At 35.9% G+C, this 64,323-nt stretch overlaps 8 protein-coding genes across 10 annotated transcripts; 3 read left to right on the forward strand and 5 right to left on the reverse strand.

The window, feature by feature from the left end:
- Window positions 8,182-12,724, reverse strand: LOC18596385 (protein argonaute 2). Its single transcript, XM_018122609.1, has 3 exons — window positions 12,384-12,724; window positions 10,821-11,970; window positions 8,182-10,012 (listed from the first exon to the last, which is right to left on the reverse strand). The coding sequence occupies exons 1-3, from the start codon at window positions 12,685-12,687 to the stop codon at window positions 8,560-8,562; spliced, it is 2,907 nt and encodes a 968-aa protein (XP_017978098.1). The 5' UTR covers window positions 12,688-12,724; the 3' UTR covers window positions 8,182-8,559.
- On the reverse strand, window positions 23,079-27,663 carry LOC18596387 (protein argonaute 2). Its single transcript, XM_007024818.2, has 3 exons — window positions 27,072-27,663; window positions 25,640-26,810; window positions 23,079-24,901 (listed from the first exon to the last, which is right to left on the reverse strand). Exons 1-3 carry the CDS (start codon window positions 27,496-27,498, stop codon window positions 23,449-23,451), a joined length of 3,051 nt encoding a protein of 1,016 aa, XP_007024880.1. The 5' UTR covers window positions 27,499-27,663; the 3' UTR covers window positions 23,079-23,448.
- On the reverse strand, window positions 34,702-39,132 carry LOC18596390 (ankyrin repeat-containing protein At5g02620). Its single transcript, XM_018122539.1, has 7 exons — window positions 38,042-39,132; window positions 37,363-37,848; window positions 36,969-37,118; window positions 36,187-36,264; window positions 35,950-35,997; window positions 35,428-35,870; window positions 34,702-35,337 (listed from the first exon to the last, which is right to left on the reverse strand). Exons 1-7 carry the CDS (start codon window positions 38,415-38,417, stop codon window positions 34,747-34,749), a joined length of 2,172 nt encoding a protein of 723 aa, XP_017978028.1. The 5' UTR covers window positions 38,418-39,132; the 3' UTR covers window positions 34,702-34,746.
- On the forward strand, window positions 39,276-40,241 carry LOC18596391 (egg cell-secreted protein 1.1). Its single transcript, XM_007024824.2, has one exon. The coding sequence runs from the start codon at window positions 39,652-39,654 to the stop codon at window positions 40,051-40,053; it is 402 nt and encodes a 133-aa protein (XP_007024886.1). The 5' UTR covers window positions 39,276-39,651; the 3' UTR covers window positions 40,054-40,241.
- On the forward strand, window positions 40,416-42,814 carry LOC18596392 (pyrophosphate--fructose 6-phosphate 1-phosphotransferase subunit alpha 2). 3 transcript variants are annotated; one of them, XM_007024826.2, is made up of 4 exons: window positions 40,416-40,575; window positions 41,568-41,732; window positions 42,368-42,439; window positions 42,533-42,814. In XM_007024826.2, the coding sequence occupies exons 1-4, from the start codon at window positions 40,537-40,539 to the stop codon at window positions 42,752-42,754; spliced, it is 498 nt and encodes a 165-aa protein (XP_007024888.2). In that variant the 5' UTR covers window positions 40,416-40,536; the 3' UTR covers window positions 42,755-42,814. The 3 variants fall into 3 exon arrangements, 2 of the variants coding, with proteins under 2 accessions (XP_007024888.2, XP_007024887.1); XM_007024825.2 differs by having other exon boundaries at window positions 40,418-40,575; window positions 41,538-41,732; XR_001928292.1 differs by having other exon boundaries at window positions 40,425-40,575; window positions 41,538-41,701; window positions 42,368-42,814.
- LOC18596393 lies at window positions 46,038-48,464 on the forward strand. The gene is made up of 3 exons (XM_007024827.2): window positions 46,038-46,203; window positions 46,307-46,371; window positions 46,689-48,464. Exon 3 carries the CDS (start codon window positions 46,818-46,820, stop codon window positions 48,156-48,158), a length of 1,341 nt encoding a protein of 446 aa, XP_007024889.2. The 5' UTR covers window positions 46,038-46,203; window positions 46,307-46,371; window positions 46,689-46,817; the 3' UTR covers window positions 48,159-48,464.
- LOC18596394 (E3 ubiquitin-protein ligase arih1) lies at window positions 50,394-54,352 on the reverse strand. Its single transcript, XM_007024829.2, has 4 exons — window positions 54,089-54,352; window positions 53,100-53,598; window positions 51,708-52,468; window positions 50,394-51,096 (listed from the first exon to the last, which is right to left on the reverse strand). Exons 2-4 carry the CDS (start codon window positions 53,517-53,519, stop codon window positions 50,715-50,717), a joined length of 1,563 nt encoding a protein of 520 aa, XP_007024891.2. The 5' UTR covers window positions 53,520-53,598; window positions 54,089-54,352; the 3' UTR covers window positions 50,394-50,714.
- On the reverse strand, window positions 56,874-58,996 carry LOC18596395 (fe(2+) transport protein 1). The gene is made up of 3 exons (XM_018122962.1): window positions 58,317-58,996; window positions 57,357-57,506; window positions 56,874-57,243 (listed from the first exon to the last, which is right to left on the reverse strand). Exons 1-3 carry the CDS (start codon window positions 58,929-58,931, stop codon window positions 56,938-56,940), a joined length of 1,071 nt encoding a protein of 356 aa, XP_017978451.1. The 5' UTR covers window positions 58,932-58,996; the 3' UTR covers window positions 56,874-56,937.

Here is a 64,323-nt window from a genome sequence, read left to right on the forward strand (position 1 = left end):
GAGAACTAGAAAGGCTTGAAGAAACTTACTTCACGCTACATGTCGCCTATTAAGCTTGTGTTGGGAGCTAAGGTGTTTGAGGGCTTCATGGTTAGAATACAAGATGAATTCTTTTAGTAACAAATAATGGCTCAAATGATCCAAGGCTCAAATAACAGCATAAAACTCCTTATCATACGTTGAGTATTTCAATTTTGCATCATTGAGTTTCGCACTAAAAAAGGCAACTAGTCTTCCTTCTTAAGAAAGAATAGTACCAATACCAACATTAGAGGCATCACAATCAACTTCAAACACCAAATCAAAGTTCGAAAGTGCAATCACGAAAGTTTTAGTAATTCTATCTTTGGCCTAGCTAACCAAAGTAGAATTTTGGCTATTCTTCACCTTAATGGGGTTTTCTAACCTTGCCAAGATTGGTGGTTCACCTTAGTGGGGTTTCTAACATTTTCACGATTGGTGTCTTTCACAACACCCAAGTGTCTTTTACAATGTCCTAGGATCATCACCTTTATTCCAACTCACTTATTAGGTTAAAAATCCTTTGGAAGACTTCATTCATTGAATTTCAGCTAAACCCTTGATTGAATATTTTCTAGAACTTCAAAAGCTTTCCTATGGTAGCAACCACCTTCTTCCTTGATAGGGTAGGAAAATCACTCTAATCGGTTTAGTTTTCACTCAAATTCCCTTGGGAACAAGTTTGCAATGATTTCTAGAAGTTTTAAAGGGAAATGCTCTCATTTAGTTTAGGTTTGGTTCTAACCTCTTAATGGGGGTTCAAACTAATGCCCACTTACAATTTTTTTGCTAAATTCACTCTAGGTATCGAGACTACATCTTTTGGTCCCGAGACTTTAATGTCATTCCAAGCTCAAACAGTGAGCGTTCTTCTATGTATCGACACTACTTCTCTTGGTCTTGAGGCCTGCACACAGTTCTGCCAATTTCAGTGGCAAATGCTCAATGTATCGGGACCTCTCTTTGGGGTCTCGAAACCTCATGTCTCCTTGGCTAATTTCCAAAACACTATGGCCTATGTATCGAGACTCATTTGCCCTTGTCTCAAGACATGTTCCAAACTTGTAAGTTTCCATATTTCAAACACTTTAGCCTTTACATACTATCGTAACGTGCAGGTCCGAGAACTTGACCGCCAGACGCGATGTGAAAACTTACTAAAAAATTAAACTAGGAGTCACCACCAATCTTTTTTACTAGGCGCGATTAGCCACCTATTGACTCAATTCTAATCGATGAAGCCTTAAATTAAGCCCACCAAAAAGAACCTTCAACTAGTCTACGATTTTCTAGATCTAGGTTTGGGAGTACGGTTACGCCCGGGGAAGGATTAGCACCCTCGGGACGCCCGTTCCATGAACGGTACCATTTTTAGATTATCCTATTGGGCTTTACTTTTTAATTTCACTATATTTCCTTAGTTATTATTCTCTTATTTTATCTCCTATTTAACTTAAAATGGAATGCAAATGGGTGGCAAGATGAAATGCATGGCGTGAGATAAAAATGTCGGACAAATAACCTTTTTATCGAGGATATTTTTTCGAATCCGCCCATCATACTAGTGGGACCTAGGGTATTCTCTCACCTAGAGAATTATCCGAGAAACTTACCTTCGCAAATTCGACAAATAATTCCCATCATCGGAGTCATCGTACTTACCTTCGCAAATTCAACAAATAATTCTCATCATCGGAGTCATCGTACATTTTCTTTTAAAATAATATTTTCATGCATAATGAACCTAATTCGGGCAAAAGCCTTTTATTAAAGATGTTTCTCGAGCCCTCCCATCATACTGGTGGGACCCGATGACATCTTTTCACCTATAAAACTTTTTGAGAGATACTCGCCTTCGCAAGATCCTCGGAAGATCCTATCATCGGGGCTTAAACTCGAAAATAGAAATATTTATATGCAATGGTATGCATGATGCAACATATATATGTTATGCTAATGCAATTATCTATTTTTTTGATTTATTATTGTTTAATTTTTATTTTCATTTTATTTTATTTTATTTTTTATATTATCACGTTTTTCTATTCTATTCCTTATTATTATTATTTTTTATATTTTACAATTTAATTTTGAACTTCTCCTATATTTTCCTTTTATAATTAAATAAATTAGTTATGATTCTATGTTATTTTTAATGAACTGAAAAACTTATTTTTATTTTGATTCTTTTTTATCTTATTATTTTTTTTATATTGTTGTATTTTTTATTATTATTATTTTTTCATAGGCAAACTTTTATTCAAACCTAGTGCCTAAAATCTTATTTTATCTATTTATATTTAATCCTTTTTTTTATCTTTGTCTTCATATTTTTTATAATATTTATTAATTCATAGTTTATGCCACTTGAGATTTAATGCTTAATTTTAAATTAGTTATTGTTTTAAAATTTTTTATTATTTTTTATTTTTTAATATTATTTTTCTATTTATTTAATGTCTTGTATATTGCATTTTCACAAATTGATTATTTACTATATATTCGAACTATTAATATTATTTTTATCATTTTTTATTATCTTTATGTATTTATTATTTTTATTGAATAATTTTTATATAGTCAAATTCTTTATTTATTAAATATTTTAGGATCTTGAAATCGAGGCTCTCCCATCATACTGGTGGAGCCTTGATTCGGATTCCAAACCTAGGGAATATGGGCCCGAGATTGCGACTTCTCGCGTCCCGACCGATCATCCCATCATCGGTATCAAATTAAGCAATTATCTTATTTATATTAAATAGTTCTTTATCTTATCCTTTTTTCATTCTCTCTTCATTTGTATCCTTTTCTATTTTATATAAAGCTATCTTTTTCAACTAATTTGATATTTTCATATTTTATTTTATCACATTTTAATTCTAATTCTTCCTAATTTATTATCATTCCTATTATTCTAAATAAATTTACACGACTATGTATCTCATAAATATATTCCACATTTCATCCTTTCCTATATATATGTTTTTCTAAAAAATATTCTTAAACCTAAATATACACTCCTCTCATATGCATATATTACTAATCTAAATAAATCAATTCCTAACATTGGGCCTAGCAAAATCACAAAGAATAGGCCAGAGATTTACCTTTTACGAGCTAAAAGCGACCCAAGACAGCCGGCCCACTCCCAAAGGTCCGACCGGCCCCCACACTCCACCAGCAAAACGGCGCCGTTTCAAAGCTCCAGTTCTTAGCTATTTAAACTTCATTTTCTTCCTTTCTTCCCATTTTCTTTCTTCAATTTCTCTCTCTAAAGTCCCTACTCTCTCTCTTTTCTCTATAAACCGCCGGTCAACCCAATGGTCAGCTCTCTCCCAAATAGGCAGCGTCACTCTCCAACGATCGATTCTCCCCCAACCGACAGCTCCCTCTCTTCCCTACGCCGGATCTGGTGGCACGACGGTCGGGCTTCCTTTCTTCCGCAGATCGGGTATCTCCCCTCTCTTCTCTGCGTCGGATCTGGTGGCACGACGGTCGGACTTCATCTCTACCGTCGATCGGGTGTCTCCCCTCTCTTCATTGCGTCGGATCTGGTAGCGCGACGGTCAGGCTTCCTCTCCTGCCGGCGCAAAACCTCTCCTGTCTGCGCAAACCCGAGCCCCCAAAACTCTCTCAATCACTCCCTCCTTTGGCCGGCAACAATAAGATCCCTTTTCATTTTTTTTTTATTTGATTTTTTTTGTTGTGGATCTTTCCGATTGCTAGTGAATATAGGGTATATATTTTTTTGCAGATTTTTGGCCTTCTCTTTGGCTTCCCCGTTGTGTCCCTCGATTGCTACAGTGCCCCCTCCCCTTTATACCCGGTTCCTGGGCTCTGGAGGGGGCACGCTCCACTACCCTGCCAGAACTCATCATTCATTTCATTTTTTTTAATTATTTATGTATTTTATAAATTTTATTTTTTTAGTGTCTACGCATACCTCAACTAATTTCATTTCCCGAGTCCCCCAAAGGCAATTTCACTTAGCCAATCACAATGAACCATCAAATATGCATCAACATAACACTTCTTTAGTTAAGCTTCTAGGCATTCCATTCACTACCTCAACCAAATTTTCTGCTATAGCCTATTATCTTCTACCATGTATACATACATTAAACATATCTCTGCATTTACACCTATAAGCAGGTTTGCAATCGTTAAACATGCCTCTAATTTATTGATTCTTGTCAAAATAAAATCACATTCTTAGGCAGACCCCTAGACATTCAATTCATCAAACAAACCGCATAATACATGCTTATATACTCACTCTCCAAACAGTTAGATCATCATGGCACGTCTCCAATCTCATCAATATACACATCATGGCAGGATCAAGGTTCTTACTATGTCCACATGCACAATAAGATCAAACATGAAACTCTTCTTTAAATAACAAGATTTAAGCGCTGCCTTTACCAACATCATGTGAGTTTCTTTTTGTTTGCATTCCTCCATCTCATATCCTATTAACCAATCAACATGGTATACCTCATCCTAGCTTACCTAAACTTACATATTCTTATATAATCACTTAATCTTAGCCATCATGGCATTAAACATGCTTGCACTTAACAAGCTCACGTCACATAGTTTCTTTTCCATCCATTCATGTGCACATACTGCATCAAACTATATATTCATAGAAATTCGCATACTTAGGTCACAGTATTGAAGTTGGAATTTCAATGCTTTTCCTATCCATTGAATTTTTAGTATTGCTATATTTTGCTCCCTCCTTGACAGTTCAATCTGTTAATCTTCGATAGAATATACCTCTATTATTTCGTCGCTGGATGAAATGTTGGTGAACCCTCTTAGCAATCCTTAATCACAAGTTAATGAGTTTATTCAACAATCACAAGCACTGCGAGGCATCGATCAGTAGCCTGAGCTAAAAGCCTAGAAGGTCTGGCCAGTTAAAGAAATGAAAGAAATCATCTCAACTCTTGATTCTAAAGAGGGACTATCAGAGGGTCTGATCATGGCCGGCACCTATTTGTCAGAGGATGATAAGTTGTAGTTCATTCAAATTCCTTTTCATCTTTTGAGAGTGTATGTAAATGTTGTAGCATATAGAACAATATTTGATACTTTACAGAACATAGAGTGATTTAGAGAGATGTGAAAAGATGGTTTCCCCAAATAACAGATAAGAATTTAATGGCTTCTGGTTCTTGTCTTAGCAATTGTTTCTCATTCGTTTCAAAAACCATGGAGGAGGGTTGTGATAACAAAATGGAGAAAATGGAAAAATTGAACTAGACCTTAATGTTTGGTCAGGGTTTTATTTGTTTTTTTTTTTTTTTAATATATTTTTTAAGAATTATCGCNTCTTTTGAGAGTGTATGTAAATGTTGTAGCATATAGAACAATATTTGATACTTTACAGAACATAGAGTGATTTAGAGAGATGTGAAAAGATGGTTTCCCCAAATAACAGATAAGAATTTAATGGCTTCTGGTTCTTGTCTTAGCAATTGTTTCTCATTCGTTTCAAAAACCATGGAGGAGGGTTGTGATAACAAAATGGAGAAAATGGAAAAATTGAACTAGACCTTAATGTTTGGTCAGGGTTTTTTTGTTTTTTTTTTTTTTTTTATATATTTGTTAGATTTCAATTCTACAATGATAAACCCATTTGGCTTCTGTTGATTGAAAATGTGGTTATTATCTGAATTAGTCCAAACGAAATTGAAATCATTACTGATTTAAATGCAAGTGATAATTCTTCACCAAATTTAAACCCTTAATGAGAATGCATCCGTACCACGGAGGCCCCCCTTCTCTAAGTGGTCTTTTTTTTTTTTTTTTTTTTTAAATTGAACTTCTTGAGTTCATTTAACAGATGAATTATATGATGCACTGAGAAATAGCAGAATTCACTGACCGGAAATGGACAGGTATGAACCCCACTGTCTTGTAAATAATAACTTGAGTCTGCATTAGGCTGGTTTTAGTTTCAAATTACTCTTCTGTTAAATTAGTTTCCATTTTCAGACATATTTTTGGCTAAGAGTAAGAGTATTTCCCCACTTTCACCTTTGCACTTCAGTTGTCGCCATCCTATCTCCATGGTATGTCACAGTTTGTCTGATTCGGCAGAACGGCTAGTGATTCCACCGTCCAGCTGTTTTATTTCAAAACCTTTTGATCCTAAATTCTGCATAGTGTCTCTTCCTCGGTCATCGCACATGGCTACTAGGCAGTCTGGCAGTGGATGTTTGAATTCAACTGATATCACATAAATCCAACAAATCGAGTTTGTGGCGCTGACCTCTAGTGGGAGTAAAAGGGGCAGGTCTTTCCAGTGAATAATACAACGGCAGCAGCAGCAACTACCACAAACCCTGTCTCATCCAATTTTTGGTTCTGAATAACCTCACCCATGTTTTCAGCAACACTGCCAGTCTAATTGGCCCAGCCTCACAGGCCTGACTCCCACAAAAGAATCTCTAAATCTTTCGGTATTAATTTGAACATCAGAATAATGTCTGACCAAAACTCCAAGCCATCCATGTTATGGACCACAGCTGAAATACTTCCAGCAAAACCCCCATAGGTCATTTACAAAAGAAAAGAAAAAGGTTAAAAGAGCACTTGAATGAACAGGTTCCAATTCAAAGTTCTATCACCAATTCCAAGTAGATGAATCTGACGGACCTAACCTCATCTTTTAATAGTCCCAAATTTCTTAAGATATGTAAAAGTTTTTCAACTCTATTATTCTTGAATTCTGCTGGTTAGCTAATACCCGAGACCTCTTCAGCAATGGTAGGCAACCAAAGGTTAAAATTTTCTGCAGTTTGTTTGTTTAAAGGTAAAGGGGACAGATGAGAAAAGAGCTTTTTCAAGGATGTCTCATATAAGGAAAAGATAATCAATGGCACCAAAAGCAGACGGAGTTGACATATGAATTCAAGCTTCAAAAACTTTTGCTGCCAAACACAAACATAACAGCTCAACTTCGTTCATTTTCTAGAAATCATTAACAGCATTCCAACTCCTGGGACAGAAACTTGGATGTGAGGAATTAAAGAGCAAACTCAGAATGAAAAGAAACATAAAATTAGGGTATGGTATTAATCATAAAGTTTATCATTATCAAAACTAATCCCTCAATTTTGATCTCTTGCCTTTTTATAGTATAGATGCAAGATGGGATGTCAGACAGCTTGACATTTTCACCACTGACCTCTGCATATATAGAAAAACAGTGCTGCTGAAACAAAAGTACTATCCAAAACATTATTTAAACAATCCCATTGTATCCTGCAGAAATATATGGACAAATTGAAGAGGTTGGCAACAAATGCATTGACAGAGTGGCAGAAGAGGCATTACCATTGGAACTATGACAGTAGACAGCAGACAACCCCTTTTGCAACAAATTTAAAGGTGAACGAAATGTATACCCTGGTTGTCGAAACATGCTCCGATCCATTTGAGATTAAAATGACTACCACAACATTAATTTTTAACATCTTATCCGAATGAAAGATAATACTAAAACCTTTGCTTATGTCTGGTATTCCTATATTGCTCCATATCCTTTACCCATCCCAAAAAGGAAATTAAATCTTATGACTTGCTGGCCGCAAATAGAAACGATTTCAGGCACCAGCTTGAGCAGCTATATCATTTCTTACCAATTTACCAAGAAATACCAACCAGTTTTAAAATAATTATCTTTTTCTTTCTTTAATTTTTCTATAGATAAAAAAGAATTTTTTTTTTTAGCTGGAAGAGGATGGATTTTATTTTATGTTAAGCTTGAAATTTTATTTAGTACTACTAAATAAATATAATAAAAAAAAATTAGTGTCAAACTCTAATCAACCTAAATCCAAAGCCAACTCAGAATGTTTGGATATCTAGGACTAATTTTTGGCCCAATTATTATTATATTAAACTTCTAAAATTGATATTCAAGTAGTGGTTGAGATGTCAACCAGCAGATCACCTATATTTATGAAATATATAATGCGCCTTTTTAACATGGTTTTGTTCAATAAGATTTCAAAAATTGCTATTGTACAACAAAATAAATTAATAGGATTAAGATATTAATGAGTTCATTGTAGGAATACTTAACAATAAGATAAAGAGGTCCGAAAAGCAGAAGGCAATGAAGTGATCAGCTGATACATCTAATGGAAACAAACCTACTTATTTATTCATATAGAATATAGTATCATGATAGTTTAGACATGGTAACTCAGTCCCCAGGGCAGTGCTAAGCTAAGTGGAGACAAGGAACATGCCCAGACCAGACAAATATTTACATAAGACTTCAAACCAATCACTAGGTTCTGACGTATAATTTTATAGATGAAACACGCTTAAAAATCAAAACATAACGATGGAGTTCCTCTAAAATTCCATGGCCAAGATGAACCATGACAACTGAGAGGATCTGCTGAACGTGACACTTTTTTATAACTGGAAACCAATTAGATTCACGCACAAACTCCTTCACTAGGCTGATTAGGCAAGGAGTTTATCATGGGGCAGTTCTAAGAGGCCTTTTCAGATGAAAAACATTGAATTTTCCAGGTCAGGATGGACCCTGTAGGAGCTCTTATTAAATGCAGCTGCTGATGGTTGTGATGGTGATGCTGGAAGAGATGAAGATGAAGATGATCTTCTCGATGAAGCTTGAGACTTCCTGTCCAATGCATCCTGGTATAGCCGACCTCTATATGCAGCAAGGTCAGCATAGTACACTGGTGGGATCAAGTAGACAGGCTTGGTGCACAGAGCAAATGTGAAGCACATGCTATGTATTAGCTGCTGGATGTGGTCACTGGAAAACCTATGCTCATCCCAGAGGACCTGGTATTGTGTTGACTTGCTTGTCCCAATGCTACCATACTGACTAAAAAGATGGAAATGAAACCCAGAAGGATCAACAACAGTTGAGTCAATAACTGTTCCTGGAGGCACATTGCCAGAGGAACCTCCATCTTCCTTGGTCTCTAGAAAGAAACGAGTGTGGTGTCTTTTCTGGGCTACAATAACTGTGATGGTTGGGAAGTAATTCATTGCTTGAAAGGCTCCCTTGACACCAACTAGCTCCTCATTAAGAACCATATCAAACTGGGTTTCACTAACGCCATCACGAAATATCATGATTTTGGCTGGCTTTACTTTATTTAACGTAACATAAGAGTCAATAAGCTCCAAACACATCTCCCCAAAGTCCTGAATCTTCTCTGACCTTGGATCTTGTGGGCGAATTTTCGCTGCATAGCGATTAGGAACAGGCCAGCTCATAGAAGCTACAACAGCTGCAATTGATGGACTTGTTGAGTTCTTAAAACCAGGATGATTGACATCTGCACCCACAAACATAACATGGCCTTCCCCTTTAAAGTGGAGGAGGGGTTCAATGATCTCCACATTGAGGCCTCCAAGCTTGGCATTAATCTTTAAAGCAAGATTAGCAAGATACTGGTCTTTCGCTTCGTTGGCTCCAGCAGACAGACAACATTGAGTCATTACACCAACTTTTGTCTCAGAAATAAATTTAAGGAAATTGTAACCAGGATGCTGTTTAGACATCACACAAAGAAGAAACTGTAGACGTCCTTTCCCTCTTTCATAAGATAGGCGCTGAATGTGCTCAAGCATCTCCTGAAGAAAATCTTTGTCATTTAAATAGTCCATTCTAGCCATCTGATAATGGAGAGGTTCCCCCATACGGATCCCAAGATTATTGCACCGATTTGTAAGCTTTTGGATGAAGGGTTGGTTTGGTTTAGCAGAGCTGAAATCAAGCACAGCCCAGCGATCAATTTGTTTTCCTTCAAACACACATTTACGAACGAGGTTCCAATGGCATTTCTCATTATCAACTTTTATTTTCATCTTCCTGCCTGCAGGAGCACCAACATTCAACTCAGGTGGACTAAGTACACGACCTGCCACTTTTGTCATGTTCATGCTCACTTCCATTCCAAAATTTTGCACAACTTCTCCACTGCCAAAAGTAAAACGCATTAAGAATTCAGATAAAAACTTGATGAACACAGCCTTCACATCACCATTTTTTATCAATCAGGTATATTCAAAGTCTCAGTTCAGTACAGCAAGGAATATCGTATATAATTAGGCAGCAGAAAAGTGTAAGTTCATATTTCAATCGTAAAATCATCTTTAAATCAGCAAGTTCAAGAGACATGAAGTTTGTATACCATCCAACTAATGTTCAACAAGCTTATGTGATTCACATCAGATTTGTAAGAATATATTCTAATAAGGCCCTAGCAAGGAAGTACTTTTAGTTCCCAAAAGTCACATTCTAAATTGCTAGAGATCTATATTGGCTCTTGCTCCAAATAAGGAGCACATTATGGGGTTTCAATTCCAGGACAGAGATTAAGTCACACAGAAGTAACCTGAATACAGCTGGGATAATATAGCAAATCTAAAATATTGTCAAGATACATCAACAATGGTTAATCAATTCTTTGTAGTCATTCTTAAGTAATTTAAGAATTTGTTCTCTTTTCCACAACATTAAACAAGGTGCACAATAAGTGGGAATTAAGTTCTAAACTAAATATTACTTTTAAAGAAAAGAAAAAAAGAAAGTGCAGGGAAAGAAAATCCAAGTGCACTATAAGTTTAAGTTTTAGCATTAAGCAGTGAGGTAATAGATGGGAATTAGGTTCATCAACTTGTCCCAACTCCCAACTGATATATGAGAAAACCAAGTTATACTTGAATGCAGAAATGAATGATCCACAAATAAATCCAAGTAAAAGTTGAAGTTTATCAATACTTACCAGCAAGGTCCATCTCTAGCCCGCACCATATTACATATTGTTTTCTCTCGAACCTCTGGCAAAGCCAGTGATATATTCTTCAACTTCTTTGCAGCATCTCTATCTAGCAATTCCTTTGGATATTTCTGTCCTTCAGCTAAGACACATAATTCCATGGGCACACAATGACTTCCATTTTTTTTCCCCAATTCCAAGCAGGGAATATTTTTGTACACGATATCCTTCTTATACTTCTCCTTGAAATAATCTACAAGTCTGACTTGTTGGTCGCCTATGGGAAAAGAAATATTTTGTGCATCCTTCGAAGTCAATCCAGCAATCAAATATTTTCTGTTGGTGTCAAGATGAGTTTTACAAACTCTCAACCCCGTCAATTCTGATTCAACTTTATCCTTGAAACTTCCAAACTTGTCTATGTGAAAGCCATCAATCTGCTCGCCCAGGTACTCAATAACAAGCACTGACTTTCGAACTGGCAACACTAAGTAGTCCAGACAAAAGGCTACCTGAGAAGTCAGCTTCAAACTATGTTTAGGTTCTCTAGAGGCAATGATACCATGCCCAAGGTCATCTCCTCGATGAAATTCTATAGGATGGAAACCATGACTGAAGGAGTTCATACTTTCCTTCATTACCAAATCCATCCCTTGTAATATATTACGAGGAGCCAACAAGACTTTCCCACTAAGATAATCATTCAACTGTGAAAGCCTGAGCTCACTCACGAGTTTTAGTGTCACCAGATATGAAGACTCCGAGAGTTGCACAGTAAAATTTCCAGTAGGTAGTACTACTGCACTAAAGATGCTCTTTTTACCATCATAAGCAGTCATTTCCAAAGGAACCTGTATATCCAAAGACATCTGTCTCCTTATCAAATACAAGTCAGACTTTGATAATTTGACTGGATGTCCATTGCCAGGAGCCACCTTCGGCTTAACATCAACATCATAGTGCCATATGATCTTCTTAGGATCAAACTTTACGGCAAAATGATTGGCACGAAGGTTAAGCTTCTTAATAGCATGTGTGCCACCATTATCAGGTCGTTTCACAGGCAGTATTTGCTTTGTTTGTGGACTTGACGACGATGATGAAGGCAGCACCCTCTCTGAAATTTTCAGCGATGCCATTGCAGGAACAACAGGACCTGGAGGTGAAACAGAAAACTAATGTATTATAAGCAGACAACTATTTGGCAGCATTAACAGAATATTTTTTCAAAATAAATATACAAAAACTCAAGCCAGATTTTCCGAAACAGTATGTTATCAATTTTTAATATGGAATGGGAAGAACAGAGCCAGAAACTTTCTTTGTAAATAGAGAGACAACAAACAACTGAAACAAGTTACTATATCTTTATCCTTTTAGTAGAATGAGCTGAGCAAGAAAAAACCAAAAAGAAGTAAATATAAATTACAATTAGCACTATGCTTTATGAGAGTCAGCTTGATTAATCAGTTTATCTCATTAAGAATTCTCGTTTAGAAGATGATCCAAACATAAAAACTCTATTTCACAAACACTAAGGAGGTGACAACTGAAGTCAAAAACTCGTACCAGAAACAACATTTGCAGGAGAAGAAGATATTTGCGTTTCCCTTGACAGAACTTGAGCAAAAGAAGGACCAGCACCCCAAGACGTCCGACCACCTGGGCTAGGAACCACATGAGCATGACCCTGCTGGACTCCACCTTGGATTGGACTCACCGGACCTCGGCTCCGACCCTGGTTAGATCCTCTTCCCTGCTGCTCCTGCGGCTGCTGCTGATGATGACGCTGACCATCTCTGCCTCTGCCTCTTCCTCTTCCTCCAGCAACACCGTACCCACGACCTCTCCCCCTAAACCCACCTCTCTCCATTGCAACAAGAAACAAACCAAAATTGTGAAGATCTCTCTTAAACAACTGAGTAATTTGCGCACTGAAAGGGTAAGACTCACATATATATAGATATGGTGATGAGCAGAACTGATGGTGGGGTCACCTTCTTTTCTACTTTCTTGGTCTACAAGGATTCTACCATCGAGTCCGTACAACGCAACGCGTTAAGCAAAGATGCCAAAAGAAAGGGTAACACGACCAAAAGAAACAAGTTCGTTAGAAGACTTGTTAGAATCTATTCTGGAGTCTTCTTTAAAAATAAAGTAACTTCGAGTCCAAGTCAATGAAGGGATGCTTTTCTCCTTTTGCTGCACATCGAAGAATTGGAGGATTGGTAATTGGAAACTAATTTTTTAAAGAATTTTTTTATGTAAAATATTTTATAAAAAAATTTAATTTTTTTATTATTTAGATAAATTGTTAAAAATATTTTTTATTGTTTATTATATCATCTTGTGAAAAATATTTTTTACCTGAAAATAAAAAAATTTTATAATAATAATTTTCAAAACATTTAATCACATATTATAATAAAAATAAGTTTTAATTTTTTTAAAAAAACTTCATCTTATTATTTTCTTATCATAACACTATAAAATATTAATATTCATCAATTGTGTAAAGCATTCAAAGTTTATATTTATAATTGTTCATTCCGATCATTGAAATATTTTTTGTTATAATTATTAATATAATTTATTAAATTTTTAAATAAAAATATTAATTACATTGAATAATTTCATTAAAAAATATTTTTAATTTTAATATTATTGAGCAATTTAAATATTAATAGTTTTAATTAAAATTTTTTAAAATTAAATATTAATNTTAAAATTTTTAAAAATTAAATTATTAATATATTTTTTTAATATTTTAAGTTAAATATCAATATAAAGCTACCTTATACGACTAAACTTAGTATAAGAGTAATTTTTTTATATTTTTGGAAAATGTCTTAGACCTCTTAAAGATATAAAGACATTTTACACGTAAGACATTTTACGTGATCAATGAAAATTTTTTCTATTGACATGTAGAATGTTTTATATTTGGAATAAATTTTTCATCTTTCAAATAAACATAAGTTCTGAAAACATTTTCAAAAAAATATTTTACGTCACAATAAACCAATCGAAAATTTTTTTCCGTAAATATTTGCTTTACATCCACTTCTAAATTATCATACATTCACACATTAGATTTGCTTTTCATGGATTTCCAGAAGTGAATGACAAATGTATTAGTACTAGATTTTATTTTTCCTCATTATTCGAAATCTATATCTGCCCTCACAATATCTTTTCATTAACAAATCCAAATTCTCTAGGTCTCAACTCTCATAAAATGGCATGTGATTATTTTTTTATTATTAAGTGATACATATTTAATTTTTATTTTTATTCTTTTTTCTCATATTTCCTCTTTTTCTCTCACAGATTATTGGGTTTTTTTTTCCTTTCTTTCTCTCTCACATTTCTTCTTCCTCTTTGTGTTTGGGTTTCCTTGATACTAAATTTGGGTTAATGCCTATGTGCCAGCATGAGCTGTAATTATTAATTTTAGGAATATTTTACGGAGAATATTTTTCTATTTTCTTTTACTTTGCTTATACTCCAAGAAAATTTAGTGTTAGAATACTTCTTTATTTGTTATTTTCTTTTCTTGCACATCAAGTAAGTTTAGGTTTAGTTGGCTATTATAATTAGTTTACTTGCACATCAAGTAGTTTTATATTTAGTTGGTTATTATAAATAGCCTCTTAAGTAGTTCTCTATTTTTTATTAAGCAGTTTAATTTTTTGCTTAGATCTTGTATATATTCTACATAGTATCAGGGTAATTCTAATCCGAAAAAACTCTCTAACTCAAATCTCGTACTCAAAAAATCACCATCACATTTTTTTTCTTTCTTCTATTCATCTGAAATTACATGGCAGAAACCAATTTCATTCCAAGCAATTCCATGGTTCCAACGTACTAGGCAACCTAACACCACCAATTATTGTCCACTGAGACAATTATATGTTTCCTACCAGTATTACACTTAATAAAATAAATTACTCATTATGGTTTTAACTCATGGAGATGCGTATTGACGCTCGCAATAAAGCTGGATATCTCACCGTAAAAGCAAAAAAACCTACACCCAGAGATCCAAATCTTGAAACATGGATTACTAAAGATTACAAAGTGAAAAGTTGGCTTATTGACTCAATGAGTCCATCACTGATGCAACAATTTATTAGTCTTCTTATAGCCAAGGAGATATGGGAAACTGTATCGAAAACCATCTATGATGGATCGGACGAGGCTTGTGTTTATGAATTAAACCAGAGATCTTTCTCTATCAAACAAAATGGCCGACCATCATCAATCAACTATAATGAACTTGTGGTTATTTTTCAAGAAATTGATCACAAGACTATCTCGCAAAAAGGAATAGTTAAAGGTGTAGTCCAATTGCATTCCGCAATGGCTAAGCTTCGAGTCCTTATTTTTCTAAGTGGACTTGATTCTAAATTTAATCAGGTTTGCGGAGAAATCTTACGAAAAGATAAAAAAACGTGATTTAGAAAGCACACATGCATATTTCAGGAGAGAATATCAACACAGACAGATAATGGGAAACTCTCATCCTAATCTTGAGAGCACGGCTATGCTAGGCAACTGAACTCGATAAAGACCATAGTCTAGCTTCTCGAAGAATCGAAGCAATCAATCAATTAGAAAATCTGATATTCTGGTATGTACTCATTGTGGTGAAACACGTCATTCGAAACAACGATGTTATGAAATCATTGGCTATCCTAAGTGGTGAGACTTCACAAAAAAACCTAGAAAGAAGATTGTAGGACAAGCTATGGTGACATCCACGAAAGAAAACCAATTGAAGCTTACGACAAACGTTACAGACAAATCGCAGCCTATAGCAAACATTGTTTACTCAAGTATGGGTGGTAAGGCATCAGTATTCTCTGCAACTTCTAAGAATAATACTTGGATTATTGATATTGGTGCATCTAACCATATGACTAAGGACTTTAGTCAGTTACAATCAGTCTTCCCTTCTTCTCAATCTATTATCTACATAACTAATGGTAGTACATGTCCTGTTATCGAAAAAGGATTTGTCATATTATCCAATACTCTTACATTGGATACAATTCTTATTGTTTCATTCCTTGAATGTAATCATTTTTCTGTTAGCCAAATTACCTCTACTCTTTATTGTACTGTAACTTTTTTATCCTCATTTTGCATTTTTCAGGATATTCTGACTCGGAAGGTTCTTAGTTATGGTGTTAGGCAAGGCAAACTCTACTATTTTGAGTTAACAGAAAGTGCGACACCCAAATTCAACAAGGCGAATCTAACTAGTAGTAAAGACAAGGCTCGGGCAACTATATGGTAATGGCACCGAAGACTGGACATCTTTCTTTCAGTTATCTTAAGAAGTTACATCCACATCTATTTTCAGGTCTGAATGATTTGGATTTCGTTGTGATACTTGTGAACTAGCTAAGAGCCATCGTTTTTCTTATCTACTAAGTTTGAATAAAAGTTTAGAACTTTTTGTGGTTATTCACTCTAATGTTTGAGGTCCTGTAAAAATTCCTTCCATCTTTAAAGCTCGTTACTTTGTTACATTTTTTGATGAATACACTAGAATGACTTAGGTATCATTGCTTCAAAATAAAAGTGATGTATGCACAGCATTTCAAAAATTTGATACTATGGTGGGCACTCAGTACCAAAAGTAAATTCATTCTTTACAAACGGATAATGGTACTAACTATGATGGATCTCTTAACAATTTTTTTAGCCATCATGGAATTCGTCATCAAGCTTCTTGTACCTATAATCCGCAGGAAAATAGATTGACAAAGAGGAAGAATAGACAAATATTAGAAATGGTTTGTGCCTCTCTCTTTGGCATGAACAAGCCTCGATTTTATTAAGGAGAAGTTGTAAAATCTGCTGCCTACCTTATTAACTGAATACTTTCTCAAGTAATAGACTTTCAAACCCCCGAACAAAAAATGTGATCTTTACTTTCAATTCCTTATCTCCTTAATCTTGAACCACGAGTTTTTAGTTTCACTATATATATTCACATTCCCAAAAACTTGTGAAATAAACTTGATCAATGTGCAAAACGATGTGTTTTTGTTGGCTATTCTGATTTTCAAAAAAGGTAAAGGTGCTATGACCCTTAAACCCGTAAAGTACATATAACCTTGGATGTTTCTTTTCGTTAATTAGAACCTTATTATTCGGGGGAAGTCTTTGGACCTTCTCTTCAGGTGGAGAGCTCTAGTGAAGAGAATGTGTTACAACAAGGTGGTGGAGGAGAAAAGTTTATGGAGTTAGAGGAAATGACTGAACATTTTGAGAAAAGTGTTCAACAATGTTGTGATAGTATTCCTGAAATTAATAGTGAGTTAGTTCTTCTTGCAAGTGAATCAAGTGCTTCTGTTATAGAGTCCTCAGAATTGCTCATGCCTACGCCTACACCATTAACAGAAGAATCAACCCATAATGTTCTTCCTTAGGTAATCCCAAATCCCATATCTGATGAGGTAATCTCGAATCCAATATCTGATGAATCCTATGAAATCCCGAATCTCATATTTGATGAGTCCCATGAAACACATGTTCCTATAGAAAGGATTGTTTCTAAATATTCACAAAGATCGAATAAGGGAGTCTCAAAGAAACAATATGAACTTGATCCCATAAATTGTTTGAATTGTATGCACTCACTATTAATCAATTATCCACTGTATCTATTCCTAGTAGTTTAGATGATGCATTAAAAGATCTAAAATGGATCAAGACGATGAAAGAAGCAATGGAAGCTTTGCAAAGGAATGCTACTGGAGAACTGGTTCCCTTACCCGAAGGAAAGAAGACGATTGGATGTAAATGGGTATTTACGCTGAAACTCCAAGCAGATGGCAACATTGACAGATATAAAGCAAGGTTAGTTACAAAAGGGCATATGCAAAGGTATGGGGTGGATTATCGAGAGACTTTTGCACTAGTAACCAAGATCAATACAATTCGCATTCTCATATTTATAACAGCAAATCGAGATTGGCTTTTACAACAATTTAATGTTAAAAATGCTTTCCTCAATGGAAACTTAAAGGAAGAAGTCTACATGGCGTTACCACCAGGAATTGAACACAGTTCTTTGTGTATAAGGAAATTTTGTAAATTGAAAAAGTCATTATATAGGCTGAAATAGTCACCTAGAGCTTGGTTTAGGAGGTTTTCTTCCATAATGAAAGCATTTAGTTACAAGCAAAGTAACTCAGATAATAATATGTTTATAAAACACAAAAAAGGGAAGGTAACGACTTTAATCATATATGTCATTGATATGGTCTTGACGAGAGATGAACCATACGAAATGAAAACATTATAGGAATATTTGGCTGTTAAATTTGAAATGAAAGATTTGGTAACTTAAATATTTCTTAGGGATTGAGGTTGCAAGATCGAAACAAGGGATTTTCCTTTTGCAACGGAAATATGTGCTAAATCTCTTAACAAGAACCGAAATGCTTGCTTACAAACCAACAGATACGCCCATAGAGATGAATCATAAGCTTGGAATTTTTCCAGATCAAGTTCCAACAGATAAGGGTCGTTATCAGCAGTTGGTTGGGAGATTAATTTATTTGTCACATACAAGACTGGATATAGTTTATGCTGTAAATGTCGTAAGTCAATTTATGCATGCACCAAGTGAAAAACATATGAATGCAATATATCGAATCTTAAGATACTTGAAAAGTGCTTTGAGCAAAGGTTTGTTGTTCTCGAAAAATGGTGTTTTTGACATTGAAGTATTTACGAACTCTAATTAGGCAAGTGATCAAACAACCAGAAGATCCACATCTGGTTATTTCACTTTCATAGAAGGTAATCTTGTCACATGGAAAAGCAAGAAGCAGAAGGTTGTGGCAAAATCAAGTGCAAAGGCTAAATTTCGAGGTATGGCTCATGGTGTATGCAAATTATTGTGGATTAGGAGTATTTTCAAAGAGTTGGGAATTGAATATGCAAAACCTATGAATCTTTATCGTGATAATAAGGCAGCCATTGAAATTACACAAAATCATGTACAACATGATTGCACCAAGCATGTTGAAATTGATCGATATTTCATCAAAGAAAACCTCGATCAAAAAATTATACAATTTCCATTTGTTCAGTCTAGAGGTCAGTTAGATGATATTCTCACGAAAACAGTTTCAGGGAAAGTGTTCCATCATATAATTGACAAGTTGGGCATGATTATAATCTATGCTCCAACTTGAGGGGGGTGTCAACATGAGCTGTAATTATTAATTTATGAATATTTTAAAGAGAATATTTTCATATATTTTTTTGCTTTGCTTGTACTCCGAGGAAGTTTAGCGTTGAATACTTCCTTATTTGCTATTTTTTTCTTGCACATCAAATAGGTTTAAATTTAATTGACTATTATAATTACTTTACTTGTACATCAAATAGGTTTAGGTTTAATTGGCTATTATAAATAGCCTCTTATATAGTTCTTTATTTTTTATTAAACAGTTTAATTCTTTGCTTAGATCTTGAATATTTTCTAAACTATGGCATTTAACCCAAACTTTGTAAACAATGGTTACTTCTTTTTGTCATTGAAATGTGATAAGATGAAAATGTTTATGCAACACAAACGTGAATTATGATCACTCAAAGATTGGTGTTGATAATGGGATCCAACCATGTCAGTACATAATATTATTGCAAAATTAACTATCAATGGTACTGCACCAAAACCTTCCATGGTACATGCTCAAACGCTAATGTTAATATGTTTATAAAACAACTCACCATACTGTTTTAATGGAATTACATTAATGATTTGTTTTTCCAGGGCAAAAAGAGTAAATGCATTGAAGGTGAGAGATACTCATCTGTCAAAAAAACCCAAACAAAAAGAGGAAAGAGGATATATGAGAGAAAGAAAGAAGGAAAAAAAATTAAATCAGTAATCCTTTTTGTGAGAGAGAAAAAAAGGAAAAAAAAACCAAATATGCATTTGTCACCACCTTATCTCAGGTCGTGATCGGTACGAGGACCTCACAAAGATAATCCACCAAGCCCAAGTAAGCCTTGTACATCTCAATCATACCTTGTAACCGACATCACAAAACATATTCATAGTGTGCCAACTCATAGTTACATAGCCCTACTGTGGGCAGTTACATCATATCACATAACCGTATATACATACATACAAGACATAGTCAAATGACCAGACAACATATAAAATCCATCTTTTTAAACTATCAGTGGAGTGACTCAAGTTTACGGAAGATCCTATTGAACGTCATGGTCATTTTACCTACCAAAAAAGTACACGTATCCCTCATACATCTAAGACTCAAAGTGTTCCGTATCTATTAAACATGAGTTTAAAAGAGTTAGGGATATGGAGGGGAACAAGCAGCTGCTAGGAATAAGCTTTAAAAGAAATGTTCAATTTACTTGAATTCATGCACTTTTTCCTAAGCAAAAATCAAAATGCATTCAAGTTTCTACCCATTAAAACGTTACATTTCATCATTTCCATCAGCATATAATAATGCAAACATGAGCTCTCCTTCTTGGGTGGTACTACTCCACCCCACCAAGACAATGCATATATGAGTGCTTCGACCTTGATTATCTCAAGTGGTTTTACTCCGTCCCACCTCCGACCCCTATCTACGGTGGTTTTCCTCTACCTCATCAAGGCCATGTTGTTCATCATTAAACGTGAAAATCATATAATTCATTTATTTATATCATATCAATACATACACACATAACACTCATCCATCCATAACTATCATTTGTAGCTCAATACATATGCTTAAAGGCATACATAGATCTCAACCTATCATAGGGCTCATACAACATTAAAGAAACATAGCTTGTTCCCATGTATTTATTTTTTGTAAGAACATTCACTATTCAACGGACTTAAATCTCATTTCATATATTTTCAAAACCATTTGAATGCAATATCCACTCGCTTGTCAATTTACTTATACTATAACTCAACTAGCATCGTGGATCAAACCTTTATCCACAATACTCGATACTCCAAAGGTAGTTTAGCATTAAGCCAATGCACAAAATCAGTTAATGCACTTAATTCTTCATCATTTTCCCGACTAAGAAAATTTCTGCTTAAGGTTTTGCAAACCATTTCTACCATGATTTCTATGTAGCTTACTTGAACACCCTTGTTTTCATGCTTTTCCGCTACCTTGATTAGCAAATGTCCAGCTTATGTAGCTATACTTAGCTATTCACATTCAAATCTAGTAGTTCGTTAGTGTGCCATTAAGTAATGCTTACCTTAACTTAATTCCCCCCTTTTTCAGCTCACTTCTTCACTTGGGAGGCTTCCGTCAATAATCCAGCACATCTATGAATCTGTCATTGTCTAAATCCTTAGAATTTTGCTAGTACATTTAACTTACTTTAGAATTGAGCTATATTATAGCAACTAACCTTTATTCCAACTCACTACTAGCTTAGAAATCCTTTGAAAGACTTCATTCCATTGAATTTCAGCTAAACCCTTGATTGAACATTTTCCAGAACTTCAAAACCTCTCCTATGGTAGCAACCACCTTCTTCCTTGATAGGGTATGAAAATCACTCTAATCGGTTTCGTTTTCGCTCAAATTCATTTGGGAACTAGTTTGCAATGATTTCTGGAAGTTTTAGAGGGAAATGCTCTCAATTAGTTCAGGTTTCGTTCTAACCTGTTAATGGGCGTTCAAACCAATGCCTACTTATAAGTTTTTGTTAAATTCACTCTAGGTATCGAGACTACTTCTCTAGGTCTCGAGACTTTAATGTCTTTCCAAGCTCAAACAGTGAGCCTTCCTCTATGTATCGAGACTACTTCTCTTGGTCTCGAGAACTGCACCCAATTCTGCCAATTTCCAGTGGCAAATGCTCAATGTATCGGGACCTCTCTTTGGGGTCTCGAAACCTCATGTCCCCTTGGCCAATTTCCAGAACACTATGGCCTATGTATCAAGACTCCTTTGCCCTTGTCTCGAGACATGTTCCAAACTTTTAAGTTTTCATATTTCAAACACTTGAGCCTTTACATACCCCAACTTATTTCATTTCCCAAGTCTCCCAAAGGCAATTTCACTTAGCCAATCACAATGAACCATCAAATATACATCAACATAACAATTCTCTAGTTAAGCTTCTAGGCATTCCATTCACTAACTCAACCAAATTTTCTAATATAGGCTATTATCTTCTACCATGTATACATACATTAAACATATCTCTGCATTTACACCTATAAGCAGGTATGCAATCGTTAAACATGCCTCTAATTTATTGATTCTTGTCAAAATAAAATCACATTCTTGGTCAGACGCCTAGACATTCAATTCATCAAACAAACCACATAATACATGCTTATATACTCACTCTCAAAACAGTTAGATCATCATGGCACGTCTCCAATCTCATCAATATACACATCATGGCAGGATCAAGGTTCTTACTATGTCCACATGCACAATAAGATCAAACATGAAACTCTTCTTTAAATAATAAGATTTAAGCGCTGCCTTTACCAACATCATTTTAGTTTCTTGTTGTTTGCATTCCTCCATATCATATCCTACTAACCAATCAACATTGTATAGCTCAGCCTAGCTTACCTAAACATACATATTCTCATTTAATCATTTAATCTTAGCCATCACGGCATTAAACATACTTGTACTTTACAAGTTCATGTCACAGTTCTTTTGCATCCATTCATGTGCACAGACTGCATCAAACTATATATTCATAGAAATTCACATGCTTAGGTCACAGTTATACGTTGATGATTCGTAGCATGTACACATAGCTAACATAACTCATCAATCATATGCACGTCATTTGGCCTATCTCTCTAGGCAAACATAGTTTTATACTATAGCTGCTTTACTTAGATCAGGGCGTTACACTATTAATTAATAATAAAAAACTAAACACATGATACTTTGGGAGAGTTGGAACACAAAGTGAGGTAGGAAACGGGGCAGAGGATTTGAATTCTTTATCAACTTCCCCTGTAAACAAACCACCCTCTTTTCTATTCTTTCTTTCTTTTTGGGTCAATCTTCTTTTCCTGAAATATATCCGAGTAACTGTAAATTATGCCTTTAGTGGCAGTGGGAGTAACGAAAAGAAAAAGAAAATTTTTTGATCCACTGATGAAGCTAATCACTGGATGAATTATTTTGGACATCCTTTTTCCAACATGGCAAGGTGCATGAATAAATGTACTAAGCAGTTCAGGAAAGAAACACAACAATAGGAAACAAATAAAGGTGTAAACCATTTCTGAGAAACAAAGTCCATAATTCATTCAAATGCAACCACAAAAACATGCAAACCCTTCTTCATGGTGCTCTTTGCCCCAGTCAAGTTGCTTTGGAGAAAAGAAGCACAATTACAACAACCAAATGCATGAAAAACCAAGTCCACAAGGAAATTCCAGAAAGATATAAAAAAGAAACCACAAAAACAAATGAGGAAAATACTACAAGTCTTCAAACCCATTAGATTCACGCACAAACCCCTTTACTAGGTGTTTAGGAAAGGAGTAAACCTGCGTTCAGGGCATTTTTTTCAAACAGTGGCCGTCTTCATCCACATTGTCAAAGGGAATTTGGCCATTCTTCAGTCAAACAAAAAACATTATGTTTTCCAGGTCAGCATGCAGCCTGAACGAACCATCGAATGAAGCTGCAGATGACAGTGACAATGATGCCAATGATGAAGATGAGGGCAGAGTTGAAATGGGAGAGTGTCTTTCCATCATTGCCTGATGGTAGAGCCGTCCCCTATAAGCAACAAGGTCAGCATAGTACACAGGTGGGACCAGAGATACAGGTTTCGTGCACCTTGCAAAGGTAAAGCACATGTTGTAAATAAGCTTCTGCAACTGGTCAGAAGAGAAACCATGCTCATCCCACAAGACATGGTAGTGTGTTGGCTTGCTAGTACCAAGGCTTCCATAGTGACTACAAAGATAAAAGTCAAACTCAAAACGGTGCACAATGTCAGTGTCCACAACTGTGCCTGGAGAGATATTACCAGTGGGACCCCTGTCTCTCTGTGGAAAGAAACGAGTTTGGTGCCGCTTCTGTGCGACAATGAGGGTGATAGTAGGAAAGTACTTCATTTTCTGGAAAGCACTCTTAAGATCTACTAACTCTTCATTGAGAACCATATCAAACTGACCCTCACTAACCCCATCACGGAAGAGCACAATTTTTTCTGGTTTGACCTTATTTACCCGTTCATAAGATTCAACAAGCTCCACACACATTTCCCCAAACTGTAGGATTTGTTCTTTGCGATGGTGCTGGGGACGAACCCTTGCTGCGTAACGATTAGCCTCAGGCCAATTTACTGTGGCTACTACAGCTGCTATTGATGGGCTAGTTCTATTATGAGAGCCAGGATGATTAACATCTGCTCCCACAAACATAACATGGTCTTCACCCTGGAAGTGCGGCAGCCGGTCATTCAGCTCCACATTGCTGCCCCCAAGCTTGGCATTGATTTTCAGGGCAAGGTTAGCTAAGTACTGGTCCTTCCCTTTGTTTGCTTCGATGGACAGACAACACTGAGTCACCACACCAATTTTAGTCTCAGAGATCCACTTGAGATACTTGTAGCCATCATCCTTCCTTGACATCACACAAAGTAGAAATTGTAAACTTCCTCTCCCAAGCTTATGAGCTTGACTAGTAACTTTTTCAAGCAGTTGACGAAGTTCATTATCATTCGAAAATGTTTGCATTCCAGTGGCTTCATGTAAGAGAGGTTCCTCCATTCTCATCCCAAGACTTGTACACCTAGCTCTCAGCTTTGAAATAAATGAACCATAATTCAGTCTGAATTTATCAGCAACACTGAAGTCAATCACAGCCCAGCGCTCAATTGCTTTGCCTTCCACAACAGCCTTTCCAACCAGGTTCCACTGGCATTTGTCTTTGTCAACTGTTATCTTCATCAATTTGCCAGTATTAGGAGCAGCCAGTTTCAAAACTGGAGGCCCAATGACACGTCCTAGCACTGATGTCATCTCCGTATTGACTTCAATTCCAAAATTTTGGATAATGTTTCCACTGCCGTTAAGAAATATATAAGTTTTTAAGAAGATTCAAGATTGCAAAACCAGATTCACATTATAGGTGACCATTCCAGTTGATTAGGATTGTGGTCTTAGAATAGGATGATATATGCAGCTTTTGGATAGCAATAACATAGTATAGTGCCTTCATTTATATCCAGGAATCATAAAACCAAAGTAATAATCTTAAGCACGAAAATTAGCAAAACTCATACATTTACGGTCATTTAAACAGCACTTTGGTTTCTATAAAGCGCCCAAAAAGTGACAAAAGCTCATTCATTCATGCCAGAGAATGCACCTTTCATCAAGTGAATAAGCAAAAGTTGTTGATCCAGGCACCTATGCAAGAAGGAAAGTTGCAACAGTGGCTAACTACTAGTATCAACTATCATGGCATGAAGTTTGTGACTAAATGTAAGGCTAGCTAAACTGGCTTTAAAGCATGTAAAACAATTACATCATCACAACGTCTAATCATCTAAAACTTATATACTGGATGGTGACGCAAAAGGTAATTACATTGGATATAAAGGAAACAGAGTAAAATGTGCCCCATTGCTCAAAAGTAGAAGAATTCTCATCAAATGTTATGTAGCAACAAATTCATTACTTGTGAGAATAATAGTGGAGACAACAAAGGAAAAAATGTTTTGTCAAATGAAAGCAACAAAACAGACAACTTGTCAAAGCAAACAGAGAAATAAAAGGCTCAATTGTCGTGTATACATACCCACAAGGTCCATCCTCGGATCGAACCATGCAACAGATCTTGCTCCGTCTTTCCTGAGGCTTTGCCAGTGATATGTCCTTCAACAATAAGGCAGCATGTCGATCCAAATCCTCCTTTGGATAGACCTGCCCCTCAGCTAAGACACAAAACTCCATTGGGACATAGTTTATCCGATTGTGCTTGCTCAGATCTAGACAAGGAATATCCAAGTGGGTGATATTCTTATTGTATTTCTCCAAGAAATAATCAACAAGCCTAATGCGCCTTTGTGGAGCATTGGCATCTGGAAATGTAATATCGCGAGTTTTGTAACTCGTCAACCCAACTATAGCATATTTTTGTTTGGTACGTCGATGGGTTACATTAACTTCCAATTTTCTCAACACATTCTCAACCATTCTCCTATACCGTCCAAAAGCATTCACATTAAAACCAGGAAAGTGCTCTACTAGAAATTCTATAACTGGCATTTTCTTATGTAATGCTAAAACAGAATAGTCCAGGCAAAGCGCTAGACCTTGAAAAGTGGGCTTGAGGCTATGTTGGATTCCTCTGGATGCTATGATGCCCCGTCCAAGATCATCTTCTGGACAAGATTCAGTAGGATGGAAGCTCCGGCCGGTATAAATCATACGCATAACTGGATTCTCCTTCATAACCACATCCATCCCCTGTAATATGTCACGAGGTATCGAGATGTTGCCCATGGTCAAGTAATCCTTCAACTTGCGAAGCTTGAGCTCGTTCACAAGCTTTAGAGAAACAATGAATTTACGAGACTTCATGTCTTCTCCCTCAGATAAGTCCACCTCAAATTGTCCTTCGGGTAACTGAACAGCACTAAATATATTCTTTTCACCATCATATGCAGTCATGGTCAATGGCAATTCAGAATCATTATCAGTGAATAGCTTTTTCCGGATCATAGGCAGTAGCATCTTTGATAGTTTCACAGGGCGACCATGCCTTGGAGACTCCTGTGGCCTGACATCAACATCATAGTGCCTTATCACCCTCTCAGGATTGAAATTGACCCGAAAATGATTGACATCAAGCCTAACAGTTGCAACAGCTACTCCTCCACCTTTATCAGGTCGCATAATTGGGACATATCTATTCCTATTCTCTGGAGGAGATGATGTAGAAGGCAAATGTTCCGGCGCAGCAGAATCTGTAACGGAAAAAGGGCAAAATTTTTCTCAAAAATATATCTCAAATCCAAACACCAGTAACAAATCAAGATCAAGCCTAAAGTCTAAGCACATTTTACCACAGAACTTTAGCTAATGAATGCAAAATGACTCTTTTGATCTTTTCCTTAGTAAGGCAGAAACAAAACTTTGCTATCTCAAAATAGATTGTCCAACTTCATCAACATCATAATAAACTTTTGCCCCATAGTTAACAAAGTCAAAACAAAAAAGATTTATACCAGGAACAGGTTGCACAGGACGAGAAGGCAATGCCGGCTCGTGAATTTGAGGCCGTGCTGGTGGAGCAGCACCACGCCCCCATGGGCTCCTCCACGGCCCGCCGCCACTGTGACCGCGCCCGGCTGATTCCATCACATGACTAGAACTCGGTCTCTCCAGTTGAGGCCGAGGGACCCACGCTCCCCTTCCTCCACTACCACCAGGACCACCAGTGTAACCACCTCTTGTGAGACCCTGTCCGGTACCTTGATTAGGACCCCCTTGAGTAGTAGTTGGATTCCAATGGACCCCACCTTGTTCTAAAACAGTGTGATACGGAGGCTGATGACCTCCGCCGCCGCCATCTCTTCCTCTACCTCTTCCACCACCTCGGTAACCACCTCTTCCACCGGTTCCTCGTCCCCTATAACCACGGCCTCTCTCCATTGGACTCGGGAGCACAACTCGGGGGAATTCGAACTCGGTCTTTACTCACTCAATAACCACCAGCTCATACAACCAAAAATTAAATTAAAGGAGAACAAAAGTTGGCAACAGTCCCTTAGTAAACAGGGCAGGAAAGAATGAGAATCGCTGGTTTTAAAAGGGCAGGAGAGAGAAAAATACGAAATAAGCCTCTCACGCGCGTTTAGTCGTTTGGTAAAGGATTAGGTGGAAAATTAAAATAATTAGTACATGCTTAGCTTAAACTACGGGTTTAAGATAATAATGATAATTAATGACTAAGAAAGACGAAGGGAAACTGAGCGTGGAATCTGAAAAACATTCCAGAAAGTTCGATGGGTTCGAGGAAGGTGGGGCTTTGGAGAAGTTGGACTTGTGGGGAAAGTGTGAGGAAAGGGCGGAGGATTTCATGCCTTATTTCCTTGAATATATAACATCAGGCAAATTATTAAAGCATTTTTGCACAAATAATCAACTTTGAAAATAAACACCTAAATAAGACTTATCTTTGTGACAAGTACTACCTTTTTTAAGCCATTTTAATAACATAATTCAAATTTAGTTAATAATTATTATCTCATTTTCAGAGAATTACTAAATAATATTCACATCTATTATGAGCATTAATTTATGATTTAAATTGTGCCATGTCAACATTTCACCTCAAAATTATAACCTAATTAATGAATATAAGAGTTAATGCATTTCGAAATTGCAAAAGTTAATAATTAGTAATGGGAAGAGAGTATTTCATTTTTTATGTATTTATTTTATATTAAATGATAAAATTTGAATTTAATTTTTATTATATGAATATATATATATATTATATATATTATATATATGTACGCGTACGGTCCAATACATACACAAATTGCACATTATTTTCAAAGTTGGGGGAAGGTAAAGTTTCTTCTTTTTTTCTGTTGGATCTACGTGCTTGTTTGCAGTACTAATTGCAACCTTCCTTCCTTTTGCCATTAGAGTACTTAGAAACATATTAATCGCAAAAAAATAAAAAAAAATACAATTGCAAATGAAATAATGGTTACCCTAAACAAAAGAGGAGTTCGTTAAAGAGCATGAAATTGTACGATAGAATAATATCTAAAAGGATATATGAATTATTTTAAAAAATTTAATTAAGTTGTTATTTTTTTATTTTAAGTCAAATAAATTTTAATGATTAAAAGTTGACAAATTATTGTTAATCAAAACATCATTTATCTTTTTATATCATATGATGATATTAATATGACATATTGACATATCATATTGAATAAAATCATGAAATTTTGATGTAACATGATGACATTATCACATTTTTTACTCTCCACGTTAACAACACATCAGTATAAAATGATAAGTGTCATTTTAACTATGACAAATAATTAATCGTGAATTATAAGAAATTATTCGATAAAAATAAAAATATAAAAACTTAATTAAACATAATAAAAAAACAATCACTTATTTAAATTTTTTTAAATATTATACTTTAAATTAACCTATACTATACTATCGTCATCTTCGTTTCCATTTTTTTCTTTTTCCTAAGGCAACTTTTGTGTGCCATATATTTTTATTGGTTAGTACTAGTGCAAGTCCCATTCAAATGCATGCTCGTAATGGAACTTGAGAGTCGAAATTAAAGGGCGGCAAACACATGGCCTACTTTAGGTGAAATAGGAAAGTTCATTGTATTTCAATTATAACTATTGGCTTCTGTGAAGAAAAGTCTTGGTGCTTTTCCTTTCGTATGAAGTCCCATGGCCTGTTTATGATGGAGCCTGGAAAGAGGCAGATAATCAAAGATTCAGAAAATAAATTTAGTACGTCATTATTGACTCCATTTTTTTGTAAGGTTTTCCGTTGATATAAGTGGTTTGGGATTCTAAATCTATTTTAATGTAATCTAATGTTCAAAAAAATATATAGAATAATACCTAAATTTTTTTTGAATTATTAATTAATAGTTAGTTAACTATATTAATTAAAACATCACTTATCATTTTATGTCACATGATGTTGATATAACATGTTGGATGATGATTTAAGATGATAATATGGTATCGTGTCAATTTTTATTTTTTATGTCAGTATCATATAGATATAAAATGACAAATTCATTTCGATAATGATAATTAGTCATTTATTAATCATACGACATGTTTAACTAAACATAAAAATACAAAATTCTGATTAAACGTAATAAAAAATAAAATTTTATTTAAATTTTTTAATTAATATGAAATTTTTAAAAAATATTATGTGGAATAAATTTTAACCTCTATCTTGATTTGAGGTTAAAATAATTTACCTATACAAAGATTTGTCTACTAAAAAGGACAATGAATTAATGCAATGTAGGAACATTTTCGAGTCAATCAGTCTAATTTCTATGCGTTGACAAATTAAGAGAAGAGTGTCATGCATGTACTATCAAGTTTTAAATTTGAGATTGCCTTTAGATTTTGTACATAATTCTATTCTACCATGAATGAATTTCATGATAAGACTTACCTGCCAAGGAAAAAGGTCCACAGTTTCTCTTCTCATCTGCCCGCTAGCAAGTCTTAATGATGCTGTCAGCTAATTAAGAGATGATTAATAATAGTCAATAGTAATCGTTTTGTCCCAATAAACAATTCTATATTTCTTGGTGCTTCTTCATTTTCCAGGTTTGGTAAGAGATTCCTAATTAAGAACGGCAAGTTTCTTTCTTTTTTAATTAATTCACTTCACCATTATCATATTCAAACTCAAATTAAGTTGACATATCCTAAATTTTTTAGAAAAATTCAAAGAAATTCCTAATGTTATATTCAATCAAATTATTATACTTTTATTTTTATTATATTTAATTTCATTACATCAGTATATTATTGTTAATCAAATTATCATTTATTATTTTATATTATATTGTACTAATTTGAAATGCTAACATATTATAATAAACAATAAAATGATATACCTATATGATTGATATATATATATCATTACGTAATACTTTTACACTGCATATTAATGTTAAGTCAGTATTTTTAAAATACAAAATGATAAATGATTTTTTTATTAATAATAAATTAATTATAAAAATTTATTTTATAAAAAAAAAATCAGTGAGGACTATATGAATGCAATGTGTCAAATATGTAGAAGCAAATCATTCATCAGATCATTCATCTGAAGAACAAAGTAACAGCACTGCCATTACAGTTCATATGTGCTGAAAATCAGCCCCAAATCATCTCTATAGATAGCTTATAAATCAGTAAAAAATCATGTACAGACAAGCCCAAAATAATAGCCTATAAATCAGCACAAAATCATGTACAGACAATTGTTCTAATTTAGCGCAAATTATCTCTGTAACGTTGAAAGCTTTTCATACAAACAATTCTTGTATTCTATAAAAGCAGAGGCTTTATCTGCTCTAGAAATTAAGAGAAAAAGAACAAGCAAATTCATCTACACTTTTTACATTCTTCTTTATTTTTCTGCACTTCCTGTCTTCTCCCCTTTGAGTTTTTCTTCAAAATATTGGGTGTTAATGGGGAGCATTGGGATGGAATGTATCTGGACATGCCATCAATTAGCGGAGCATCAAAACGACAAATTTTCAGCTATGTGAAAGATAGAGTGATGAAGAGAGTTTTTAATTGGGAGAACAAGCTATTGTCGGTAGCTGGCAGAGAAAAAATGATCAAATCTGTGGCCCAAGCCGTGCCCACTTACGCTATGAGTTGTTTTAAACTCCAGGATTCGATTTGTAAAGAGATTGATTCTGGTATTGCTCACTTTTGGTGGGGTGGAAATGATAGAGATCAGAAGATACACTGGAAAAGCTGGAGATCAACGTGCGCTTCAAAGCACTATGGTGGAATGGGATTTCGAGACACTAGAAGCTATAATTTAGCAATGCTGGCTAAACAGGAGTGGCGGCTGCAGTTGAAGGAACCTACCCTAGCTTACAAAGTGTTAAAAGCGAGATATTTTCCTAAAGGAGAGTTTATGGAATTAATGTTCGTGACAGTTGAGGACTGGTTCAGGGAAATACAGAACAGGGTTACTAAAGATGAATTGGAAGACGTAGTAGGTATTATGTGGGCGTTATGGAAAGCCAGAAACCTGCTCATATTTAAAAACCAGCATTTGGATCCGTTGGCTGTCATCAATTTGGGGCAGGGCATGGTGCTATAGTATAAGAAAGCCAATAGAGAAGACATAAGAAGGGTCGATGCAGGGATCCAAAAGCATACAAGATGGAAATGTCCTAGTGACGGGAAACTTAACACTGTGCTACAGTCTTCAAGACAGATGGGGCTCAGCAGCTAGGAGTAGGATTTATCGTTAGAGGACCAACGGGTGAGATGCGATTAGCTGGTGTCAAAAGGCTTCGGTCTGGTTTGTGTGCAGATGAAGCTGAGTTATTAGCTTTAACCTGGTCTGTACAGTGCTGCATTGAAGAAAATATAGAGCTGGATGAAGTCGAGATTGACAACCAGACAGTGGTTGGATGGGTTAATCACAAGAAATATAGTGGAGCTCTAGGAAATATTGTGGAGGACTGTGTAATGGCTTTGGAGGAAATAAGTTGCGGGCCTTTGGAATATTGCCCAAGAGAGTGTAATGCATCGGCTCATATTATAGCGCAGGTTGCAAAGGGCTTGGATGCAGAACAGCTGTTCTGGAAGGATACAATGGAGATGCCAGACCAAGTCAAATATGTCATCTGGAGGGACATTAATATGCCCAGCTAACTGGTATGGGGCCTATGAGAAAAGGGATATATACATGATAAGCAAAGGCACTCTTTTTCCCTTTTTATCCCCAGGAGTTTTTCCATGGAAAGGTTTTTTAACGAGGCCTTTCTTACATGTATATGGTGATTCAATGTTATTGAGACTGATTATAGTGTCTATCTGTTATGAGCTCTCATTGTAATTCTTATGATGAATTAATGAAATGCATCATTCATTTCAAAAAAAAAAATACAAAGACTTAATGAAAAATAATAAACAAATTATTTAAATGTTTTTAAATAGTTTTAAGAATTTTTAAAAATATTATGTCAATTACATCCAATCATTCATTAAAAAAAGAAAAAAAATTAATTAAGAGTTATAGAACTTAGGAACACATAGAATAAAATGGATAAATAGTTGAAGTATTATCTTAGAAGTCAAAACACCACTCTTTCAATTGGAGGCACAAAAAGCATAAACTGTTCATCAAGCTTACAGACTATAGATCCATTACAAACTTAAAAGTAGCATGATTCAATTAACAAAAGCTGAAAGTACATACATAATCAAATAGACATACTACTTTTTTTTTTCTTCATTTCTCATTTTTGCTTTGGAATGGTAACCTATACATCCTGCTTGTTTCGATTAGTGTCCAACACAAACAAAATTCCTCTTTGAAATCACCAAAACCCAAAGTTTTGGCGGCAAGAGAATTGCAGACGAGGACTTCTAAGTTATGATCTGATCCCCAGGCTGCACAGACGAAACCCAGTATAGAGCTTAAATAGTAGAAATTCTGAAGCATTAGATTCACGCACAAACTGTCTCTGACACATTAGATTCACGCACAAACTCTTGAGCGTGCTTGGTTTGGCTTGGCTTTCTTGGTCAGCCCCGGATCTGCAGATTTCATACTTGGAAAAGTATTACTACACCCAGACACAAAAAAAGAGTATTAGATCAATTGATCAGGCATTCAATCTTTCTTGACGAAGTGCCGGCAAATCCCGTGCCAGCTTTCTTGATTATAGCTCCAGTTCGGAGCTATAACTGGTCCGTAAGACAAGAGCTGAGAGCCCCATGGCTCCAAGCTTTTCCTCTTGTCTTACAACTCTTTGCTAGCAGCGATGGTCTTATTATAAAGTGATAAAGATACATAGATGCTGAGACGAAAGTGACCAATCACATGGAAGTGTCGGTGGAATTATAGGGGTGGCTAAGAGGAGTACAAAGCACGCTTGGACAAGTGCCAGGCAGCCGTAGTAAGTTAGTGATTGCAATCTTTTACCAGGAGAGTAAAAATGTACTATTGAGTTTATCTCATGTTCCTCACAGATAAAAATATTTATGAAAATATTACAGTATTTTTCAGTATCTAATATAATTATCAGGAACAAAACGATACGAAGTTGTGAACACACTTTTTTTTTTGTGGATTAATGCAAAACTTTTATTTATCCAAAAATGCGGGGAAATGTCCTGCTGCAAAGAACACTGTACATCAAACCAATGAGATTCTACAGATAAAATGATACATCTACAAATAAGTAACTAGAATTTTTCAGCTATTACAGAGATTGGCATTCCTATCTTTGACCTCTTGAAGTAAGCTGTGTAGCTTGAATCGAACTGATCAGTCCATGATAAAGTTGAAGACATCAGTAGTAGCACAAGTTTTCTTCCCATATTTCCCGTTGTTTCGCTCAATCCAAATATAATAGATATAGGCTTTCAGACAACTTTAAGAATGATCACAAGGAGAGATTTTCCTTTCAGCTTCTTTTTCCAGTTGAACTCTTCAAGCCAGTCACCGGCAGGCCTGTGAATATTGAGGTCTGCAAAACTCTCTCTTAAATTTGCTTATTGTCAATGGGAACTCTCCGGGAACAATGTCTGCATGAGGAGGATTATTGCAGTAGTGTTCCGGTCCCAGTTTCTCTTCAGGCCAGAAAAGCTTCTTGGTGTGGTGAACAGCACGATAATAGTGCTCATCCTTAACGACTTGATGTTCGAGACAATCAAGCTTCTGAATGTCATCATTTAGCCCATCTTCGTTCCATGGGGGTCGACGATAGCCATGAACAACTGCCTGAAACTCACCAAGTAAGACATACTTTCTGAGAGCGTGACCGACACTGTCAGTTGACAATGACACTCATCAATCAATGGATTTTGTTTTTTTTTTTTTTTGTTAATCAAATACTTTTAAAAATTGTGGTCTTTGTTCGTATCATCTTCTAGTTGTCATTACTTCTGCTTCCTAATGTCCCTTGATGTATCCCTGTTATGATCATAGACATGAAAGAAAAGGAACTTATAAATTTTCTTCAATGGATTTACGCCCATTTCCTTTTGATTGACTTGTAATTTTCAATACCCAAATTGGGAGTTGGAAAAAATGCTCTGATATAGTTCAAGACTCAAGACTCAAGACTAAAGTGAATTTTGTGCCAAACTGAGAAAGCATATATTTACTGATTCAGGAAAAAATACCAGCACCATTTGAAGATTGGATCATATCAACAAGGAGTGGGAACTGTAAGAAGGCAAATAAGGTTACAGGAATACAAGCAATTAAAGCTGCTGGGACAGCAATCCATGCCAGTCTTTGGCTAAGGACAATGCAAAAGGTTGCACCAAATGCTACAAGCATTGCTGCTATGGATAAAAAAAGGGTAGCAAGGCCAACAATCAGTCTCTGTGGGAGTAACCTAAGGAAATCTTCTTCTGCGTAACGTGAAGTGAGGATTGACAAGAACATTAAGATAGAGGTGACTGAAGAGAACAATGCCAATGCATCTGATATAGCAAAAATTATGAAAGATTTAGCTTCTAAAAATAGGGGAGTGCCTTTCTCATTGTCATTGCCTCCTGGTACAGTAAAGATAGCAGCAAACATTACAGTAGTGATTAGTGTAGCAACAAGCATGCACGATGAAGCAGTGCTCTTCATCCACTTCTCTCCTTCCTTGACCAATTTTGCGTGCTCTTCTGTGAATAACATTCGAGGTGTTCTACCATTAATGTCTCTCATTTCCTTGTATAAGGGTTGTACATTCTTCTCTACTTCCTGCAATGTCAAAAACAACTTAAGTTATGAATTCTTAATTGAATGTAAGAAAGGAAGTATTGAAAAATTCATGTATAGATGGTGTTAAACCTTAAACCAAAGTAGTTCTCTTTGCATTTGAAGAGCTGCACCAGATACAATATTAAGTCTATTTGGAGGTGCTATCTTTCCAGCCAAATGCAGAATGCAGTGATTGTTTTTGTCTTTGTAAGCAGCAATCATATCCTTGAGTGCTCCTATATCGTGGATAAGTCTAAAAATCTTTTCTTGGCGATGAATGACTGCCATATGAAAAATGCTACGGCTATGCTCATCAACTCGCCATATCAAATCAGGGTAAGACTGAATAAGCTCAGTTATGAGCTCAACAACTCCAAACTCTGCTGCAATAAATAAAACCTGTGAAGGGCTTCTTAGTATATCTGTAATTTGTGAGTCTTCTAAGGATAGAATTTGTCCCCATAACAGCTCCACAAGGACAATGGCTTGCATATGCAATAACTTCTTCTTGTAAATGGCTTTATGTCCTGGGACTAGAGTTAAACACAGGTCAGTTATTGGACTTTTAAATATACAAGCAAAAATATCACTAAATTTGAAATTAACACCTACTTGTTTTCTCTATTGAGTGCCTAAGTTTTCCAGCTAAGCCGATAAACACTGCAGACATTCCAAACAAACTTGCTTGTTAATGTTGAAGGTTTGATCAACAAGGAATATCATAAAACTTGATCATTTGTATATGCAATTCATGATTTCCCATTTAAATGAAGAAAAAACTGAAATGAATAAATTATGTCCCAGAAAATCGAGTCTTTATGAGGAAAAATGAGATTATGAGAGAGAAACCTTGATTTGTATGGTCGCAGCAGCATTTTGACATGCCTGATGGGCAACTAGATTTAACTAGTGGTTCCACATAGATCCCTGCAAGAGCATAAAAGTAGATATCAATATGTCAGGAAAAATTCCGAGTGCTTTTTCCCTAATCGTAAAGCTTCTAAAGAAAAGTTCACTCCTCAGCTAAGGACTGCTATTTTCTTGGTTCATACCACCAATAAATGTAACTTACATCTACAAATTGCAAGACTCCTACAGTGTAATAATTAACTTGTCCATCTGCTGCCTTTGACATCTACAGTCAGCCCAGTAGGTTAACTAGTTTGAATTGAGTTCATTTGGTCCCATGTTTCCTATTTATCTCGAATAGCAACTAAGCCTTAACATGATTTGGAAAGGCCAAGAGAGGACTATTACTTTTCTCATTGTTGAACCACTATTTTCAGTGATAGTGTTCTCTGTTTAAACTCTGTTTCTCAGTGGACTTAGGTAAAATTTCACTGAAACAGTAAGATCTAAACTTCTATTATATGATCTTTATCTAGTGTGAGAATTGCAGGGAAGTTCACAATGTGGCAATTATTGATCAACACCGAAGGAGCAGTGGGGAGTGGAAACGATTACAGGTTTGTCTAGGTTACAAGAATTATATACAGAGAAGAGATACAATCAGACAATCATAAAAATCACAACATATAACAATTTGAATCATGTGATTGAATTTCCAGTGCTTCCAAAATCCAGCTAATTAGATAATGAAAAGAATATTAAAACAGAATTAGAACACTTACAGGGGTAGATAAACTTTTCCCAGGTTCCTAGCTCACTTCTGCTGGCAAACGCTGAAGGCTTTCGAGCTAAAACATGAAGTGCTGTCTCCCCATTTGAATCACGCAGAGTAGCCAATTCTGGATGGTGCTGAATTAAGCAGAGAGCTACATCTAAGCACAAAGGAAGAATGATTAGCTATTTAGTTAAGGTTCTTCCCATAAGCAGTTTTTTCTAACAACTAAGGAAAGGGCTTTGGACCTAATGGCACTAACCCTTTCTACACGCTAAGTGGTTTAAAGTCTTGAGCCATAGATATGGTAGAATCAATGAGCTTCTTGATTTATTCAAGTTAAAGATGTTACCAGACTGAAAGGACAAAGTAATAGAATTGACAGCATACGTCATACTTCTTACCAAATAAATCAGTAGTGATGGTGGCAATAAGCAGTCCGATGTAATCCTCTTGAGTTAGATCCTCAGCAGCAGTCACCTTGTAGAGATACCAAACCATGTCTCTGTGGCCAAACAGTGCGGCAATGTAGAGTGGTGTAACTCCCTTGTTCCCCCTTATTCGTGGCAAACATTTGTTCTTTTTCACCATCACCTCTGCAATCCTAGTAATACCTGATGCAGCAGCAACACAAAGCGCTGTGTTATTGTACTTGTTCCTTCGTTCTAAATCTGCCACACCCGTCAATTTGACCAGCTCCTCCACGAAAGCAATGTGCCGGGCCCCTGCAGCAATGTGAAGAGCTGTTTCCCATCCCTTGGTTATCCTGACATTTGCAGCACCCGGATGCATGTTCAGGAACTCTTTAGCTTTTCCCCAATCACCTTTCAGTGTAGCTTGATATAAAGGTGCATACAAGGTAAGCCGTGTAGAATTCCTGTTAACGTTCGCTGCCATTAAATTGATTGAATATTAGAATCAATGAGCTCGAATTATCATTTAACGCTAGTTAATGCCATCTCTGAAGTCTAATCCTATCATTTCAAGTTTCCTTAGACAACAAAATATCCAACATAAAGACAAAACATCCAAAAGCCTTTACAATAGTAAAACCGAAAAAAAAAATTGAAAACTGTTACCTACCAATTGTAGGAACCGAACTTGGTAATGTAGAGGCTGGGGGAGTTGCAAGAGAAGGGGCTGGTATAAATTTGTCAACCACTTGAACAGGAGTTGCAGCATTAGCATCCTTATTGTTGTGGTGGTGATTAGTAGCATTAGTCTGCTGTGAGACCAGTCGAGCACTTGCATGTTCTGGGAGTGGGAGTTTAGAGGCATTGTTAACAAGTTTCAAAGGCTTCAAGGCAGCCCGGCTGGAATTAGGCTGGCTCTCACTTGGAGTTGCAGTTGCAGATGATGTAGCGTAGCTTCGCCTGGAGTTTTGTCCGCTGTCATCGAAGTTTGAATCGGAGAATCTTTCAGGAAAACATGCCCTGATAGAAGGATTCCGACCCAACATGTTTAAACTTCCTTCCAGTTGTTAGCGTCAACTACCAGAATTACTATATTTATATAATGCAAGCAAGCATAAAAGTCAACAGCAGGAAAAAAAAATCCATTATAAAAGGTCAACTCAAGGAAGAATGGGATGATCTGCAAGAGATTTCTTAGCAATTAAACTATGTTGAGAGAAACCGACTTCAAAATGAAGAAATGGGAAATTTCCAATCCTCGTGTTAGGAAGTTTAAGCAGCGTTAGAGCTTCTAGATGCTGCTCAGTGACATGTTCGTTGATCATCAGCCTAGTTTCTGAGCAATTAAGATTATCATGGTCTCATGGAAAGTACCTAGTCATTACTAAAGCAAGCCCCAGGACAGTCGGTAGACGCGTTAGCAACTTGACTTAGAGACGACCCTTGTTCTTATCAGGAGAGGAAGGAGAGGAAAGTTCCAGGACAGAACGGAACGGATTAAAAATGTGGACCTCTCTTTTTTCTGCCTGGTGAAGGACAGGAGGGAAAGGACATGTTTAAGAGACCATTGTCTTCGACTTTTTTTTTTTTTGGAAATTAACAATACATTCATTTCAGAGGGAAACAATTCCTTCACTTCTAGAAGTCGTTTTCGAACTTATCGTACTAAACATGGCTGAATATTACAAGCCCCCTACCCTTGGCAAAGCTACCCCACTCACCATGGATGGGTTGCGATAATCTCAACTTTGGTTGGATGATCTGAAGTTTTAACCCTTTCTTTTTAATGAGATTATACTGCAAGGAACTGTATAATACAAATAAGTTATCTTTCTTTATAAAATTCAAGATCCAATAAGCCTTTTTATATGCTAACAACATCAAAATTTAGAAAAGATTAAGGCACGACCGATCCCACTACGTCTTGTAAACTGACATGCCAAAGAAATCAGTTGTATAATGTCATGGAATTCTCCTATACCTTTACTTCAGAGAAATCTGTTCTTCCAGGGCATATTTTCTTTTATTTTGTTCATACCAATAATTTTTAAGTAACTGCTGGTTACACCAAAAGGTTTAAGATCTTTTATTGTAATGTAGTGGATGAAATTCGTGAAGCAAAACTGACGAGTCTCATCGGCTTTCTCCCAATAATACAGGCACTCTTTCCTCAAGACTCCTGAGTTTTCCTTCATAAATGGTTCCATCCCATCCCTATATAAACCGCAAGAATTCACAGTCTTGTTTCCATATCTCTCAATCTATCCCATCATCTCGGAAATGGCTTCCACCTTCAGGGTCTTCTTTCTGGCATTCCTGTTAACTCTGAGCTTGCTGTTCGTGGCCAAGGCAAGGCCGTCTGACCCCAAGCCAACAAGCAGCCTTGAGGCTCGGTTGAATTTGGATGACGGATCAGCCAACTGCTGGGAGTCACTGGTTCAGCTTCAATCATGCACCGGAGAGCTTATTATGTTCTTCCTTGATGGTGAGACCAACCTCGGGCGCAGCTGCTGCCAGGCAATTCGTACCATAAGCCATCGGTGCTGGCCAACCGTGATCGATGCGCTAGGCTTTACCACCGAAGAGACCCACGTTCTTGAGGGCTACTGCGACCATGAAGAGTCACCGCCATCCGTCGTTGGTCCTAACGGAATTGTTTCTACTAAACCAATTGGTCCCTAAGTGGATAAATCTTCAGTCTTGATAATAATCTGATCATCTAATAATTAAAGTAAAATGCTTAGTAAAGCATTCTTTGAGTATGAAGAGTGTATAGACATTTGATTAAATGTCTGCATTTTAATTTAATTTGGGTTTTAAATTAAGAAGGCTTGCAAAGGAAGCCCATAAAGAAATAATTTGAAGCCCTACATAGTCTGAGATGCAAGCCCATTTCCAACTTAAATGTTCGAAGTGAAGTTCTGTTGGGCCGAGCCCATCCAATATCTATAAGGAACAAATTGTGATTTCATATTAAGTTACACGTGTTGTATGGTGATAGGCTAAGACGAAGAAAATAAAAATGAAAAAAAAAAAAAGAGAGAAAGAAAAGAAAAGAAATTGGCAGCTTTTGAGCCATTGATGTGGTGGACACTGGAGCCAGAGGGAGGAGGATTGTAGATAACAGAAGCTAAATTTGAAGAAAGTTTAAACCTGTTCCGAGTTATGGATTTCTTCGAAATGCTTGGGTCTTCAACGAAGCTGGTACTTTTTCATTTAGCTTAAAAATTTTAGAATTCTGACTGGCTGCATTTATCTAAAAACTTGCTCTCTATCAGTTTGTCACGATGGCGTAAAGAACCTTTTTTTCTTTTTTCTCTTTCTTCGTTTGGGTTTTATTGTATCTGGGTAAGCCTGTCTGTACATAGCTACTTTGAGATTATAAAGCATGTTACTTTTCTGTATTCGATTCAAAGTATTTGACTGATTTTGTTTTCTGATCCCAAGTCAAAGACCATCCTATATGTGTTCGCTATCAGCCTCAAGTTGAACAGCATTTTAATTACTTTATACAGTTTGTATTCTATAATCTCAGGATTTCATAGTGGTTTGGAAAGTTTACTGTATTTATATTATATATCACTATGTAACACCGTTGATACAGTAGATGCTGAGGTTAGTTTTTGGCATGATTGTTGTGATATGGGAGATTTCAATAACGTTCTCTGAATAAGATGGTTTTGTACATAATCCACTGGTACTAATAGAGAGATTTCAGAGTTGGGTAACGAATCCTTGGGCTAGACAACTTGCTAAGCTGAAAGCAGAGAGATTTTTTTTTTCCCTTCATTTTTTGGTTTACATTGGTAAAGTATCATCTAACAATATGTGCAAGATCTTAAGCGAGTGAAGTAAATTCTGTGTTTCTTAAGTCTCACCTAAACCAAAGTTGCAAATTTGCATGAAATAGGCACAAACAACCCCTTTATTAAGCCTATGCTTGGGAGTATGGATTATGGTCTTATCTTGGCATAGGTCCGACACAATCTTTGTAGAGGTTTATCTTCTTTCTTTGTTTCTTCATCATTTTTTTCTGGTTTGCCTTTTCTTGTCCTTCTAATTAATAGCAAGCCTAAGAAGTTTGGTGGCACTAGCTCCGCCTTATGACAAAATCAATAAGATAAATGCCAAAATACTGAGACTAATACAATATACCATTGTTGCAGGCCTATGACAATTGTCTATCCTTGTGGCAGAAAACAGAATCAGAAGACATAAATAATATGATGGTTGACATTTATCAAGAAGCAGGACCCACCCTGTTAGAGGAACCGGAATCAAGCATAGTGTTCATGGATCTGCACAGACAGGATGAAGATCACATTAAAAGGTTAAAGGAATTTCAGGCTTACTATGACATGGTATTTTTTTCTCACATAGCTGTTCTCATTTTCATCTTTTACAACTTTCTTTTTGTAAAATTCTGGATTAGTTTTGATCAGTTAATTCTATGGATGTGGCTCATTGGTCTTTGTGCGTGTCTAACAAACATGAATTCCACCTTTCTTTCTTAGTGCTTATGAGATCAAACATCAGAAATATGGGCAAAGTTAGTGAGAAGACAGCATGTGAATAATTTGCAAGAACACAGTTTTTGACCCAGCTGTATAGCGGAAAGAAGAATTGTGTAGACTGTAGCAGAACCCCATTGATTAGTATTACTACCTTCTTTAGTTTAAGTATGAAAAATTTCACCTTGGAAGTATGTTTAATTTAGGGTTTCTAGTTATTGTGTACATAGCCTAGCTGATCGCTCTCTTTAATCTCAATGAGATTCATTACACTTCTGTCTGTTGAGAATGCGTGGTTTCTTATATCTCTGTCCATCTTTTTTATCAAGATTTGAGGGCAGTGTTCCGATTTTTACAGCATGGGAATATAATAATGTCGTTTCTTGTGAGAATACGCAGTCATTCATGTATTTATTAAAAACCTTTTGTAACTTTTAATTTAGTCTAATGGTGAGGAGGTTAACCTGGAGCTTGGCATGTCTCAGGTGAAGAGGATGGTTAAACCTGGTTGTTCACAAGAAGTGTTAAAAGTGGCATTGAATTCCATGTCCTCGCTAGTAAGCATACTTACCTACATGTCATCCTCTCCAAAGCCCCATTCCTCACTTTGAACAAGAATTAATCCAACGTTGTGGTCATGTTTTACACAGAAGAAGAATCTGCCTGGATGTCCATCAGATGAAATTGCATGTTGCAGATTTGCATGCCTGTATCTCTGTATTAAACCTTCTGTTCTACTTTTGTATAGTCACATAGTGGTCCAGATCAATGTACATTTAAATTTATTGAAGAAGCAAGATATGGGAATGTTCTATTCTGTAACTTGTCAGCACACAACATTATGCATCGCAAGCTGTCACACTTGTAGTTAATTATTATTCATTTATCGCAATTATTGAAAATAAATAGAGTAGTAGTAATTTGCCTTCCTATCTTCCTTGAAGCAATTTGTTTCTCTCTTGGGGGGAAGGGGGTTTTTTAGAAAACGTCCTTTTGATTGAATGGATACATCATAAAATTGCCCAAATTGTTGTTCTTTTTGAACAAATTCTCACTAATTACATTACATGAAGTTACAGACAGCATCCATTGATAAAAAGTACAAATATCCACATAGGCAGTTGCTGCACTAACCAATGGCATTTTTGTACATAGTGTACGAGATTAGAACTTAGAAGCACTAATGGAAGAGTCAAGGATGCTTGCCTATGATAAAAGAAAGCAAGTCCTTAAAAGGTTAGCTCTCTAAACTCGGGTCAGGATCTGGTTGCTTGAGGACAACAGCCCCACTGTTCATTCTCGCCCGTGCCTCAGCAAACATCCTCTGCTGCTCCGCCACTGCTTCTTCCTCAGTCATCTCTGCTCCATTTGCCACTTTTCAAAGAGTCCTGCATGGTCTCAATCTTGTGTTGCTCATATGCGGCATATACCCTCTTCAATGTACTCTTCAAACCCGAGAACCTCTTAAATTGCTCAAATTTTAATCAAATCTTTAGAATGATAATCATGTAGGGTAAGATAATTATGGCATAGTAGACTTTCCTTTTGTCTTTTTTTTTAGAGTGCTAGAGTAGGTTATATTACCTTACTCCATAAATATCCAAAAACCAATCTGTGACAATGGGACACCAAGGGGATTATTGATATATGAACCATGTAGCTAATGTCTAATGGCATCTTTGACAGAGGACAACAGAGCAAAGGTTCTTTTTCCAAGAAGAAGAGGAAAACTGAGAAGAGGGCCACGAGTCCAAAATTCAGAGGGACGGAGATACCAGCGCTAAAGGGCGCCCCCCAGGCCGCACATCCAACTCCAGGAGCAGCAAATTCGGAGATTGGACACCACCTAGAAATGTGAGCCAGGTGGGTGTGTTATTTTTCTGAATGAAAGGTTTAGCTTTTTGGCTTTTAGGACATGCCCCTGCCCTGCCCTGCCCTGGACACAAAGACCTAAGGCTTCAGCAAACCAAACCAAACCAAACCAAAACACATGCAGCAGAGTGAGATTCGGATGTGTCAGTTTTCACCCGGAAAATACCCTTCAAGTGTGTGCCCATATATATTGGCATCATCACATAAATAGACATCGGCCCTCACATGGGACACCCATCGTTTTCATTTTCTCCTTTCTCATTGAAGCGACGACGGGTAGATAAATGTCCTTTTACGTGTCCTTGTTCACGGCCGTCCTCCTCTCCCAGTGGTCCATTACTGCTTGTCATCACACCGAAGAATAGGCTCTAAAGCATCTCCCCTTTTATTACCCTATGCAAACCACACTGTTGCACTCTTTTAACGAGATACAACAAATCCATCCTTCTTTAAACAATTGAATTTTAATAAATATTCTTTTTTTCTCATAAATTATCACCACTCACTTTGGTACAGATAATTTTTATAAAAAAATTTATGATCAATGAAAATTTAAATTTTTAAACTTTTTGTAAAGCCAAAATCAATATATAAATTGCTGAGGTTAATAAATGTAACTAAGGTTTTTGATCATTATTATTTTCTAAGTGAAGAAAAGCATTTATGTAACTATGTCATAAATGTTGAATCCTTTTTTAGGGGCAATCAATGCAACTATCACCACGAATAGTTGATTAATGGAAAGGTTTTTAGCCATTAATTCAAACCAAATTGAAATGGTAAAACGTTGTGAACCCTATAGAAACCAGAAACATGCAAAGTATCTATGGCTCTCAAAAATGGAGATAATCTACACTTCCTAACTCGCTAGCTCCTGCCCATACATATGTATCTTTTTATAGAATCGTGAGTTGTCATAAGATGTACAATATTGGCATTAATCATCATTATTTAAAAGAAACTAGATTTTTTAACAATTATTTGTCCCCCATTTTGAGTTGGTTTTTGTTTTTCTTTTTATGGGAATAAAAATTGTTATATTAGAGTAATAAATAAATAAAATAATGAAATCCCAAGATAAATAATTTTGGCTCAAATTCAACTCTTTAAATAAAAAAATCATATATTAATCAATGAATCAAATATTTAAGTACAATATTAATTTTGGTAATTGATAGTATTGAAATTGAAAATAAAAGCTACTAGGCTCAATTCCCAATGTTTAAGCTCCCATGTCAAACTAATCCAAGTTACAATTAACAAGAAACTACCAATAAATTAAACGGAATAAACTCTCTCTCTCTCTCATTCAATAGTTTTAGTTTTTATGGCCATGTTCAGATGTTCCATGCGGCCCTTCAAAACTTCAGTAGTTCATTCCAACTTGCAACTAAATTACGGGGAAGCCAAAGTTAATCCCATGCTGATAAAAGAATATTAATACTTACATACATACATTATATCATCAATTGAAAGATTAAACTGAAATTCAAGATCCTTTATAATCAGATTGAATCAAGACCATGGTTGGTACAATGTGTTAGCCATATGCCCTTAAATTCAATTTTATTAGTTATTTATAGGATAAATAAATTAGTACATCACTTATTGATTTCATATATATATATATATATATATATATATATTGTTATTGAATTATAAATAAAAATTTTGTATAAATTCGTAAATAAAGAAACTAACGCAATGATTGTTGGAACATAAAAAAAAAAAAGAAAAGAAATGAAATGAAAGAACAAACAAAACAACTCTACCACCACCACGAATGGCAATCAACGATAAGGTTTTATAGTAACTTTTATTTTATTTTAACCACTCCAGCTCAGAACTCACGAGGAATGTACACAAACACCTGCCCCGCGTCCCAACTGTCAATCAGATAACACTGGACAGGTTGTGATGATTTAAAAAAGAAAATTGACAGAAGAAATAAAAAAAAAAAAAACTGGTGAAGTATCTTTTTCCTTGTTCATACCTGCGCTACACGTTTTAGACCAGAGAGTCTTATTATATATTGATATTAGCACTCTCAAAGAAAAAATAAATGAAACAAAATGTTGTTCTTTTGGCGTTTACTGATGGGACAGTTAAAGTGCATTTATCAAATCATATCATTTCCCCCAGCCTGCAAAACTGATCTCTTCTGACTCCTTTGCAGTTCCTTCCTTTGTAGTCTTTTTTTTTTTGGCTATTTTCCCACAATCATACTACTAAATGCCCACCCTCTTTTCCAACATTTATTGGGTTTTGTTTTGTTTTTTGTTTTTCATTCTTGAAAAATATTGTTCTTTTTGATAGTCCATAGCATTTTTTTTTTGAAAATTTCAGTAGAAGGGAAGGGGAATGTATTTTTAATCGTCTGCTGATGTTGTCATTGCGGTCTTCTTGGTTGTCAGGATGGTGATGGGTTGGCGTCCTTTTGGTTCAAGGGGTAGTCTTTTCTGGATTCTTTCTCATGCATGATCGTCGCTTTCTGTTCTTTTGTTCCTCTTTGGTTAAGTTTTGTGTCTTTTTCCTTCCTGGGTCTGGCTCAGAATTCAGGTTGCTTTGGCCCTTGTATGGATTTCTTGTGGCGGAGAAGTGCGGATTTCAAAGCAAGGTAAGGCCTTTAGCCAATTTTCATCATCTTCCGTCACTCTCAACATTTCTCTTTTCTACACTACGTGTATTTTCCTTCGGATTATCTGCTGTTCTCTTTTGTTAAAATTGTTAGGCTGACAAGGAGATAAGCTTTATTGGTCTATGATATTATTTTAACTCTCTCGGCTTGCATTCCGCATCCAAGTTTTGACTTCTTCTTCTTCTTACAGTTGAATTGAGCTTGTTTTACACCAACGCTAATCAAGCATAAAGTTTTGCCATCTTTTCTCATGCTTAAAAGGATTCTGATGACGATTTATTTCCTGGATTATGCAGATTCTGATATCAAAGGGACATTTTTTTATGTCATTTCTTTTGGTATGTGCTAAATCTGTTGTTGAATTCTTCTATGGTCTCTTTTCAATGAGGTTGGTTGTGAGAGGGCTGTAAGTTTGTGAATTTTAAATGGACTTGTCCTCTAACTGTAAGCATTCGAGGTTATTCGGCTGCCATTTGACTTCTGTAACATGCAAATGTCTTGCTTTGGTCACTATTGCTCTGTTTTTCAGAGTTATATTGCTTCATTCATTTTCTGCCAACAGTGCGATTGAATGGAACAATCTGGATTTTATTCTAAGCCGTTCTTTGTTGTTGAATTCTGATGGTGGGATTCGTGGAGATAAGTTCTTGGAGGCTCCTCAAATTGTGTGGGGACTAAACAATCAGAAGATAGCATTTGCGAGAGCTTGTCTAACTGCTAGAATGCTGAACCGAACTCTTTTGATGCCAAGCTTAAGTGCTTCACTTTTCTACAAGGAAATTGACCGCTTGCAGCCTATTTCCTTTGATAAAGTCTTCCAGTATGATAGGTTTAATTCACTTTGTAATGGGTTTGTGCGGTTGGGTCGGTACTCGGATCTTAAGAATCAATCAGGAATATATGATCTCCAAAAGGGAAGTGGAAGAAAGTGGACTGTTGAGAGAGACCTGGAGCAGTTGAAGCGAAGTAGCGGAGGTTCAGCTGATAAGTATGAAGTGATTAGAATTGTTGGAAAGAATCCGTTTCTATGGCATGATCATTGGCCTGTTAAAGACTATGCAAGGGTCTTTGAGTGCTTAGCTTTGGTTGATGAGATAGCAAAAGAAGCAGATAAAGTTGTGTCCAAGATTAGGCAGGTAGGAAGAAAGCTTAGGAGCAAAACTGAGCCAGTAGAAAACAATTTTGATGCAGAGGGTTCTTCATTGCCGCCAGCTCCTTACGTAGCAGTCCATATGAGGGTAGAGATAGACTGGATGATTCACTGCAAGAAATTAGAGCTAAGATCAGGCATAAGCCAAATTTGTAGTAGCAAGCAAGAAATTATGGAAAGAGTGGGGAAAATTGTCAGCTTTGAATCTCCCACTGTTGTTTATCTTGCTGTTGCTGATAGCCTCCTCAATGATTCTTCAATATTGGGTCATTGGAAGAAAGGATTGCTTCCTTTTGAGAAGAAGAAATTAGGGGTTGATGGAATCTACAAGAAGCATCCATATCTCATTCAGTCAGCAATTGACTATGAGGTGTGCTCAAGGGCTGATATATTTGTAGGGAACAGTTTTTCCACTTTTTCTAGCCTCGTAGTTCTTGAGAGAACACAAAAGATGATCAGAATGGGCACCACAAGCTCATGTGGCATTGATGTTAGGTGGCCATCTTATGCATACAATATACCAGATGAATCAAATGGGCCTCAGAAATGGATGACTAATATGTCTGATTCAAGTCTTAAAGCAATTAGTTATGGTTCTAATGTCATCTCATGTTGAAGTTTATCCCTGCACAATTCCCCACTTGCTGATGGTATTATCACCATTCAGCAATTTTTGAACCCAATTGATCCTGCTGGTTGAATGGTTCTAAGGATTTATAGTGTAAAGAAAAGCAATAGGAGAGAATATCGAGATACAGTGGAATACTGAAATAGGTATAGTTTCATTTTTGTAATTTTGGTGTTTCGCTCACTTCTCTTTGATATATCACATGTTCATAGAGAACATATTCATCTTGAAACCATAGTCCATAAATTTGCTTATTGTTTGTTTATATCCTCATAAAATTTTACTTTTTGGTTATCATGTTGGTTTCTATTGGCAAATGGAAAGACAGTCTTTTCACGTATTTCTGTTGTGGGATTTCCTTCACACTAAGGCTATATATGGTCTTAATCTTCCATTACTTGGTTTTCTGGTTTGTCAAAGTAAAGCATTAATGTTGGGGGGTCATTGCCTTGGGTATATTCCTTTTGTTGTTTCCGCCATTAAAGGATAGGATAGGAGCAAGAGTGGAAAAATGAATCACCAGGCTTTGTTGCGTCCACTACAATCAAAGAATTCTTGTGTAGGTCCAACATTCGCCTCGATGGTCATTCTTTTTGGCTCAGACCGCGTAATGCTGGCAATGATGGGATGAGCTGTATGTTTCTAAGAATCGACATTAAAAAGAGTATTAAAGGGTTTTCATGCCGCCTTCTTTTCTTTAATGTCTTGTCTAAATGAGTGTGCTTATGACCTTTTGTTTGCTGAATGCTTGGCCCTTTTACAATGATTTTCTTGCTCTCTTCTGCTGTAAGTAATTCCGTTTGTCAATTCTCTTTTGTCTTAATCAGTCTCCCAATTTCTGCCTTCTAACGCAGTAAGATGTGCTAGTCCTTGTACTTTGATGCGCATATACCCAGAAAAAAGTACTTCCATGACCTGCCTGTAATCAGAACAAGTGAAAATGAAATAGATCTTTTAAGAAAGGGAAGTGTGCAGTGACAAGGTTGTGAAATCCCAAATCTAGCATATCTGCAGAATTTGACTTATGAGCAACATGGCATTGTTGATTCCTATGTGAAGCTGAGAAGATGTTTTTGGGTTCATAGTCTTGAGGCTATCCTCTCGGAGAGCAGTTGCCAACGACTCCGTGGAATCACATCTGCTGCCAAGAGGAAGAACTGCTAGAGAGAGAGCTAGTCAAATGCACATGCCACCCCACCGAATAATAAATTTATAAAAAGGAAAAAAAAGTGGGGTATAGTATGCACTAGGAATATTAATTTATATTAGTAGTAGCTGAAACTTTGAAACTGAAAATAAAGACTACAGTCGGAATAGTAACCCAGGATCTGCCGGAAATTATTGAAACTCTAGTGCCATTTCTCATTCTCTGGGGAAAAGTCAAATTGCATGTGCCGGTGCCACTCTCTCCCATGTCTTGCTCGGAAGGCTATGTAATGTTCATTAATACCAATGAAGAATATACGAAATAAACAACACAATCTGTAATACTTTGGATTTGGATTCTCTAAGATATCCCCACATAGTAATGGACTTCGCTTGGCAGAATTGATGCTCTGTCCATGGTACTAGCCCAGTTCACCAGGCACAATTGACAATTCAAATCAAAGAACGAAGATCCTGATCTCACCCCATAATGCAAGCCAATCCTTATTCCATTTTGGAGGCTTGGAACCATATAACCTAGACTAACCGGCTGTTGAAGCAGTTAAACAGAAAACTGACTCCTCATATGGGTCATTGTTTGATCCATTTTGGAAAATACTGGTACTGATCAGTATAACCCTATGCCTATGAACAGCTATCTTGTTTGCTAATACAGGACCAGACAGTTGAACTGTTATTAATAACCATATGGCCAGCCATTTCTGCTAAAATGACCTCTGTGGGCGGGCTGCTGCCGCTAGGGAAATTTAAAGTTCAACCACATGGCTGGCTTAAGTGACGCTAAGCGTAAAGTAACACTAAAGACAAAAGAAAATGAAATAGCAATTAGAACTGCGCTATCATAATACTAGAACCAGAATAGCAATTAATGTCTCCAGAAGAGTAGCCTGACCCTATCATAATGCAGGGCAATTAGAACTGCGCTACAACATCATAATCATAATGAGCTCAGTGAAACCAAGAGAGTTCCTGTAACTTTAACATGTATGGAGGGAGAAAAGAAAACAGCTTTCTTAGCAATATTAATGCAAGGTATTGCATTCAAGAGAGGCCATGTCAAAGAGAAAAGATTTGTTTCATTAACTTTCTTTCAATTTGATGACATTACAAAGATGTTTACCCTATCTTCTTTCTTTTTCTTTCAAAAAGAAAGCAACTATCATGCAAGAATCTTCCGCAAAGACCTCCAGGGTATTTTATCTTCCAGCATGTAGTTAATGACTAAAAAGAACTACATAGAGGGAGGAGTGCTGATCTCAACAAATTTGTGTAAATGAAAATGGAGCCAATAGAGTGAGAAACTCTTTGCCTCTCTTGTAAACCTTGTTGGATTCATTAGCAACTTATTACCTAATATTGGAATGATCTACACTAGCTTCATTGGATATAGTCTTCGTAGTAGTTGTCACTTATTACAGAGACAAATCTTTCGAGCCAAGGAAGCTGATGAAGGTCCTTCATGGCATCTACATAGGAATCTGTACAGCGGGGTGGAGATTGATATGGGTGATGCTCACTCAGACTAAAACCCCCAGCAAGGAACCTTTGTATTAATGCCAGCTGTGATCTTTCTTGGTCTGAGTATGCATCCATGATCATAGGGAATGAATTGAAAGTATCCCATGTCCATTGTTCTGATTCTTGGACAGAATGTGTGACCAAGTCTTCAGAGTTGTCTTCATCCCAAAAGGCGCATTGACAAGTCTGCTGACCATCCCTGTACTCAGCACCACAAGAATAGCAGAACTCATGCCCGCACCTGAAAAGGAGACATGGAAACAATTTTGGTTTCAACAACCCCAAACCATATATATAAAAAAAAAGGTCATATAACACTAAATTGCACACATGTATAAAATATGTGGATACACTTCTTCACGTGCGGACAATAAGAGATGCACACAAGCATGCAAAATTGCATGATCAAAGGATGACCAACACCACTAACTACGTAATTAAGTCGTGGATGACTTGGTAATATCACAGGGCAACCAAAAAAAGTCCAAACATACACAACAAAGTTTTTAGTCCAAACATCAAATGACCCTTTCAGTGTATAAGGTCTCCCTCAGCCACACACTTGAGTCAAGTCTCAACCATGTTACCATTCACAAATTGTCTAATCATTTGAGTAATCATATGATTAGACTGTTGCACAAAACAAAAACTACAATTCAACGATGGTACAAACTGCATGACCTGTGATTGGATTCAGGAAAGAAATTGCAACCAATATAAAGCATCTCATGCAGGAAGGAGATTGGCATCAAATGGTTTCATCTGTCAAAGTTCAGTCTGTTCATTATTTATTCAATTTTATCTAAATTCCTTCTAATAACCAAAACACTATTATGAGAAGATGGATCTTACCAGCATGTCATGTGATAGCAACCTTGAGTAAGTTCAATCATCCTACGGCACTGCTGGCAACGCCTCCACCTCTTGTTTTGTGCCAACCGATGCAAAGTAATATCCGCAGCATCTCTTTCCTCCAGGGGAAGGTTCTGATACTCTTCACAACTCATTGACAAATGCCATGGAACTCCACATTCCACACATATAAACCTTCGACAAACTGGGCACTCAACACAGCTATTATCTGATTGCCTAGATGAACTGGCCCTAGTTGATAAGCATTCACGAGGATCAAGCAAGACAGAACAATTTGGATAAGGACAGTATATTCCATCTGAATGAAGAACATTTGCTTCTGCTTGGGCTCTTTCTAAAGACTCATAGGAAGCAAGTGGAAGAAAAGATCGACACTCAGCAGTGGAGATGTAATATTTGCATCGTAACTGAGGGCACCTGATTGGGACTTGGGATGACTGCACTTTACCATCAACATAAGTTCTCATACAATGGGAACAGAATTTATGTGAACACTTCATGGTGATCATCATTAATGATAACTTGTCCTCACAGCAGATTGAACAATTTTCAAGAGATTTATCTCCCTTGACAGAGCAAGAAATGACTCCTATTGCTACTTGGGCTAGCTGCAATGGCCTTAGAAGATTGGTGCTTGGAACAAGTTTCAGAACAAACTCTTCCAGACTACGGGTATGTTCGAGGATTCTTTCCCTCAGTGCCATCAAAAGTGGATTGTCGAGTTTTTCCTCGGATGTAATCTGCCAGAAATTCATGTCAGCAAAGCATAGTTTAAGCTATACCATTAAAGCTATTTGGGTTAGAAACGATTATGAACTTCAAATATATTATCTATCAAAACAATCATTTTGGGTATTTTCCTGTAATTCATCATAAGCAACCACTAGTTGTTCTTTTTGCCCAAGTTTTCTGATTTTAGAGATGATCAAAAGTTTTCATAAATAAGCCATAAATGATTGGACACATACAGATCACACAGTTTGCATTTAGTCAGTTTGAACATAAAACAAATAAAAGTTGCATGAAAATTAGTTACTAGCACTATCTTTGAAGAAACTAAACTTCAAAATTTAAGCTACCAAACTTTTAGCATACTTGAATGTTCTAAGTCTAAAATCAGGAGATGAAAATTAGCAAAAGCCATGTTTCATAACTCCAAAATTTAACAAAATGCGATGCAATGGATTTGCTCTTCAGATAAAGAGAAATAAGCTTTTACGAGACAAATCGAAGCAAAATAAAATTTCACATTATAGTAAGGTTATGTGATATTGTCTGATGGAAGTAACTGTTCTAAGTGCCATATAAAAAGAGGTAATCGTTAACGTTTGATATCCAAACAACATCATGAATATACAATTCTTAACTGACCTGATCATATAACGATGCGGAATCAGTAAAGGCATATACACGGTGGATTTTGTTCTGCACAGCCTCCGTCAAACCATCCATTATAGCTAAATAATCAGCCACCGATTCCTCCACATAAAAGTCAAGCTTTTTCTGCACTTGAATAACAGGACTATCAGCTGATCTCTCCATAACCACCCCAATTCCTGAAAACCCCGAACCAGAGTCTCCAGTGTCAGCTAAAGAGATGCCCTTAAAGAACATCTTCACTGAAAATTCATCAAGCTCTTCCCTTTCTTCTTCCTTTACCACTTCTTCAGTTTCCTTCCATACCTCATCATCCTCGCAACAGCTCCGAAAGTCTTCCTCGTCTTCTTCTGCTCTAACTTCCCTAACTAAGGATACAGAGGACTCATCAGGCAAAACTTTTTGATCCTCCATCTTTCAAGACCAATTCCTCCGAATATTCAAAATGAGCTCCGCTACTCTTTACACTTCAAGTAATTACTGATATCCAAACCTAAGCATAACCAATTAGGATAAGAAAATCCATCTCAAATTGCATGTCAATCAAAACAAAAAGCCAAGAGAGAGAGAAAAAAAAAGTGATATTTTCTAGCTAATATTTCTAGAACAAAAGCCAACAGAACCATCAAGGAAATTGACCTAGACCCCAGATTTTATTACCAAAATCCAGCTGAAATCACAAAAAGAGATCCGCAAACAAAGTGTTGATCTTCCAGTTCCTGATTCCAAATCAGGATCTAACAAATACCCATCAACAGATCAACTCAAAGCTCCAAACTTTGACAAAAATAAATAAAACTTGGAACTTTTTCATGAACCAAACTCAACAATCCAATATCCCCAGAAAGAAATATAGTTAAATCTTCCGAGAGATCAATCCCTCCATTACTTTCGATAAAACTACAGGGCAAAATAAATTATATACAAAAGATAAAAAAAATAAAATAAAAGGGTATCTATGAAATGAAATGAAACTTCCATACCATGGCTTGGAACATTATCCGGAAGGGGAATTTGTGGGCTGTCTTGTGAAATGGTATTAAAAACCCTAATTTCTGACAAGCTGCCCTTGCCAGAAAATTAAAAAAAATATATTTCAATTTACTGAAGTTAGATTAAAGGAAGGATCATTCATCATTATGTGGAGAGAGAAAGAGAAAAAAAAAAAAGAAAAAGAAAAAGAATCATCAGTCACTGTTAGTTTGGTGTTAAATCGCGTAAGAGAAAAGGAAAGACCTTTTTTTCTTTGTTTTTTTTGGCTTTGCTGGCATTCTTTTATTCTTGCTTGACTTAGATACAATTATGCTTTTACGGTTCTCCAGATTTCCCCATAATAACGTTAAATAGTGTCACATGTACAAGGTTCAAAATTTACTAAAAACATTGATTTGTGGTCCATTTTAATTAATTATGCAGTAAAAAATTCTTCCTGGGGTTGAAAATTTCGCATTAAAAGATACAATCTGGTCATAAATTTGAGTGCTTCTTATTATAAAAAAGTATATAAAACTGTGAACAAGATAAAGAGAATCAAGTGAGAATTTATACCCATTATTACCTCAAATTTCATTTATGGGTGGATAAACGTGGTACAGTACGAATCTGTTTTCTTCCAATGGTTCCATGGGTGAGCTCTCTAAAAAAATAAAAAAGATTCCCTAGGCATTTCTTTATTTCCAAGAAATTGTATTGTTTATTTTTTGTGTTGTAATTTTCTCTCAATCACCAAATAAAATTAGAAAAAAAAAAAGAAGTTATATACTGTTGGATAATGCAATAAACAAGGAAGCAGATTCTCAGCCAGAAAGTGGAGAACGTTGGTGTAAGAAATCTATGCACATGGGTTTTTGTCTGTTTGATGAGAAAAAATGTGACTCTGTTTTGACTTTTTCCAACCCAAGATAATTTTGATTTTATTTTATTCATTTATTTCGTAGTGATAAATAAATCTGCAAAAGTTACTGTAGCAGGGTTGGAAAAATGAGACAATAATCATTACCCACCACCCCCTTTCCTTGTATTTTACTGCTGCAATGCTACACATCTTGTCTAATCCAAAAACAGAGAAAAAAGGGCACATGAACACCACATTAATAGTCAATTAATTCATTAATTAATCAAATGGAATACTTCACAATTTCCTTGTAAATCTCTTTCCACCTCCCTTCTTTAAACCTTACTAAACTTCCTTGGATAAAACTTTTAGAGAAGAAAAACTAAACTTGTGTTGTTTGTAGAGGAGAGAAGGATACCTGGATTTATGTTGTTTGTGGCACACTAAAAGCTAGACTTACCAAATTCAAGTCAACTTTATAGTTATAGCGGCAAGAGGAATTGAACATCTGTTGGATACATGCAATTCTTCTTCCCCTTGCAATATCGGAAAGGTTTTACTCCAAACTTTCCTACTTTCATCCATTTTTTTGAAATATGAATTAATGATTGTATGAGCTTCAAGTGATTATCATAGAAGATTGATCCATTACTTACAATTAATTGCATGAATCATGATGAGTAGTACACCTAACGAAGTGTATCTTTGGGCATTATACTAAGCTGGTTGCTGATGTGTAGTTTTGGATTTTCTTACTTTCTGGTTGTTGCAAAGCTGCAAATCTCAATTATTTCCAATAGCTAAAGTTATTCAACACTGTTGGGCTCATTTTTATTACAACACTTTTCCTTTTTTATTTTTCTCCATTGTCTGGTATGGTGGGTATGGTTGGTAGTTTTGTTGGAAAGCATTAGCAACAAAAATAAATGTAGGTGATAAAGACAAATGGGTGAGTCTTCTATCATTGCCCTTAACTACTCAAAACCAGAATTCATAGAATGGAAGAAAACCTTGATCATTAAAAACTCTGGGTCGAGTTGGATATCTATAATTTATTTTCGAGATGAAAGGAAGGCAACCAACAACAAATTGAAAATGAAATGTGTAGTTGTCGTAGAGCCCATGTGGAATTCTGGGTGTTACAAATTTAGATAAAATGATTGGAACTTCGAGCTCCCTTGCCCTTTCTTGGACTAACAATAGGGATTAATATGAACCACACAAGAAGGGAAAAGAAAGGAAAAGAATATAGATTTTCATGGAGGAGCAGAAAAATTAGTATTTCTGTGGGAAAGTTCAAGGAAATAACCCCATTATTAAGAAACAATTATTGCATGGAACTCATCTCTCCAATAAAATGCTGTTGGGTTTCGAAGGTGAATGTCAAATTGTCAATGTTAGGCATTGATAAAATCACTCACCAAATCTGTGGCCCAACCTCCTGTTTCTTGGGTCACAGTCTATTCACCCAAAAAATCTTGACCCCTTTAAAGGACCTGGCTCCAACAACTTGGAAAAGAATGTGGGCTCAGTTTGCTTTCCTTGACTTTACCATAAAATAAATAAATAGATTGCAAGACCAATTTATATTTTTCAGTGTTTTACTTGCATCTTAAACATTAATCAAGAGATATATGCTTTATAAAAAAGAAAAAAAGAGATCTATGACTTCATAAGTAGCATTATGCTAAGGGAGAAAAGGGCAAGTAGATCTATGCCATGCACAGAAGAAACTGAGAAAAAAGGATAAAGGATAAAGGCCAACTAAAAGATCTTTAATACAAACTGGAAGGGTGGAATTAGTTTTCCTTGAATGGTAGTTGTACATGCTGAAAGGGTCACATAATAAAGGTACATAATGTAACAGTGAAGTAGCGAGCCGAAAAGATCAACTTGCAAAAACATGGTTTTTTTATAAACCTCGGTAAGATAGTTTATTGTATATTGCATTCTTCTCTTCCTATGGCAAATGTTCTCTCCAGATAATTTTGACCATGATCAAGCCCATTTGGCCATGAGAGACATGCCACCAGCACCCAGAAGAACTGCAGCATAGGACTTTATTTGGAGCTTAATGCTACCCTGCAACTTTGGACCCATGAAATCTGCCGAAAGAAGATCAACCAAAGCCATGTAAATCAAAAGCCCAGCTGATGAGGCATTTAGCAATCCTACTGTGATCAAGGCGGTTGGACTGTTCTCCTTGTATGTCTTGGACATAGCAATTCCCAGTGCAATTCCAAAAGGGGTTGTCACAGAGAAGAAAAAGACCATGATAACCTTCTTCAACGTTTTGTACTTGGCCTATTTCAAGAGTTAAATTGAATTACAAGTCTGTGTGGGATATTTTCGTGAGGCCTTAACTCTGAAGCGTAAAATGAAGTAATGGTTGTAATTAATTTGTAGGAGATAATTACCTGAAGAATGCAACCGCCTAGACCCATCCCTTCAAACATTTGATGAAAGCAAAGGGCTGCCACCAGACCTCTAATGGTGCAAGTGTTGTTTGAGGCACCTAGTGAAAGGCCTATCACCACTGAATGAACTACAATTCCCAGTTCTAGTACCTGCCATCCGTGTCGATTTACAACATATATGTCATCACCTTCATTGCTACTATGAATTAATCACTAATTGTGGTGATCATATCTGCTCAAGGTGCTCGGCCCCTTTATTAGTCAACATAAACTTTTATGTTTTTTTCTCCTCCGTGATTATAGTCATTAATTAGTTGTTGAAAACATTTGCATATGCTTGTGTAAAGTAAAATTACTGTTTGGCAGACGACACTTGTTTAATCAATTTAATGCTTATTAGATCCTAGAGTTCAGCTCTGTTCAATCAGCTTAGTCCATTTTCTTTTAGTTTTCTTAGGATTTATGTTTGGATAAGACCTAGACCGGCGAGTAGCATCTATGGCCGCCCCTAACAATTGGACCATTGTGAAACTCAGGAAAACTCCAAAACTGAAAAGGTAACTGCAATTCTTTGGAGGATTCGCCAAAAACTATCCAACTCATGGAGACAGGATAAGAACTAGTTACAGACAAGATAGAAACCGCTTGCAATCGACAATTGATAATAAAACATGCACAGAAATGTGAGCCAAGTTATGAATAATTTGAAACACCTGGAAGTCTCTTGCTATTGTATTGTTTATGTTGTTTTATATGGCATCATATTATCATCATACTTATTTTTAGGATTCTGCAGGAAAAGATTACAGATTAACGATTCTGACCATGGCAATGGACTTTTGTCTATATGTAAATTCGTACTATGCACAAGTCAAGCCAAGCTCATGTAAATATATTAATTTATATTATCATTGTTGATATTCATGTCTTCAATCTTATTTCAAGCTGAAACTTTCTTACCATGGCAATGACACGGTAACGAAGCAACTGTTGATCCAAATTTCCTCCGGGTTTTGGACCATGATAGTGCCCATGGCCATGAGATTGCCCAATATTCACCACAGCCATCTCGTGCTGTCCTTCTCCAATTGCAGGTCCACCTTCTGGGATAACCCCAGAGCTGCATTTCTTGCTGTATATTGACGTAGCCATGGAATCCACCATTAAAGTCACTATAGCAGATAACATTGCCACAAACCCTGTGAAGGGAAACTTGTGCCATGGGTTCTCTTTCAAGCAACTAGACGATAACATGTCGAAAGAGTCTGGCAGGACGTGCATGAAACCGGTTGCTAGAATGATACCAGCAGCAAAGCACTTAACAATTACAAACAAATTTCTATCGGGGTGAAGAGCTGGGATTGAACGTGTGAATAAAGGTGAGCATACACCAATCACGCTAGCGATCAAGATTGAGAAAATGGCTATGAGCTTGAGGGGTAAAGCCTTTTCTTTGTTAGTGCAGCCATTAGTTTCTGTTTGACATTCCTCTGGTACTACTGAAAGTGCTGGTGGAGTGAAGAGGGAGATGATAATCAAGAAGATGGAGAAGAGCTTGACAAGTGGGGAAGCCATTGACCACTCTTTCCTTGATCGCTCGCAAGATTGTTGATTTTGAGACTTTCAATTATGGGGATGGGATATTGAGAAGGTTCTATATATAGAGATAAGTGACGTTCTATATATAGAGATAAGTGACATCATGTCACCCATGTTATAAATATTAGTAAGTATGTTATAGTGACAGCATGGGGCTGATATTCTTTCACAAAATTATTCCACATTCTTTCATTGCTATATCATTGAAAGAGAAGTCAATATTTGCAAAGAAAAAGAAATTTATAACAGATTTTATGTGACCCAACTCACAAATAGTAATTGTCCTTTCAATCATAAGGAAATTATTCTTCTTGTACTTAATTACGATTACCTTAGTTCCCCAAATGATTGTTACAACCTTAATTGAAATCAACCTAATTTTTCTTACCATAAACAAGAAGATGAGAATGTTTTAATTTAGAAATTACTATACATGTGGTTCTTTAATTCAAGGTGCAAAAATTAATAGCATAAAATTCCATGCCTTCTCAATATTGTAGGTGTAAGCATTAAGAATGGAAACAAGTGCAAAACAAACGGACGGATTACTAATTTCCAACTGATTATTATACTTGTTATTGTTCATTGACTCTTTCAAATGATTAGCAACTCCAAATTATTATAATATCAGGTTGCTTGCCACGATGTCAGTGTGTTTTGCTTGTGGCTGCTTGTGTTGAGCTTATGTTTGACGTATTTGTGACTGCTTGGGACTGTGTTAGCTTCTGCCAGCAAAACTTCACACCCTCGGTTGTGCTGGTTGGATTAGGCAGTGCTCCGCTCAGTTTCGGGAATTTATAGTGATGAAGATACCAACATGAGAAAGGATAAAAGTAAAAAAGTTTGTATAGGGTTGTGTAAAGTGGTTCTCTTGAAAGAAGGGTGTTAATGAAATAAAATTGAGGCTAAATTGTTCTCTTTATATTCATTTAAAACAAAGATATATATATATATATAAGAGTTTTCTTTTTTAAGTAAATATATACAGAAAATTTATTATAATAATATAGAAATATGCTGAGATTATAATAAAAAGAGAAGAAAGCAGTAGGGGTGGAAAAAGAAGCCTTTGGAAGGAGATAATATTGAGAGTTTTCTCGAAAGAGTTAAGAGTTAGTATTGAGAGTTCTTCCAACTCCAATTATCAAAACCCTAAAACTCTAAGATACTAATTTTCAACCCTAAAACATTAAATCATTTGCCAGCCCTAAAGCTCTCGTTTAGTAGTAATCAAACCTCTAATTTAGTAAGAGTTGAAATAGTATGTCTTTAGGGGCTTAGAGATGGCATATATGAGTCGTTACCAACAGGGACCCAAGGAAAATTGCATTGGTCCCATGCAAATTATAATAAACATTAATTAAACAATTAAAACGGCAATACCCATCCTGTCTGTGCTTACGTTGGATTTCTAGCTTGTATTTAATCAAGCTTCGAATTCTTTACTTGTACAATATGTGAAGGATAAGAATCAGATGTTCACTTCTTATTGATCCAAATATAGGATAATTGAGTCGTTATCAACAAGTCTCATGCCAAGGACATCAAGTACTACGGATTAGTTTGATCTAACTCTGATTAATTAAATGCCAATTTAATTAATTAGAATACAGTATCTTTCTCTCTCAAGTTATTATGTCATACTACACAAAGTCAAAATATGATTGCTTTAGCATAGTGTAACTTCAACCAAAGAAAATGTAGTAATAATTATCTCTTCTAATTTTTTCCATCGGTGATTTGATGGGGGAAAAAAGAAAACAAGAGATTGTTTAGCAAGAAGAGAGAAGTCAATGAGAATGACAAGGGTATTAAATACTCGAAATTGAACAAGGAATTGACAGATTAAGCAAAAGGAGAGGACTCTACCCCTATTAATATAGAGTTTGGTTCCATATCTTTTTCCTTCAACAAACTTATGCTCACTAGAAAAATAAGAGGAGAAACAAAGTCTTTCATTTTCCTGTATTTGTTATTTCCATCAATGTAAGGTCACTTATAAATCGAAAGGCAGAGATCCAAAAGATTTGGTCCAAAGTCTTGAATTAATATATTGAGTGTCCAGATCCTATAAGCTAGCTGAAAGACACTTTAACTTAACCTTCAAAATGTGATTCTAATTTTGATGGTACTATAGTAACCTACACCTAATTTCTCGACCAATCGATGACCTTGATTTTTGTTTTTTATTACTTGGGTGGCATTAAAATTTTGGCAAATTGGTATAGGATAAACAATCATAATTTAGGGTTAATTCTTTAGTCAATGTAGCAAGCATTGTTAATATTGTATTTATGGCCACTTGCACTTGGTAATGAAAATATTAAAATAATATAATTTTGTGTCAAGTCCAAATCTCACTTATTAACTTAATTGAGCCAAGTTGAAATTAACTGTGTTATTATATTCTCGATTGAACTTGATCTCCGAAGTGATTAATCTTTGAGATTATGAGCTTGATGTATGCTTCATCAAGCTGAACAAGTCAATATTCAACTCCACTTGTTTGCACCTCTGCTTGGGATATCTGTGGTTTAAACCATGAAAGATTGGGAAAAAAAATGAAATGATGATTTTAGAAGCTAATTTGCTATATTGATGGAACAATGCTTTCTGCTGTTGGAACAATAAGCCAGTTTTTGCTCTTATTCAGGCGATTGCATTGGCATTTTACAATCAAACTTGTTCACAGAATTTGCTTATTCATTAGTTCTGTGTAACAACCCTCACCTACGAACTATTACTGGCACATAAGTCATGTAGGCAAGCTCCCATAATCCGGCATGCCTTTTACACCTGATTTATTTTACCAATATTTTCTTCCTATATATTATCTTTATCATTCCAATTAATCACGTTAAACATCGATACAACTATCACATCTATAATATGCACTAAAACAATATTAATTAAATTTTTATCATACCATAAATTTTCAAATATTTATACAACGAATTTTAAATAATATGAGTCGGAATTTTAATTTACAACATCCAATGGTCTTTCTCCAAAATAGTTTTAAACATATTACTTCTTATGAATTGGAAATGACTTGATGACTATACAACGAAGTGACACAAAGGAAAGTTAGGAGATGCCATTTACCTACACAGCTGTAGAAGGAATCCTCGCCAACGATGACCCCAACTATTTATTTATTTGCACAATAATTTATGTGAGTGAGTCTCACAGACTTAGTGATTATCGGCTCAATGAGCAAGCAAAGAGAGGAAACAAATATAAAAGTAGAATATTTATAAATCTAGGAATAAGCAATGAAAATATAATCAATTAAACTGAGAGATTTTTATGCCTTGCAAGTCTTAGAAAATATTAATTCATAAGTAAACACATATGAAAATAGTTATAATTAACATATTGGAAAATCTTTCAGCCTTAGTATCATTTCAACAGTAAATCAAATGGCAAGTGTAAAATGAATAATCTCAAACATAAAAATGCAAAATAACCAGTCATCAATGAATATATAAATCTTCTTTGTCGTGTAAAAACAAATTTCAAGTATTAATGCCATACCAAATTTAATAAAAATCTATAAGTGTACATCAACCTCGGGGTAGGTTTAGTATAGCCCTTAGGCTTACTCTCTGATGTCAATAACATCATCACCTCCTCGTGGGAACTACTCATGCCACTAGATATAAATCAAGACTTCAGGTCCCTTTTTACCTATTTGTGGGAACAAATCAGGGCTTCAAGTCCCCTTTTACCTACTCGTGGGAACTTCCTACATTACCAAATATAAATCGAAGCTTAAAGTCTCCTTTTACCTACTCGTAGGAACTACCCACGTCACCAAATATAAATCAGAGCTTTAGGTTTCCATTTATAATCAAATATCAATAATTAATAATCACTACTTTGTGCACAAAGATCACACTAATCTAGTGCGGTAACAGGTCCTACCCCTGAGTGTCTCAATCACATGAAAAGAAAAATCATTGCAATTTAATGCATTTGCAAAACATGATTGATCAAAAACAGTGTAATCATAAATTGAATATTATGCATAATTTATCTCAAGGCATGATGTATCTATCAAATTAGCATGCTAAGTAAAATTGACAATTTAACATTAAATCCCATTATTCAAGTAATGGCCATTGGCCTAAACACTACAGAAGCTTGCAAGGCATGATTTTAAAGTGAAAAACTCGTTAAAGGTTTGTTTTTCCATATTTAAAAGCACATACTTATATACATATATATAATATAAAGAAAACGGATTTAAAATCTTTGGCACAATTACAAACAACCTAAAGCATTCTACCAATTCTTACTTTCTACAATTTCGTTCAACCATCAAATGTAACATATATAATATATTTTTAGAAATATAGCTTTGAAATTTAACGCCCACACACCTCAATTGGTGGGACTTCTTACCAATATTTTGTCCTTGCTAAATGAAGGGTTTTAATTGAAAAGTTTCCAACAACTTATATTTGGCACCAAGTGCTTAATTAAACAGCTCTTACACCCCAATTCCCATTTTCAGCAGTCAAAGTGTCAGCTTAAATATTCACTAGCAGCATACACAATGTCATTTCTCAGTACTAGGCTCAACACTACATATTATACAATTTGGGCAGCAAGCATAATAACAATTATATTCTGATTTGAGCTACTTTCGTACCTTTGTAAACACCTTTTTTTTTATAATAATATAAAAATAATAATAAATTAAAAAAATTAAAAAAAAAAAACAACAACAACCTAGAGGCCTCCATTGTCAAACTGCCTTCATAGCATTCAATGCTCTCTAAGGTAGCTGATCTGGGGGTCACCTCCCAGCGATTTGCTTTGACTTGAAGGCCAACCATCCGCAAATCATGCTGAGAAGAGTATGGTTGCCTTAGACGATTGGGTTCTATAAGAACCCTAAAACTCTGGCTCAAAAGGGAGGATTTTTGGGGGAAGAAACGAGGATTCAAAAAACAAAAAAATAGAGAGAAAACGTTTCAAGAAAAAAAAGTTCTCATCTTCTTCAAACAATAGCATCCTGCAAATAAAAAAAATTAAAAAAATCCCTAGCTTTTTCTAGAAACCGTTCTATCCTAGCCACAATCAAAAAACCAAAAATCAGTCCAAAAAAAATAAAAAAGAAGATTTTGGGGTCTAGATTTGTCGATCTACGATAGAGAGAGAGAGAAAGGTTTGTTGCCAGCGACGAAGAGTGGGGTCGGCGAAGAGAGAGGAGAGATACACCGGTGTGAGAGAGGCGGCGCCGGGAAGAAGAAGGAGAAGGAGAAGGAGAAGGAAAGAAAGAAAGAAGAAAAAGAAAAAGGAGACCTGCGGGGAAAGAGAAAGAAAAGAAAAAAAAAAAAAGGAACAAATAGGCATTAGG

This window comes from Theobroma cacao, chromosome 6 (genome assembly GCF_000208745.1).
Source record: "Theobroma cacao cultivar B97-61/B2 chromosome 6, Criollo_cocoa_genome_V2, whole genome shotgun sequence".
In the NCBI taxonomy this organism is placed as follows: Eukaryota; Viridiplantae; Streptophyta; class Magnoliopsida; order Malvales; family Malvaceae; genus Theobroma; species Theobroma cacao.

What these genes read in the sequence shown, in the direction of transcription:
- LOC18596387 (XM_007024818.2), bottom strand. Translation starts at nt 27,498, where the DNA reads ATGGAGAGAGGCCGTGGTTATAGGGGACGAGGAACCGGTGGAAGAGGT. An exon ending in TCCTGTGCAACCTGTTCCTG is followed by an intron (nt 26,811 to 27,071) that starts GTATAAATCTTT and finishes TTTCCGTTACAG; the next exon opens with ATTCTGCTGCGCCGGAACAT. An exon ending in TCCGAGGATGGACCTTGTGG is followed by an intron (nt 24,902 to 25,639) that starts GTATGTATACAC and finishes TCTTAACGGCAG; the next exon opens with TGGAAACATTATCCAAAATT.
- LOC18596394 (XM_007024829.2), bottom strand. Translation starts at nt 53,519, where the DNA reads ATGGAGGATCAAAAAGTTTTGCCTGATGAGTCCTCTGTATCCTTAGTT. An exon ending in CCGCATCGTTATATGATCAG is followed by an intron (nt 52,469 to 53,099) that starts GTCAGTTAAGAA and finishes AATTTCTGGCAG; the next exon opens with ATTACATCCGAGGAAAAACT. An exon ending in TGCTATCACATGACATGCTG is followed by an intron (nt 51,097 to 51,707) that starts GTAAGATCCATC and finishes TCTCCTTTTCAG; the next exon opens with GTGCGGGCATGAGTTCTGCT.
- LOC18596392 (XM_007024825.2), top strand. Translation starts at nt 40,537, where the DNA reads ATGGATTTCTTCGAAATGCTTGGGTCTTCAACGAAGCTG. An exon ending in TTGGGTCTTCAACGAAGCTG is followed by an intron (nt 40,576 to 41,537) that starts GTACTTTTTCAT and finishes CCATTGTTGCAG; the next exon opens with GCCTATGACAATTGTCTATC. An exon ending in TGAATTCCATGTCCTCGCTA is followed by an intron (nt 42,440 to 42,532) that starts GTAAGCATACTT and finishes TGTTTTACACAG; the next exon opens with AAGAAGAATCTGCCTGGATG.
- LOC18596395 (XM_018122962.1), bottom strand. Translation starts at nt 58,931, where the DNA reads ATGGCTTCCCCACTTGTCAAGCTCTTCTCCATCTTCTTGATTATCATC. An exon ending in GTTACCGTGTCATTGCCATG is followed by an intron (nt 57,507 to 58,316) that starts GTAAGAAAGTTT and finishes CACGGATGGCAG; the next exon opens with GTACTAGAACTGGGAATTGT. An exon ending in TAGGCGGTTGCATTCTTCAG is followed by an intron (nt 57,244 to 57,356) that starts GTAATTATCTCC and finishes CTCTTGAAATAG; the next exon opens with GCCAAGTACAAAACGTTGAA.
- LOC18596385 (XM_018122609.1), bottom strand. Translation starts at nt 12,687, where the DNA reads ATGGAGAGAGGTGGGTTTAGGGGGAGAGGTCGTGGGTACGGTGTTGCT. An exon ending in TCCTGCAAATGTTGTTTCTG is followed by an intron (nt 11,971 to 12,383) that starts GTACGAGTTTTT and finishes TTTCACCTCCAG; the next exon opens with GTCCTGTTGTTCCTGCAATG. An exon ending in GCTAGAGATGGACCTTGCTG is followed by an intron (nt 10,013 to 10,820) that starts GTAAGTATTGAT and finishes TACTTTTGGCAG; the next exon opens with TGGAGAAGTTGTGCAAAATT.
- LOC18596391 (XM_007024824.2), top strand. Translation starts at nt 39,652, where the DNA reads ATGGCTTCCACCTTCAGGGTCTTCTTTCTGGCATTCCTGTTAACTCTG.
- LOC18596393 (XM_007024827.2), top strand. Translation starts at nt 46,818, where the DNA reads ATGGACTTGTCCTCTAACTGTAAGCATTCGAGGTTATTCGGCTGCCAT.
- LOC18596390 (XM_018122539.1), bottom strand. Translation starts at nt 38,417, where the DNA reads ATGTTGGGTCGGAATCCTTCTATCAGGGCATGTTTTCCTGAAAGATTC. An exon ending in CATCACTACTGATTTATTTG is followed by an intron (nt 37,119 to 37,362) that starts GTAAGAAGTATG and finishes CTTTGTGCTTAG; the next exon opens with ATGTAGCTCTCTGCTTAATT. An exon ending in GCACTCAATAGAGAAAACAA is followed by an intron (nt 35,871 to 35,949) that starts GTAGGTGTTAAT and finishes GTTTAACTCTAG; the next exon opens with TCCCAGGACATAAAGCCATT.